Below are 72089 nucleotides of genomic sequence, written 5' to 3' on the forward strand. Positions count from 1 at the left end.
AGTTGTCAGACAGGCATGGCAGTTCAGGTGCTCAGAGTAGGCTCACCATATAAGTTCAAATATTTTGCTGACTGAGGACACTATCTCAAGACCTGAAGGGAAAGGGAGCCATCAAACAACCAATACACATTTGTATACACTCAGAGCTACCGTTTACAAGACAATAAATAGAAAGAAACACCCAGGGGAAAAAAATACAGTGATCATCTGTGAAATGTGAAAACTCATCCTACAGGAAATACTTAAAATTTAGTGACAACTAAATGATTTCCCCTTAGTGCCAGACATATCGCTTTACCTCTTGAAAGTAGTTAACTGACAAAAAGTTTTGTCTTTGTCAAAGTACACATGCACCAAGACATTAATTATTTACAGTTTTCTATTATTTACCTCATTTCCATGTAGTGTCTCATCTTTCAATGAGCCATATGTCTTGGAACAGCCTTTTTTTGAAAAGTTTTCTATTATTTTTCATTCTTTTCCTGTTCATGCTCTATCAAACATTAAATATTCATTTATTTCTATACTGTATAACAGGCTTTCCATCCTCCTTGTCTCCTGGTGACTTCTTTGACTTTATCAGTCCTAAAGGATTTTGGTAAAAAAAAATGACACCCCTAAAAAAAATGATATATTTTCCTGAACAACAGGGACAAAAACTAATTTCGATAGTTAAAACAGTTAAATATAACTCTGAACATGCATCCATGGAATGCATGTCATGGTTCAAATGATGGCACCACAATTTAACCTTTTTGAGCTATAATATTCTGTACAGTAGGCATAAGTGTCTACTTTTTAAGGCCTTTGTGAGAAATGAGCAAATAAATGCTAAAGTGTTTGGAAATTATAAAGCACTAATCAGACACATGGCATGTTGTTAAATTACCTACTGAATGAATGTAGGTTTTACAATTTTTCCTTTGAACACAGAAATTCTAATCATGACAACATTCTTAATTTGACTTTTTTTTTCTTTTTTTTTTTAAATTGGGCATTCTTTATTTGTCCACATTCATTAAAATCACAATAATTCCCTTCTCTTTGCTAGGGCACAGTTAATTGATTCTTGTTTAAACTAGCAAGACAAAAATTTCTGCACACAAGAAAACAGCATTTCATTCACAAAGGATTTTCCTCCATGTCCTTTTATTATTTTTTTTCTCCAAGATAATTATATAATAATCAGCTATCATTCATCCCTTTCCAGGCCACTCCTTTTTTTGTTTGTTTTTCCCCAGAAGTCCAAATCGTTTGAGACCCTGAAGACAGACAGCTCCTGTAGACCATGGTAAACCTTCATGGACAGGACTCAGTAACTGCAGCAAAAGGGCTAGGTGGCTTGATCCGTTTTAATAACATTTCTTGGACAGATATGATTGATAACACTAACATCTAATTACAAACTTCCTTTTCTTACTAGAGCAAGAAGAGGCCTTTTTTTTTTTTTTTGTCTTTGTCTAAGAGAAATATTAAAAAGTTGAATCCATGTATAATTTTGTGTGGTTTGTGTGGAGACAGACACACCATTAAAATTTGCAGAGTGTTACCTGCTTCTCTTTCCCTGTCTTGTTACAGAAGGTACATGTGATCTGTGGCCGGACAGAGTGCCACAGTACCAGTGTCCAGGAACAACACTGACAGCCTGCCCATCCCATTCCCCACGTGGAAAATGTCCAGAAAGCCTCTCAGTCTGCAAGTCAAATTAGCCAGGGTCTTCTGGAAGATTCACTATTAACCATTTCCCCCTGAAAAATACAGAATATTCTAGACCCCTTTTTGCTATAAAAATTCATCTTTCTAACACCCTCTAGACCCCTAAAGATTAGACTTTTAGGGGAAAAAGCAAACCAGCAGGTAATTTGAAGAACACAAAACCAGTCTGATATCGTTCCCTTCCACAGTTGGTCCGTGTTCTCTGGCAGTGTTTGGCTCGCTTGAAGGCAGCGACCAGCGTGGCCACAGCATCACAGTTAAGGAGGTGCAATGAAGCGGGTGGGTGGGGGCCATGATTTAATCAGTCTGAGTGTCTTCTCTGAACTAATTCTGCTCTGAGAATACTGGCTAGATAAATTCTTTATATAAATCTATGCTCTGGATCAAGGAATTGAACTATGGATATTGATCTTCCAGCAAGGACGGTTCAATTTAGGCCATTTCCTTACTTTAAAACCTTCAATAAATATTTGAGGAATAAATGAATGTTGAGTAGTCAGTAGTTACCCTGTCTATAAAACAAAGTTTAAAGAACGACCTTTAGAGGCTTTCCATAACCTGAATCCAAAGTACATCTCATTCATTAGTTCAATAAATACTTATTGGGTGCCTACTAAGGAAGGTACTATACTTGGTGCTGGAGGTTCAGATATGAACAGATATAGCAGATACTGGCCTTGACTTCTTGGGGCTACATCTGATCAACCGCTATTTCTCATCACTCTAGCTGCCCTCCAGCCCACATCTTCTCAGACACAGCCCAAGCTTTCCCATGTCCACTCCTTGGCCAAGGCTCTTCCCTCTCCCTTTCAGTGCTTTATGTGCAATTCTAACTTTCCCCTAAAAGTTAAGCTCCAGTGCACTTCCCCCTCAAGCTCACTTCTAATCAAACTTTCTCTCCTCTCCCACATGATGGAAGCTGTCTTCTGAACTTCCTGACAACTTCACCTGTAGCTTTGTTTTGGCATTCTCTCCTCTATTCCTGTTACTTGAATTATTTCCAGTACCTTTCAGGGAAGGATCTTATCTTTTACAGCAGCAGGCAAGTGCCTTGTAGATAGTTGGCATTTAGTAAATTCTGTACTTGTCAAGTAAATGAATGAAGTCCCCCTGACTTAAGTTGTAGACAGTCTGTTTACACCCTTGAGAATACATTTCTCAAACTCCCTTAAAGCTATGATTCCATAAACTCAAAAGCCATGTAGATCATTTGCTCATAATTACTCAGTGCAATGAAATTGTAAAAATGCCCATCAGAAAACTAAAATGTATTGGAGTACTTATGTCATTTGTTAGCATTTGGGGCAGAATCATGTCACAATCCCCAGAGAGATAAAATTTGAGAAGTGTGTTTCTCAGGTGCTTCTAACCACTTAGTGACAACATTTCCTTCTAAAATGACTTGAAGATTTGAACAGAAAAATCTATGCTTTCAAGTCTTCAACTATACTCACGCCAATCCCCCCCTTTTCCTTCTGCTGCACCTAGAGATCCATCCAAATACCTTCTCCAGCCACCTGGGCTGTTGAGAAATATTAGAGAATACCCTGCAATCCCTTGGAACTGCTGGGCAATCCTAAATGTCCCTGATAAGTTCCTTCTCGTATTTTCTCGAGTTGTTTCCGAAGTGTTCTCTCCTCAAGCCACCTACCAATCTCCATCCCCTCTGATGTCAGCAATGAGTTCTACTCCCTCATGATAATAAAAATAACAAAGTATATCAACACCAACAGTTGTTGCATTTATTAGGCACTATGCTTAGTTAGACATTTTGCCCTATATACATTATCTCAGCTAATCTTCACAAGGACCACCACTTCTTGAGGTAAGTACTATTATTATTCCCATTCTACAAATTAGGGAACTGAAGCATAGTGGTCAAATAACTCGCCCAAGGTTATACAACCAGTAAGCAGCACGTCCAGGTTATAAATCCAGGACTAACTCCAGAGCCAACTGTTAAGGCTATATACTATGTCGACTCCCTGTTCTCTTCCCTCAGGGCATGGTAAGTAAGAGAGAATTCCCAACAAGCTGTCTGGCTCCCCCAAGCCAGCTGATGTCAGGGGCAAGAGAGTGAGCGTCTATCTCTTGCAGTCCACTGTTCTCCAACGACCAATATTAACTAGTAAGCATTAGGAGAAGCAACATGGATATCTACCTACAAGGTTCATTAACTACTTTGAGCTGACCCCCTTTACTGGAAAAAGCAATTGATTTTATACAAAATGTCTCCTTTAATGGAACTGAGGACATCAGAGATGGGAAGGGGGGGGGACTAGGGAAAAAATGGTAAAGGGTCACAAAAAAATGTTTACATTGTGTAATGATTTTTAAAAAGTCTTCTTTTTTTCCCTCCCTTTTAACAGGTTTCAGCAAATCTTCCTGGAGGTGTTTTGACGACCTCTGGGCAGTCTGTGTATAGGCCCACTTACTTCCACACCCAAATACACTTCTTTTTTTTAAAAAAAAAAGATGACTGGTAAGGGGATCTTTTTGACTTGGTGTTGTCAGCACCATGCTCTCCCAAGTGCGCTAACCGACCATCCCTAAAAAGGTGACCGGTAAGGGGATCTGAACCCTTGACTTGGTATCATCAGCACCACGCTCTCCCAAGTGAGCCACGGGCCGGCCCTTCCGTCTCTTTTATTACCATATCATTACCACATTGGGAATGGTGTCCTGGACAAGTGTTTCTCAAAACTTTAATGTACATATTAATTGCCTGGGGATGTTATTAAAATGCAGCTTCTCATTTAGTAGATCTGGGGTGGAGCCCAAAAGCATGTGTTTCTAAAAAAAACTCCATGTGACATTGATGTTGATCCCCAGACCACACTTTGTGTAGCAATGACCTAGACATTTGGCACGTGATCATTTCCTCCTCAGTGATCATCTTGATGCTAAGTGCTTTTCTTCCCAAATGTATCATACTCTGCTTCTATGATCAAAACTGTGAAGAGCATACACTTACATATTACACATTGTAGGTCGCACATACCACAGGCACCAATGTTAAAACTCAACATTTCTTATTTGAATTTTTATTTTCCTCACATCTACTTGTTTATAAAGTACCAATAAAACTGTCTTTATATTTTGATACTCTGACATGCCATGGACTACCTTTTCATGCCTACATCCCACCATATCTTCTTTATGGATTCCATCTGTGCCTGACTTCCACCTCATCAAAAACTCATTCAAGCAGTCACTTGCTTTGTTTAGCTCATCAGCCTCCTTCTCTATTGTATCGTCTCAAATTTCTCTTCCATAATATTGACTGAAAATTGTTTCATGAAATCATACTATTTAAAAACAGGGTAAATGTAGCAAAATTTTAATTGTTGAATATAGGTGGAAGATATACAGGTGTTTATTGTACTATTTCAACTTTTCTCAATATTTGAAAAAAATTTTTAAAGTTGGGGGGAATTAGACACAAAACCAATTAACAATTTATCCTATTTGAAAGCTTTTTTTTCCAGCAAAGATATTCCAGGATAACACTTCAGATTAATCCTCACCCCCCCAACAGCCTCTCAACTAACTTGTTAAAAGTTTCCTTCCAAAAAAATTTAGTATTAATCATTCAGGCTATAAAAAACAAAGTATTTGTCCAACATGATGCCCAAGCATGTCCTTTTATAATCTCTTTAGACTCCACAAAATAAACTATTATGAATAAAATTTAAAACTCAGTTTTTCTGGCATATGAACACTACAAATGTCACTAACTACACTCTCGAGTTTAAACCTACTCCCTCCTGCCTACAGATCCTGACTGCCTTGCAAACCTCATCTACCAAGTCACCTTAAATTCTTTCTATAGCTTCCTATAAGAATTTCTTAAAAGAGGAGAAAAGGGTCTCCATTCTCAGCCTGGCCTCTTCCTCCAGTCAAACCATATAACCCACCTATTGTCAGCTCACAGGTAAAACTCTGGCCCTGAAGACGACCAGCACTCCAAGTGGACACCAGGCCACTTCCAGCACTCTTGCCCTTGAGCTGCACACTTGGCTCCAACTGTGTGATCAGAAGAGGGCTCAACATCTTACGCATTTTCACAGCTTGCTTTCCCCAGGTCTTATGTGGGGTTATACCCAAGGTAGTTGTTTTAAGTATTTGCTAAACAGTATTTCTAGTTACTTCCTAGGCAACTGCTACCTAAAAGTAAAAGCTTTATACGTCACTGTATATGCTGCATACATACTGTAAATGCTATTAGACAGACATGTGAGTACTACTTAAACAATAGTCTAAGGCTAGCTCAGTGGTTCTCAACCTAGGGAGATTTTGCCCTCCAAGGGACAGGGGACAATGTCTGGAGGCATTTTTGGTTGTCAAGCTGGTGCAGAGGGGTGCTACTGGAATCTAGTGGTAGAGGACAGGGGTGCTGCTCAACATCCTGCAACCCACGAGAGCCCCCCACAATGAAGACTTATATGGCCTGAAATGCCAATGTTGAGAAACCCTGGGATAGATGTAGTTTTTGCTTCCTTTAACCTTATGGGATTCAAGAGTCACTGGAAACCAAACAGCCAAACAACTAAATCTTTGCTGCAACGATCTTTTTCATTTTCTTATTTAACAAAGTTCTTTGGGTTTTCAACATTAAGTTCTCTTATCTGAAAAACAACCCAAAGAGCACATTATTATTAAAATGGCACAACCACAACACAGTGTAGTGTGTTAACAATTCAGAGTCAACTAAGATTAAAAATTGGTCTACTAAGACTTTAGATATAATAAGTTTTATTCATCTGGTGGTACTTGATGCTCACAGGGCACCGTACAACAAATTTTAAAAATACAATATGAAAAAAAATCAAACAGCCAAAGAGATCAATTCCATTAGAGGGCAATGGCCCACAGAAAAACCAACAAAAGCTCACAGAAAAACCCACCCTCTATCCCTTTAAGAACATTAATTTCTTCTTGCTTACGTTTGGCTTTAAGAAACACCAAAAGAAATTGCGAAAGAAAGTCTTTAATCTTAAGAAGATAGTTAAAACTTCACATAGCGTCTTTCACATAGTAATATCACAAAATGCTTTCCTTATTCAATAATAAGCACATATAATAATCCAAACATCTATGAGCCTCTATTTGGTCCCAATTTTTAAGTCCAGAGCCTTCAGTATTTCCCTTATCTTCAAATTGTTTGCATTAGTAAGAAGTCACTTAAGGTATAGTAGTTTCCTTTGTTCCATACTGCCACCACAAAACATATTTTCCATAAATAGCAAGAACCCAAGCAAAACAAAGCCATGTAAGTACTTGAGTTGACAATATAGTTAAATTTTCCCAAGACTGATTTACAGTCAAATTCTGGCTTTGAAATCTAATTGAACACAATTCTCATTAGTAATCACGGAAGGTCATTTGACATCAACTGTAAAGAACAACAAGATTTAAAGTTGCATGAGGGTTCCCGCTAGAAAACTTCTAAGAACAGAAATATGGTTTGGAATTTTTTGACTCTACTACACAGACACTATATGCTGTCAAAAAGTTGTGAACAATAAAGAGTTGCAGATTCTGCTAGGAAACTCATTTAATGCTCAATATCAATTTTGTAAATGTCAGCCAATTACAAGCTATTTCTCATCTAAGAGGAGGGAGACCTAAGTGCTAACAAAACCTCGTCCCCATATTATAACAGTTTTACTTACTATAACAAAGTCACCATATGCTAACACTGCTTGCAGAATTTCTTTTCCCTAACATTGGCAGAAAAAACAAAACAGCTGTGAGTAGTAAAAGGACTAAAACTAAGAAATTTGGGGATATAAAATAAAGCTGAAAATAAAATATTAGCCAAAAAATAAGTGCTGCCTTAATGCTTGATGGTTTTAGAATTAAACAGTATTTCAGTTTATGCTGGACACATCAACTTATTACCTAATTACTAAAAACAAAATGAAGCAAATTTAGACATTTTAGCTGCTGCCACTGCGTAGTATCACAGTACACAAGGAATATGTAATGAGATATGTCTCCCCCCTTTCTATTATACTGTAGTTCTTAGGGGTAAAGGCAGGTCATTGGCACCTTTGCATCCCCTTCATCTAAACACAGTGGCTGGCATACAACAGGTGTTTACTAAAGACACTGTTGAGTAGTGGCTTATGACACGGGAAAGAGCCCAAAGATTGTCTTACTTTGTTAAACATTACATAGGTAGCCTCACTCCCAATAGGCAGAAAGCAGTTCTGAAGTAAAGATACCTTCCCCACTTTCTAAACACAGACCTGTCAAGAGTTGGACATGATTTAAATCACCTCCTTTAAAAATGTTCGTAAAGCATTTTGAGAAATCAGGAGATGAAAGGCGCTATGTAAGTACAAAATTATTCAAGACAGTTCAGCAAAGGTGCTATTTTTCTATGGTGATGGAATTGTTGTGCTAGTTTGAGGGGAACACACCCCCAAAGCTGCTCTTCTCACTGTCATTATCAACAGAACAATGGAATTTTGACAAAGATGCCATCACTTTATATATAGTTTATATTCTGCTAACTACTCTCTATAAACCAGGTGACAGAAAAGGAAATTAAGCCATTTATTCTACACAAACCAATACTTTATCAAAGTTCCGCATTTTACAAGTCATGTTCAAAAAACACACACAAATTAGCATTTTGTACACAAATGTTTATTTCTCAATTAAACATTCCCTTTAAACACAAGGAATGAATTCTAAATCTTCATAAAGATGAATTAAAAATGAAATCCCTCCAGTATAGCGTGTATAATCACTGTGTTCTTGGTCACTACTGGCGTTTACTGTTTAACATCAAAAACAAAGACAGGTTATTTAAAAATCATGCTATTGGATTTCTAGCTCTTCCTCTATGACCAGTTCGATACTGATCTGCAATGTTTAAAAGTTTACATCACCAAATCGAAGCAAGTTTAAAGTGTGAAAACAGCTGTGCATTAAACACAAAATAAACAATAAAATTATAAGATATAGTCAAGTTCATAACGAATATAGGTGTTCTTATCATCATTGTAGATTCTTGGGTAATGTGCTATGAGAGCATCCTGTGAACCAATGTAAATGGAGTTGTAAATTTTCCAATACACATCTCTGACTTTCCGGGCTGGGTGAAACAGACCCTAGAAAATTGAAAGGTTACATTATTTCAGTTTTCAAGAACCATACATAACCTTAACACAATTAACAAGCAAATCATAAACATATGATTCAAAACGTTTCCCAGTAGAGATGTGAAAAACCTGGCAATGGGCAAATACAAAGTCTAATTCACCCCTTACCACACATCTATTCTACCATATGGCACAACATAACCTACTGATAATTAGGAACACTGACTTAATTCAACACCTTAAACTAAATTACTTTCCTCACTGAGCAATCTTTTAAAAATCTTTAACCTACCTGTAAACAATACTGCAACATTCTACATGGTCCAATAGCAACTCTCAGGCCTTCTAGAGCTCCCATAACTGCCTGAATTACATGGGGAGATGTCTCAAATACATTGGGCCATACATAGTTCAACAAGTGATTCAGCGAATCTTCACAACCAAATCCATAAACACCAAGTGACATGTGTTGTACCACCGCACTAGCTGTCTGTCTGTGTACAAGGTCCCTGTAAATGGGGAGAAAAATCCTCTTCGTTAAGATACAATCTTAGTTTTACAGGAAATACTCACCTGTACATTACAAAATAAATTACTAATTTAGTGCACTGCACAGATGCAAAGTCATCCTAAAATCTTATGTATCTGATATATCCCTGAGAATGATTAATGACTCCACTTCAGAACTTTTGCTTTTAATGACTCAAACACACTACAGCTCAAAAAACAGGCCATATTTTCTAATTCACCCTTAAATATGAGCAAAAGAGCCCTATGTAGTCTTAGTTTTACTATGCTGCTAAAGAGGAGACAGGTGACTCTTACATAAGAATGATTAACAGTAGTATTTAATTTTAACTTATATAAACTTAAAGTCTTTGATAGAAATTCAGATACTGGTATATAATAGATAACTAAATTACAATTAAACCCCTTCTTGTATAAATTTTAAGTTTCATTCAAGAACAACTCATTTTGGGGAGAGGAAGGGAAGACTGATAATTTTTTTCAAACCTACAGAAATAAAAACTCTATCCTATGTTACTGAATTTATGTTTATGACAAATTAATGAGTTATTCATTCCATAATTATTCAACTGAGTGTGAGCACCAGATATCACACTGGGATTTGTGCTGGGTATAAAAATCGAGTTGACACACTTTGCCCCAAAGATAGTAAGAGCATCTCAAAGGTATAAGAAAAAAAGACTTGTACTTACTAACATACTTATTTTTCTTATTTACTGTAATAATGGCTAATTTATTCAGCTTAATAGTGAAGCAGTATTCCTCATTAATAAATTTTTGCAACTAAAGTATAGTTTCTTTTCATTTAGCAATTTCTGATGAAGTTATTACCCTCAATTTATTAGTATACAGAGCATAATTTTTAACTGCAGGTCACATACATCAATGACTGCACTATGATCTCAGGCACCTCACAGTGAGGAATATGGAGCAAGGGTGACTTATCCCCACTCTGTTTGGCCCCAGGCAGCCAGTCTTTTACAGAGCACAATTCTTATGTTGTCTCCATACCTTGCATATACATACACCTTTGGGTAATTTGTTGAGTTCGTTAAGACTCCCTTTTAGAAGGTCATTAACGAGTAATTTTTAATCTGTATACAAAAGTAACTGAATGAGCTCTAACCTGAGTAACTTATCTCTCCTGAAAAATAAAGAGCCCTGACTACTTGGACCTTGTACTCCTTTACACTTACTTCTTCAGTTACTTTTGTGTCAGTCTAGATGGTAAAAGGTATCAGGAATCTCATGGTTAAATAACTCAAACAGTACTGTATTGGTGGTCACCATCTGAACCACTGGGGGCCTGCAATGGGAACAATGTGGCTCCAACAGTCTAGTTGGAGAAAAAAGTTTAAGAGAAACCTTTGCTTCACCTCCAATAAAAAGCTAAAAAGATCAGATCTCTTTGCCACACTGATTAGCTCATGCTTCTCATTCCCTCTAATTTTATTTGACTAATTTTAAAACAAAAGAGGATTGATTACTGAATTTCAAAATGCATTTAGTCTAATAGATACAAAAGGAGCTTTAAAAAAGGGGATGAGCACTTGAAAGAAAATTTGGGGATCCACTACAGCATACATATTGCTTTAAGACAACTCATATTTACAGTGTCACAATCCAGGTTAGTATTTCTTCTTTAACTGTATCACAACAAATAAATTATCTAATAACTATTTCAATAAGTTTTAAAGTGAAGAAAGAACTATATTTTCTTGCATTTAGTTCAAGTCACTTACCTATCCATTAAAGCATCTTCAAGTAATGGTGTTACAGCATAAATGTAGTCCTTTCCCATTTCACCAATATACTCAAACAAGAAGGAAAGTGATTTTAACACTCCATTTTGAACATTCAGTTCAGGAACTCTGTATTCATTCATTAAGGCAGGGAGTACCGTGAAGGGTGAACACGTTTCAGCAACAATAGCTATTGCTACAGTGGTACAAACTCTGTTCTGCCTTTCCTGAACTTTGAGGTTGTTTAAAAGTGTAGCCAATACATCATGAGGGCTGAAAAAAAACAAATGTGTCAGCAAACTGTTACAGGTCAAAAGCTTTTTGAAGGGAAAAGAAAAAATGCAAAGGAATAGCATTTTATAAGTGATTCCCAGGATTTCAGTAATTTTATGATAAAACTCAATACTTTCAAGTCACTAGCAGTGTTGTTTCTACTCAAGAACTTCATGTAAATTAAAAAGTCAGTTTTAAAGGAAACAGTTAATTCAAATTGATTCATTTTCAAACGTAATTTTCAGTCTTTAATTTTATGAAATTTAATCAAATATTTAAATTGAATAATTCTTTGAGGAGCCAAAATGGGCACAAGAATGGCTGGCTGGTTAGTTCGGTTGGTTAGAACACTGTTGATAACACCAAGGTCAAGGGTGCAGATCACTGTACTGGCCAGCAACCAAAAAAAAGGGGTGGGGGGGCTAGACAACCTTATTAGGGTGGTAGTATCCCAACTGTGGTCCCCATGATGAAACACACAGAACCTACTTTCCTTATCTTCCCTCCCACAGACTTTTGCTGCATGTATTCTACCTTTCTTTAAGCACTTATTTTTGTCACAAGTTTAGAGGGACACCAAGGCTAAAAACCAGGGCTAAAAAGTCTGCACAACAGCTATTTGCTATAAATTTCCTGACTGCATCACCTCTGGAATAAATATTACTTGCTACCAAAGAAAGAGAGGAATGAATTGTGTGTTGGGATGTGGGGGTAGGGAAGCTCTATCTAATTAATTGGACTTTTTATGCTTTATTTCTTGAAAATACATTTCTTACATACCAAGCCACATGTATATACAGTGTCTCATTTTCTACAATGACTGTTTTTCTAGTTTGGTTCTGACAGAGTGGAAGCAAATAACCATATATGATCTCATAAAGCACCTATAACTCAGTTAAGTCTGAGGATTAATATTGAAATAACATTTAAAAACACATAAAGCATTAGTGAGACTTGAATTAGGCTGATTATGATATTAAAAATTTGCCTTAATATTTTAAGCAATATCCTAAAATAGGCCAACGAAAATTTGAAATTATTTTGAAAATGGTACTTTCCCTCCCTGAAAATATCTAAAGTGTGATTAAAGGAAATCTGAAAAAACCCATCTGTTTTAATTCAATTAAAAATTTAAGAAACCATTTTGAAATCTGGAAGGTAAGTGGTTAAAGTGCTTTCTGAATTGCATTACTCATCCCACGCCTCAAGAAATTCCTAGACATAGAAGCATTTTTCAATGCCACGATTTTTTATAATTTTTAAAAATGAAAGCAAATAGTACTCACCCAATGGCCTTTGCAATATAACCAAATGTGTTGACTGTGGCTCTACGAATGGCTTTTTTGTGAGCTTTTAAGAGCTCTAAAAGTTCAAAGCAAATCCTCATCCATTCTCTTGCAGATACATATTCAGCTCCCCTAATTAAAATAAATTTTTTAATTTTTTTGTGACTGAGTTTTAAAAGGTAAATTTGCAAACTAAGTTTTAAAAACATGATCATTAACTAATTTTAAGCATTAAAAAAGTTACTACTTTCAGAAAGTCCAGCTTAGTCGTAAAACTATATTGCCACCCCATTACCATCCAAATTGAAATCTGACAGAAAATATAATGAATAGTCCAACCATATATACTTACCTTAGCAACATTAAACAAATTTTGCTAACTGAATACAAAGTAGCTAAATTTGAAAACCGATACTGCTTATAAAAATGTTTAGGTAATCTGCTTACCTGTCAGCAATACGTCCAACAAGATCAATACAATTCTCTTGTACCTTTTCATGCCTGTTCTTTAAGATGGGGGTAAGTCTAGGCAGCAGATCTTTAATTGGTGGGGTCATCTTATGCATACCTATTTAACAAAAGTCAACAAACTATCAACATATGAACTGGAATCTTTGCTCATTTTTCCTTTTACTTAGCAATGTAATACATATGACTAGGCATAAATATATTAACTTACAGCTGCCTATGGAAAGAGAAAGCCCCATATTCTCACCAGACTCAGAACTGTTTTTAACTTTTTATTAACAACTTCTGATTATGCACAGAAATGAAAGAAATCAGTGAAGTGATTTAAAGAATGATGGATGCTCAATAACAAAAAAAACTTTTATTTGGTTCTGAAATGTATTTGTGCACTGACATTTAAATATGGGGACAACTTATGTTCCGGCCATACAAAACAATATAAGCCAGAGGTAAACATGTAAATTAAAGCAAAATTTTCCAGAAAGGGCCCCCTTACCCTTTAACTGCAAAACAAACAGATCTCCAGTCTCCCTGCAATGCAGGGCATACTTGGATGGTATTTACACCTATGAAGAGAGAAAAAAGGAGGCAGCTGGCAGGGGCTCTTGCTCTAACTAGAATTGCTTGCTCTGATTCTCTCTCCATTGCTTTTCCCATATTTCCCTGACAAACAATATGGTTTATAACTTCCTGTATACTGATTTTTTGGCAAGTAGCTATCTTCAAGTAAAAGGATGGGCTGAATTTGGGATTATATGTAAAGACAATAGATCGAAGATCTATATGGCATAAATACCCCTTACCAAAATAAGAAAAACGATGGCTATCACAGCCAGCTATTTTGACCTCCTGCCAAGTTATTTTAGACTATTTAAACTCTGCTGGAGTATTTATGTGCAATTACAATGAAGGACCAAATATAAAAGACTATTTGTCTCCTTCATCATTCTGCCCTCAAAGAATAAAAACTTTGTTCTCCATACCCAAGATCATTTGTAATATAGCTGTATTTGTACCATGGGTTAAAAAACCGAATAGTTAGTTTTAAAGATTTGGGTATAAATAGAGACAAGATGGTAACCTGATTAATTCACTTTTCTCTCTGGTTATGTTCCTTGAACTTGATAGCAAACAAAAAACCTGTCAGAATCACTTATTAATTCAAGGATGAATAAATATATACCATTTTGTTCTAAAACTATATTAAAACTTCTAAAGTGCCTTTCTCTCCCCCTGCTGTTACAATATAACAGAATATATTTTATCTGACACCTACTTCTACTAGGGTCCTCTATTCCATGACTTCAAAGCTTTTTGAGTTGTGACTAGACTCACCTCTGAAGTAGGTCCTAAACTTGACCTTTTTTTCTTTTAAAGTAAAATGTAAATGGGTTTTGGGAGACAAGACTTTTGTGACATCCCCTGACTTAACTACAATCTTGAAGTGCTTAAAAAAAAAAAAAAAAAGTAAAAATCACCCAACTCCTAAATATGATTCTATGTTTTACTTTCAAAAATCCAAAGAAAGTTAAAAAAAACAAAATTCTTACGTGACCAGCAAATTCCATACCTATTACATTTACAATGGCCTTCAGTGCTCCAAGAATGCTGCCCAATACTTCAGGGTACTCTTCACCCAAATACTCATACAACACAACACCCAAATGCCCCATCAATTTTTCCTACAATTAAAAAAAAAAAAAAAAAAGTTAAAACATTACTATTTACATAACTATTTGGTGAAGAAATAAGAATCTGATACAAAAGCTTACCTCTTGACAAGTCTTCATGACAACAGCAGTTCGAGAAATCAAGTCAGCTGCCTGTTGCCTAACTTTTGCTGATTTGTTATTTAAACGCCACAAAACTGTACCACAGATCTGAGGCAAGTATGGTTTGACTCGTTTGCCAAGAGCATTAACCACCGTGCCAAAGCCATTCAACATTACTGAGTCCTAGAAAAAAAAAAAAAAGCTAAATTAAATAAAAAATTCACTGGGAACTAGAATTTAGTTTCTTGTGACTCAACAGCTGAAATATACTAATATTCAACATTTTCCAACCACCATTTTTTTCCAAATCAAATGTAAAAACTTAAGATAGAAGAATATTTCTTGGTAACCAACTAACCTGAGCATTTTAAAAGTTATTTCAAATTCAATTAATTTTTAGAGATATTTGCTTGAAAAATAATATGCTTTTCTACAGATATAAAAGTGACAACTCGCCATAATAATTAATTACCTCTGTAGTCTGTTCTTGGAAAGCATAGAGAATACCATCAATTAGTTGTTCTTCAAGTTTATGATCAATATCTGCTGCTCCCAAGTTGCCCATAATTTTCTCAATTGTCTCCATCACCATTTTTCTGTACTGTTCAGCTTCATCTTTCAGATCATCCACAATCCTAGATATGATTTCTGCTGCACCTACTTTGTTTGCCAACTCCACAGTAGTATCAACTAACTAAAAAGAGGAATAACCCTTTTAATCCTTCACTCTTCCAAGGAAATAAACCAATATCATAAAAACTAAACATTCTAAATACACTATTTAGCTAGTAAACATGCAAAGAATGGTTAATTCCTATTCATTAAACTTTAAGAGAAAGGTGACCAAAAAATGAAAATGTGAGTCTAAGTCAAGGTAAATTCAAGGTAACGTGGTATATATGTTTCAACTAGCCAAATAAAGAATTGAATTTACTAGACAAAAACATCAATTCATAGTTGAGTATTTACCTTAGAATGCAAAATCAAAACAGAAGTTAATTGGCTGACTAAAATTAGTTTCCTTTCATGATCAAATACATAGAAACTGTGAGATAATCAGGGCAAAAAAATATGTAACATGCACTGAAGTTTACTGAAGACTTAGTCAAAAGGATTTTTGAAAAAATTTTTTTTTACAACAGAAACTTACCTGTCGGTAATTTCTTCGATCCAAAGCCATTCTGTGCTGCCAGAAGTGTTTAAAAAAAGGAGGAAGAATCTCTGTTTTAATGTAGTTTGCTTCTACACCATCTGTTCCACAACATTGTTTCACCACCTAAAAGGTTAAAAAATAGTAATAATTAGTCAAATGCGGTAGTGGTGTAACATATTAGGTTTTTTAGAAAATGTTTTAAAATTCTCTTTGAACCACTGAAAAAAGCCAGTTGAGATTAACAAATCTGGAATAACAACAACAATCTGGAATAATTACCTTCAGCACAATTTTCTTCATCTCTTCATCAGGAGATTGGAATTCTCGAATAAGGATTAACATCACTTCTCTAGTATAGTAGTTGGCATACTCTGCATCCATGAGAGGAATAAGATACCCAATAGCCTTCAAGAAAGCAGCCAAACCCTATTTTAAAATAAAAAAAAATTATTTTATTAAATTAACGTCACTTGAACTTTAATGAATAAAAATAAAAATAAAATTTAATTGGTGGATTTACCTTTCCTCTGTGTTGGCGAATACCCTTCCACAGAGGCTTTAACACAGAATCAAAAGACTCGATACCATAAGGAGTTGCTGCTTCAGCCAAGGCAGCAATGGCCAAAGCACTGATGGTCCGAACTTTCTGCTGCTCATCCACGAGACCTATAAAACCAAACACAGGTTTTAACTATGCACCAACATTACCTAATTTCTACGAAATCATCCAGATTTTAGCAATATCTAACTAGCCAAACTGCAGAATCAGTTCACGTTAGACAAAATTAGGCAAAAGCCAATATGAACTACAGCTTGTCAGCAGATAATATTACAAACTCCATCATAAAGAATTTAGTGTTTATATAGTTAAGTCCTTCCATTTATCTCCCCAAATTTCGGGACAGTTGTCCCATAAAAGACAGAAAAAAGTTATATTACAACTTACCATGTTCAATGATTTCAACTAAGCTTCTGAGATGTGGCAGGATGGCACAGCCCATAAGAATAGCTATCTGCTGTACAATCTTGATACCAGTGTGTCTTGCTTGCCAGGACTTCTTGCTTTTGCACACAGCTTTTAAAAAGGGCAATAAAGAAGGAATGCCCAGGGCAGAGGCTACAACAGCAAAAGCTCTAGCTGTTGTGTTACGGACGTACTCATCCATGTTATCTATATCAGGTCTCATGGTAGAGATCATGGTAGCCAGACCAGCAGCCTAAAAGGAAAAGAAAAAGGACAATCATGAGTTGATAACCATCTTCTTCTATAATCAAAGAATCCCACCAACAGATATAAACTTTCTTCTCTAGAAATGTAACGTAGCTACCTTTGCCAAATTAGAAATAATCTCTCGGCCTTCCACTCTAGCATAGTAATCTTCATCAATCAATAGTGGTTCAATGACCACAAGGATCTGAAAAAGAGAAAAAAGAAAAAAAAAAAAAGAGGAGTTACACTTTCACATCAATTACTCATGACACACATGTAACAGAATTAAACACATACAGGAAATTTATAATTATAAAGACTTCACTAAAAAATTGTTTAGGAATTTTAATCACACAATTTCAAACCCCAGAGATAAATGAAAATTTGATAGAACTGTTAATGACACAGACTAAAAAACAGTATTTTTAAAAAAATAACCTACTGGGCTGGCCTGTTAGCTCACTTGGTTACAGCATGGTACTGATAAATAACTTACACATCTAAAAGCATTCTGTACCATAACTGCCATCAGTGAAAAGATGTTTCTTAACACTAAATGGAATGTTATAGAAACATATGTTTTCTCATCCTAATCTAATGTCAATAAAAGCAAATAAAAAAAGAATATGAATACATTATAGTAAATGTAGCAAAAAGTTACATTTATATCTAACTACATTTTTACATGTGTGATGTATACTTTTGCAAAGAAAAAAGTGTGGGAGCATATAAAAATTTATCTGAGTTTCTTACAAGGGGTGAACTTAATTTTCCTTTCCTACTGTGAATATATGCAGCAGCTTAACTTTTTTAGAATTTTTAAATTTACAAAAACACAGACATACACTGGTTAAAAAAAAAAAACCATTAGAAACACTACTTGAGAACAACAAACCTTGTGCACATATGGTCGAACCAAGTCATCAAGTTTGTATAATATTCTATCAATAACTTTCACAAGTAAATGACGTTCTTGATCCTCAAGTGTAGGAGACATCAGTAGAGGAAGAATCTGATTAAACAAAGGACCAGCTCCAAACTCACGAGCTTTATCAGTAATTTGACGCAATGCAGCCTAGGTAAAAAAAAAGCAGAGTAAAAGGTAAGTTGTCTTTATAATCAAGCCCTTTGAGCAAATTACTCCAAGAAGAGTTTCTATAACTTAATATTTTTGTGTACACTTTTACAGACATTTTACATGAATTAGCATGAGATCATTTTATATCAAAGTTACCCTAAAGTTTGAGCTCCTATGACAGAAATTCAATTTCAGTTAATTCAAAAAGGGAAATTTAGTACACGCACACGCACGCACGCACGCACACACACGCACACACACACACTGCCTTAATTTCTCCTAAAAGATCTTTCACTCTCAATTCCTCACCTAATTCCAGTGATTACCTTCAAGCCTTAAGCATATTTTAAAGGCTTTGAGCACAAAAAGGAGAATCTCATTTTTCAACATTCTTATAGTACAAAATTCTTTGATTAAAAAAACTAAATCTTCACAATACATTTTTCCCTCTTTATCCTTGATAAAGATGTAGAGGGTAATTATAAATGTCTAAACATCAAAATATAATGAACATGATTTAACAAACTGGTACTTGCCTTTCTCATTGGAGGTGTGCCATTCTTAATTTTTAAAAGCAACTTCATTATTTTTCTCTCTTTTTGCTCTTCTGGACTAAGTGTTGATTCATCAACATCAACCTATAGTAAAAATAAGATTAAAGGTAGGTTGAAATGTTATGATGTACAACTCCCAAACAAAAAATAATTTATTTCTATTTTCACTTACCAGTAGTTTATCAAAGTACTGAATATCATCTGGTTTTAAAAATGGAAGATTTCCAGATGGCTGGTCATTAACACTTTTCATAGTTCTGTCTTCAGTTTGCATGTGGAAACCAGTCATACCACCCAAAGGTGTTGGAGTTGCTGTCAGCTTTCTAGCTGGAGTTCGAATAGGAACATAACCAGCTGGAGGGGGAAGTACCTAATAGAGTTATAAGACAGTTTAGGACTTTCTTGACTTTATAAATTAAAGAACAACATAATGAAAAACAGTTTATTAGCTAGGAAGCTTTTTATTCACTTGGAGACAAGAATTAACTCCTATCCTGCTTTCTATCTTAACTAGAAATTTAAAATATATGACAAACATTCATATTTTTTATCTGCTAATTAAAATTTAAAGTAAGTATATCAGGAGTGTGGAAAAATGAAATACATGAGGCAGGCTTATAAAATTCTGATGACTTTCACACATTAATCTATATAAACATGTTGGTGAATCAACATGTCAAATTATTAAAAATTTAGAAATTATAAAACTTAAGTCAGGGATTCCAGAGAAAGCTCTATTAGGGTACATAACAATTCATGTAAGTATTCATATAAATGAAAATAAACTATCATGGTGCAATAAACAATGTATAAAAGGTTGTATTTTAGTAATAAAATGAAACATTCACGTAAACCCCCGCACCATAAAAACAAATCTTTAAGTCTAAAACTCTACAAAAATGAGTTAAATGCATAAAAACTAAAACCAAAATATATACCAAAGTCCTGTAAAATACAAACCACCTAATTAAACCTTTTGCAAAACCTAATCAAACCTTTTTGCAAAATTCTGAAAAATGCTGGCTGAAAAACAAATAGGATTTCTGTTATTTTAAAGCTGGTAGAAGACTTTTTTTTTTTTAAATACAATTTCTTGGGTAGGTCAAGAAGTCTATACAGGTTTTCTCCAATGAACCTAAACTGTGGTGTCTAAAAACATCTACTAAAGATTAAATTAGGTTAATTATACATTGATGTCATCTGCACTTTGTTATCCAATTATTTTTTGTTGCTAGTTAATGTATGCACTAGTATGGACTACTATTTTGAATAAAGAAGAGTTTATTCTACAGGTGAGAGGCCTATGAAATTAATGTCAAGTTCACTGACATCACTTTACATTAAGGACTTAAAGGTCTACTATTCTTTATATTCACTAATAAGGATTTTTCCTATTAATACTAAGTAAATCAATGACTACAACTGAGAAACACATTCCACAGCATTATGTGGAAGCTACAAGAAGTGTTAAAGTAGAAATTCACGCACACTTGAAAGAAATATTCTAATACAAACCTAATAGAGGGGGTTAAAAAAAAACCCCATACATACAAACTGTTAAAAAGCAATAGTCCTTAGCAGAAAAGGCTCTGTAAAGGCCATCAGAAGACTTAGGTTTCAGCCCTGATTATAACACTAGCTATATGACCAGAGACTGTCTTTAAACCAGCAAATATTCCCCAAGCGTCAGGTATCTAGAAAATTTTATAGTTTAAAATAAATGTCAAGTTGCTATGGTAAAGAACAACTTGTGTTCACTGGCAATCCATGAACTTAAATACACAAAACCTTATTGAAGGCACCAAGTAAAATAACCATGATAATGTGAGCTTAATCCTGGACTGCTGGTAAACTAAAGCAGCAGCAGTTCCCAAAGTATGGATGGCCCATAGACCCCTACAGTCCTTGAGACTGTTCACTTTCAGAAAGTAATAAAAGCTTGTCATTTTTTTTTCATGTCTGTTACTTTTTAGAACTGAAACATACTTGGAAATAGCTAAAAGAATGGAAAGGCAATAGTAAATTTGGGCAAGGTCAACGCAAACTTGAAACAAATATTTAAAATGAAATTCACGTCCTAAATACCACCTCATTCATATTCCCTGTTACTACCTTATATCCTTCTGGGAACATAGCATCCAATTCTTCATCAGAAAGTGGGCGATTTCTCTCATCAATTTCTCTTTCCCATCGCCAAGCCTGAAGCTGTTCAGGAGTCATACTCATTATGTGACCTACCAAGAAAAGCAATTTTTAAAAAATAATCCATAATGCAACACTGTATTATTACACAGGTCCTTGGGATATAAGACAGTTAAGATCAACCCCAATATTTAATTGCTTTTATATTATAAATATGTTATAAATGCAAACCAAGACTTATTTTTATATAACTTCACTGTTGCTAAAAGTTGGCATTAATGACACACAAAAAACCACAAAAGAGAAAAATTAAAATACTTCCAAGAGAAAAAACACTTATCTCCAATGAGAGAGTTTCTACCTGGAGTGGGGGTGGCCATGTTCATGGCTGGTGTGCCAATTGGTGTTTTTCCGGGGGTCAGAACAGGAGTGCTTCCACCCATCTGACTAGCTGGTGTTTCATCCCAACGTGATTTTCTTTTACTGGCTCCAGGAGTCGGTGTTTCACCAATTGAATCTCCACCTCTATCTGTTCTAGGAGTCTCAGCCCATCCACTTCCATGCCCAGGAGTATCTTTAAAGAGAAAGAGTGAGTTAAGACCACTGCTGAAACAATATTATTTATTTTCCAATAGCTAACATACCCAAAAGGATCAAGTTCAACAAGATATTCCTAAAAGGGAGACAAATTTAAAGTTTTAATGTTCCATTTCATGTTTATACTCCTTTCACTATTTTTTGTTTCTTTTATGCTGATTACAAAAACATACATAATAACTACTGAGGAAAAGGATAATAGAGCAAAGTAACTTTTTTTTAACCATCCATAACATTACTATACAAAGACACCCACAGTGTGTATCTTAACCCACTTCCTTCATTCCTTCATTCAACTGAGATACTCTGCATACACTTCTATACTGCTTCTTTCATCCATTACGTGTGAAGCACTCCCCCATATATCACTAAGAACTTTTTACAAGATTTTAATACAGTGGATGTACTATTAAATCTTAATTTGCCACAGCTAGTCTCACAAACAGTTAATAAAGCTTCAGAACATCTATACAAAAAACAGAGACTTAGGTAAATCCTGAGACGGAAAGCAGAGTAGAGGCTACTGGAGGAGAAAGGAATGGGGAGTTCCTGTCTAACGGATATAGAGTCTATATCTGGGATGATGAGGAAGTCCTAGAAATGAAGAGTGGTGAGGAATGCACAACACTGTAAATGTACTTAATGTCTCTAAACTAGACACTTTAAAATGGTTAAAATGGTAAATTTTAGGTTAAGCGTATTTTTATAATAAAAAAGGTTACGCCCCCAAAACTTTACTTTCTCCCGAGGTTCTTCTTAAAATCAATCTTAAACCTCTTCAAGAAAGAGGCATAATACCTGCTCAGTTCTTTATTTGTCCCCAAAGCAGCTGGTTATTCATACCTAACTACACAGGACTAGAGAAAATGTTTTCAGTCTGTAAACATACCACTCATCAAGTCAACATTTCACTCAAACACACACCCAGACTCCACCAGAAGTACCTCTCTCTGTTTTGGGTGTCTCATCCCATCTGTTTTTACGAGCACTGGAAGTTGCACCCCCATGGCCTGGTGTTGCATGGCCTGGTGTATCGCCGCGTCCAGGAGTAGCAGCTCCCGCTGGTGTGTGGCTAGGTGTAGGATCCCATATTTTGGAGCCTGGGGTTGCTCCAGGAGTCTCGCTTCCCTTTGCACGACCCGGTGTCTCATCCCATCTTAACGAAGGCGTATGCCCAGGGGTCTTAACAAAGCAAAAAAAAATTTATTTCAAACACCTACTCACCCACATAGAAATAACTAGAAAATTCCTATTAAACAAAAAACTTTTAAAAAGTGAATGTTTTAGTCCTATTTTTTATAGTTAATTAAAAATTAGAGCAGACTATCCTGCTGAAAAGACACCTACTTTCTAGCAAATGTGTTTATGACCAAAAACAATTTAAAGTTTTAAACCGGAGTGAAAAGTCCTAACTTAAAAAATAAGATATTCTGAGTAAGACCTTTGATATGCCACTAATAGCTCTGTGACCTTGGAAAAATCACTAAAGTTTCTCTGTCTAGATCTGCAATCAACGACTTCCAGCTCTAATTACATCAGTACTTCTCAAAGTGAGGCTTAAGACACATATGATTTGGGGAAGAAGGAATTCATGAGTTCTAAGAAATACTATTTTTTATGGTTTGTTCAATTTTATGTGCATGTGTTTAAGCATGTTTTAGATCACTTAGGAAATTATCTTATAACCAGATACTGCCACATGATTTCAATCCTTGAGATGAGTTGATATTTAAAAATCACATTTGTACCAAATACTACCCTAAGTGATGCTGGCAAGACTAAAAAAGATTAGAGGCAGATTTAACATCAAAGGTTCCATGGGTAGTTTGAATAGGGACAAGTAGTAGGTGTTGTAGGGCATAACATAGTGATATTGAAGCAGCAGGTGATTTAACGTAAGCAAAACAAAATTTGTACTTAAATAATGCCTCATAAGTATTCAATAGTATTTATAACATACTTCATATATCTGTCTTAAAGTTGAATGCCCTTGTAGATTATAGATGCAAGAGCTCTATCTAGCTTTATGTTTGCCAATTTTCATAATAACAGTAAAAACTTAAGACTCAATATTTTTTCCTTTAAAAGAGTCTATATATCACTCAGGGTGGAGAAATTCTGAATTAGTTCTAGTGAAGCACATAAATTATACAAAATCTCAGTTTTGGCATCTGCCATTTCTGCTGAATTAGAAGAAAAGGTGGGAAATAAATTCTTCCTATTTATTGTAGTTGTGTTAAATGAGCAGAATAAAAGAAAACATGATCTGAATCTCTGCAGCTTTTGTAAGATATCAACTCGTGTCTAGTTATCATGTGCATATAGTTAAACAGATAGCAACAGGACAAGTTTCTCTTTCTCAGTTTTTAAAATTTAGCACTGAATGTCAACCACAGAATTAAAGTAATTACTTACATACAGCAGAACCAAATTCTCTCATATATCAGCAAGTAAATGGAAAGTCCTCAGGATCTATCTTTAGCTAAGTTGTTTGGAAATTCCACTTTAGGTTTAATATATCCCAATTCTAGCTTTGGGAAAATACTGTCATAGACAGGCTTTTTCCTGATATGTAAACAAGTCTACATTAGTCTAGGATGGAGCTGATAGTGACTTAGACTAGGGTGGTAGAGACAGAGGTCATAAAAAGCGGCTGAATCTTGACTGTATTTAAAGAAGCCAACAAAATGTGTTATGGATAGGATATGGGTAAGAGATTAAGAAAGGAGTATAAGATGACTCCTAACTGTTTGGCTTGAGCCAAACAGACATGGGAAAGAATAAAGGAGCAGGCTGGAGGGGGAGAGTGAATGAAGAAAATCAGTAATTTTTTTTTTAGAAATATTGATATTGAAAAAAACGCTTATTAAACATCCAAGTACATGTGTCAGGTTGAACAAATATACAAGTCTGAGGAACTGAGAAGTAGGCGATAGACTTACAAATCTGAAAGTTATCTCAGACAGATGGTACGTGAAGACCAAAATGAGATTCTAAGGAATGTAAAGAGGAAAGAATTCAAAGGACTGAACACTAGAGCACCCCAAGAAGTAAGGAAGATGAGGATGATGCAGCAAACAAGACTGAGGAGTAGTAGCCAGTGAGGAGAACCAAAAGACTAAACCCAGAGGCTAAGAGAGAAAAGGGTATCAAGGAATATCAAATACTACTGATATACTAAGTAATATGAAGACTGAGAATAGACTTTTGGATTTAGCAACAAGGTGGTTGACCCCCCCCCCCTTTCCTTTTTAAGAGCTAGTAAAGTGAAGCAAGAGGAGTGGAGGAGAAACAAAGAAATATGTAACTGGTTGTGAACACAACCACATGGCCAAGTGACCTTGACAGGACTTTAGATAAAATGGTACAGGCAAAAGACTAGGACTTGATAAGCAGTGACAGCAAGTATAGACAATTCACTGAAAGCATTTCACGGCAAAAAGACAGAAATTAGATGGCAGCTGAAGAGGAAGTGAGGGTCAAGGAAAGGTTTTCTGCGGGTTTTTCTTTTTAAAAGACAATGAATTTTAGGGGCCGGCCCGTGGCTCACTTGGTAGAATGAGGTGCTGACAATACCAAGGCCGCAGGTTTAGATCCCTATATAGGAGTGGCTCGTTAGCTTTAGAAAAAGCTTACCGATCATCTTTTTAAAATAAATAAATAAATAAAGATAATGAATTTTAGGTAAAATATGTTTGCTACTCATGATAATCTAGTATGGAGAAAAAAAAAAAAAACGACGTTACATGAGAGTCCTTCAATAGCATGAGAGGACTGAAAATGGCAAATAAGGAGTAAGGTTAGCTTTAGATGGGGCCAACTTGTACGAACAGTTCACATCAATATGCTGGAAGGAAAGCAGAGTTGATGAGAACAGACACAGGCATACTGGTAGATTTTATGGTGGGAACATTTAGAACTTTGCTTGTCTCTAGGGAAAAATAGGAAGCAAAGTCATCAACTAAAAATGAAGCTAAGAAGATACTGAAGGTTTGACGTAGTATAAAGAAGTCTTCTGTGGAGGAGAACAGAGTTATTTCTCATAATAACAGAGTTTCTGCTTGTGATGATGAAAACATTTTGGAAATAAATAGTGGTGATGATTGATAACAATGAGAGTATAATTAATGCCACTGAAGTGTACACCTAAAAATGGTAAAAATGTCAAATTTTATGTTATATATATTTTTAAAAAGAAAAAGAAAGTCCTCTAGGAGAGTAAGCCAGAGGGAAAGTAGTAGCATTACTGTTTGCTGCCTGTGGTCAGAGGCTTAAATTATCCATCTAGAAAATCAGTCCACTATTTTACTCAGCCTCCACAATGTAACATGCATGTCTATATTCAATATTCCAAAAGGAACATTCCTTTACTCCATGATAAGGAATGAACTGTGTCCTCCTCAAATTCATATGTTGAAGTCCTAACCCCAATGTGACCATACTTAGAGACTTGGCCTTGAGGGAGGCAAATTAAGGTTAAATGAGGTTAATAAGGGTGGGGCTCTAAACTGATAGGACTGGTGTCTTTAGAGGAAGAGAAGAGACAATAGAGTTTATGTCACAGAAAAAAGGCTGTGAGGAAAAAGCAAGAAAGCAGTCATCTGCAACCCAAAAGAGCCCTCACTAGACACCAACCTGCTGGCACTCTGAGCTTGAATTTCGAGCCTCCAGAACTGTGAGAAAATAAATGTCTGTTGTTTAAGCCACCCAGTCTGGATATCTTGTTAAGGCAGCCCAAGCAGACTAATACACTACTTAACAGAGAAAAAAATTTAAATAGTAGTAACAAAAAATAAGGGGCTGGCCGGTTAGATCAGTTGGTTAGAGCATGGTGCTAACAGCACCAAGACCCAGGGCTTGATCCCTGTACCAGTCAGCTGCCAAGAAAAATAAAATTTAATTTTTAAAAATAAAAAATAAAAAGAAATTACCTCTGCCTGATCCCAACTTGATAACTTTTTAGGAGTGGCACCAGGAGTCTGATCAGCTGTTTGATCCCAACGCCGTTTTCGTTTTGACGGAGGCTGGGATGCTGCTGCTCCATTGACGACTTTTAGTTCTCCAGCTTTAGCTTTTTCTGCTAGTTGTTGCCTAATCTCTCGCTGAAAAAACATTTTAAAATGCAGTGAATATTTATATTTAAAAATACTTTCAATAGGGCTCACTCGGGAGAGTGTGGTGCTGATAACACCAAGGCCACGGGTTCGGATCCCAAATAGGGACGGCCGATCAGCTCACTGGGTGAGCATGGTGCTGACAACACCAAGTCAAGGGTTAGGACCCCCTAACCGGTCATCTTTAAAACAAACAAACAAACAAACTTTAAATATATTTTTATGTCATTAGTACACTCACTTCTATTTAACATCTTATTTTATACTTCACTCACTCTGCTTTCTATGCTATTGGTGGTCCTTATCCTCCCTCTTTTCTATATTTCCAGTTTTATAAAATGTCTTTCTTTCTAAACAAGACAAGTATATAATTTATAACACAGAACACTCTATATCGTTAATGAAGTAAAATCTTCATCAACAGTGGAAAACCAGAACACTTCCCCTGAAAAATAGGGATTTCTTTAAAACTCATAAATAGCATTTATCAAGATAGAAAAATGGTAGAAAGTGAAAATAAAATTGTTTATATTTACAACTATGTAAACATCGTGTAAAATTTATTCATAACAAATGCACATTTAATTCACCCTATGACTTTAAAGTGGAGTTCCAAGGCCGACCCATGGCTCACTTGGCAGAGTGTGGTGCTGATAACACCAAGGTTAAGATCCCCTTACTGGTCATCTTTTTTAAAACAAAAACATCTACTATTAACATTTGGGGGACTTTCCTTTGCATGTATACTTTGTACATGACTGGGATTACCTTGTATATAAGAATTTGTTTTTTTTAAAAAAAAACATGGGCCAAGAAATGTAAAGCCTTTGTGATTAAGATCCCGTTACCGTCATCTTTTTAAAAAATAAAAAAATAGGGCCGACCCCGTGGCGCACTCGGGAGAGTGCGGCGCTGGGAGCACGGCAGTGCTCCAGCCGCGGGTTCGGATCCTATATAGGGATGGCCGGTTCGCTCGCTGGCTGAGCGCGGTGCGGCCGGTCACAAAAAGACAAAAAAAAATAAAAGAATATACAAAATAAATAAATAAATAAATAAATAAAGTGGAATTCCATTACCCCACTTAACTCATACAATAAACAGATCTATTATATATTCATCATAAAGTTACGTAGGCTAATTATTAAAACAAAATGGAGTGATCTCTGTAGACCAAAAGAAATTATTCCTAATTTTCCATCCATATCCAAACTGAATCTTATGGAAGAATTAGGAATTCTTCAAGAAATAATGTAATTATCTGACTTTTCCCTAACACACTGGCTTCCAACATACACCATCAACCTTCTCTCCCCAGATACATCCACTGTAAGATACATTATGTACATATATGGCCAACGGGCCCAGGACTAGAAAAGGAAATAGAAATATGAAAAGTTTAATTTGGAAGGTGGTAGTATTCTAGAGTAAGGTTCTTTCTCAACTTAAGTTTTAAATTAAGTTTTATTAATACTACCAAAATATTAATTGTGCAGCAAATAGCCAAAAAGAAATATAAATCTCTCAATCTCAATTTTCTTTACATTCTTTCACAACCATTAAAATAAGAGGCAGATTCACATACTTCTTCTTTAGTCAAATGCTGTTCTCGCATTACATCCATGTAAGTCCTAGCATTCATTTTAGGATCAGGGGTCTTCCCTCCTGCAGAAAAGAACAGCAACAGGACAAGAGTACAATAAATAAAGGATAATTAAGTTCAACTGATTTATCTGCCCTGCTCTAATATTATCTTATTCCATAATCATTTAATTTACTTTTTGATAGAAAACTTTTAATAATTATACATCTTACTTTTTATTGAGTTTGCTGATCAATTTAACCTGTTTGAACACAAACATATCTACAGCAGTTTAAAACAAATATTTTAATGCATATAAAAACAAAATGACAGCACAGTTTAGAGTCTTCAGAAGTGATGGGTTCCTGGGTTGCTAATCCGGAATACGTACACTTTCGTGCCTTTGTCTCCATCAGCAGTTCTGACTTCAAGCAGCAGAATAGAAGCCTAGAAAATTATCTCTTTACCATTAGTAACACTTTGGAAAGATATTTATATTCAAAACATTACCTGTTGCAAGCTGTTAAAATCCTAACTACAAATAACTATGACTAGATAAGTTCTTCATACAGTGTTCTAAAACAGTTGTAGTTTAGAAAATCTGATTTTTAAAAAATATACCTATAATCTTATTCTGATGTCACATTACTAAAAAGGGCTTCATGCTTTTTTTAGAAAAAGTTTTGACCCAGAAAACATATTTTTATTTCTTCGAAAGTATAAATTACAACTGGAATATTACTTGAAATATATTACTTCTACCAGTTATTATGATGCACACAGAAGAAAAGTGGTATACAAAGAGATGTGTTAGTCTCTTGGTTCAAGTTCCAGTATTTGCTTTTCAAACGTCAAAATATCTTAAAGAAGCCCAAACAGTACATAATAAGATTCACAGAGGCACACTATACTTCCGACATGTGATAATTAGCTATACAAGTAGTATAGCATCACAATTTAGGAAAAAAATAATAAAATTCTAAGACATTTCCTAAGCTGAAGATCATGCCCAATTGGTAGTGTCATTCTTTCTGACACTAGCTCTGATAAGACTTCCTTTGGAATACTTTTTCACCATAATCTAGAGAGGATGTGTTGAACTGCACCCTTAAGAATGCAGACAGGACTGGCATATAGCAGTACTGCTGTAGGAAAGAAATTAAGGACAGTTAGTATGGGCCTGTGAATTCTGACATACATGTTTAAATCAATTACAATTATGCAAGTAAAAAAAGAATATCCCTACTAATTCATGCAGGCTGAAAGTCTAATTTGTAAACCTGCACCAGAATCTAATTTTAAGAAACAGGCACCTAAATTTGATTGTGAAACTCACTCACCTGAGGAAAGCTTCCATCAGGTTCACTATGCCCCCTGTGCTGACTTGCACACTAAAATTAGCAAAACAGACTCCAACTATTAAAAATACCAAAGTCTTTGTATACATACTTTTGTTTTAACTTTAAGTATGCTTAGAGCAAAGTAGGTGCATTTACTAAGCTATATTTAGAGCAATATTGGGGAGCTCTAGTGTGAGAAACAGTTACTCAAAGGTAACAATCCTAAAAATCTAGGATTTGGGATGAAAACTTTAAATAATTTGAAAGTATTTTGAGCAGAAAAACACATTTGTTCAAAGTATAGAAAGCGTACCCAAAACAAAAGTAAAAGAAAAACCTTTAACCCTTTGCGTTTCTATGGCATTGGCTCATTATTTTCTTGTCCTTCTACCTGGAAAGAAAACTTGCATTATAAAGATGAAGAATATGGCATCTGTGACTTCAACCAAATCTATACAAATCTATAATAAGGGGGATTTTTAAAAAGAAAAGCAAATTCATAAGCATGCCAAAAAAAACCAAAGGGCTAAAGACAACTTAATACAAATAAATTTCTGAATACTTATAGAAAAGTGACAAAGAATTACCATCTGCAAAAGGATCAAGACGCTCTGGAGAAATTATCATGGTCCGCCTGTGCTTTTTGTATTCATCTTCCCGGTCTGCAATCTTCGGAGGTCGGTGCTCAGCAAATGGATCATACTGTAAAGAGGTATGTTTCACTTAATACTTTATTAAATAAATAAGCAGAATATCATAAAAATCAGAGCATTATAAAACACAGAAATATTTCATACATACCCACTAATAAAAGAAATATTCTGTTTCACCTCACAAATGTTAATATGAAAAAATAAGGCATATACAAATAAGACATGTCCACATTTCCATAGTGCAATGCTTCATGAAATGATTACCTTCACAAAATAAATTATTTCTAATTCTCACAAATCAACTCTCCTCAAAACATTCTCAGAACCTATTCCTAAAATTTATGGGTTGCCATGGAAATAGAGACATTCATTTTTCTTTAGTTGAATAAACTATGATTTTTAAAAAAGTCACCTGTTCTGTTGACTGTGGTATATCATTAAGCAATGCCACAGGGGCATGATACCCTGGCTTCTTCTGACCAAGCAAACTTGTAGATGATGAGTAGTCATCGTCATCCTGAAATGAAACCCCCCCAAAAAGCCACAAACAAAATGTCAGAACTTAAAAATTAGAAGGAATATACAAAGATTACAACATGAATAAAATTTACTGATGGTGTGATGTCTAAACCCTCATTCATAAAATTCGTAAACCCTATTAGGCTTTCTTTTCATTCCAAAAAGCTATTTAAGAAATTAAATTTAGTTCTCTTTACTCTGTTAAAATTATTAAACAAGGAATGCTTTCTGCTGAAGTCAATTAAAATTAAGTAGGTATAGACTAGAAAAACCTGAACATTTCATTTTCTCACAGAAGGCACGATGAAATTTGTTTTTCCAATTTGGCAACTACAAACAGCTTATGTTATGTAGAAGTTTCTAGTTTCCTTGATTTTTCCACTCATTTTTTTTAGCATGATTTAACAACCACAGAAATAAGTAAAAAGTAATTAATTTTAAATGTATTTGTTTCCCTAGTTGTATGTTTAAACATAACAGTGTTAGTTACTTTTCTAGTATAAAAAGTGCAACACTGGGTAATTCTCAGGAAGATCTTAACACCATATTTTATTTTAAAATGAAATGTCAGCTGGCCCCATGGCTCACTCGGGAGAGTGCGGCACTGGCAGCACTGAGGCCGCGGGTTCAGATCCTATATAGGGGTGGCTGGTGCGCTCACTGGCTGAGGGTGGTGCAGTCAACACCATGCCAAGGGTTACGCTCCCCTTACTGGTCAGGGGGAAAAAAACATTAAATGACAATTTTCCCCTCAGCTTCTGGAACATATAGCCATCATGGTCTTTTACCATTAGAGTATGAGAATCCAAAATATTTGTCTGTGATTGGCTTCTAGAAATTTACCCTTGGGACTTTTAAATTTCTCTCCAGGGGAAAAAAAAATGTAGCAAAAAAAAAAGTAAAATGTGACTTGAACTTCATAAAAATAACCAGTTTGATAATCTAGATATATAAAATAAAGTCTGTCTGTGAATCTCACAAAAAAATGTACAGATATTTCATCAAACCTGGATGTTTGGAGTGGTCTAATAGAAGCTATGTGGAAAACACAGAAACACTTTGAGAGATACATTTCAAAATGAGAGGCAATTATCCTCCACAGTAACTGAAACAGTTTTGAAAAGCTCATGGATATTAAGTAAGAAAAATTCCACTTGTATTAAGAAACCAAGAGGAGAAAAACAAACAGCATGAAATACAAGTCAGAAATCAAGTCATAAAGACATAGCTATTTACAATCAAGTCACATCTCAAATGGGCTACTCTAAATAGAGCATAACAGTAGGGATCTGCTTTACAACTGTTGACTTTACAGTAGTCAATGATTTGTAGGATAAACAAACTAGTCTTTAAAGATTCAGAACTGAGCACTTCCAGTGAAGTTTTCTGTAGCTTAGAAAGAAAGGACACATTCAGTAGTTTTATCCTCTAAAAGATCTCCCAATCCCCAAAACTGTCCAGATTAAACTAGAAGACTCAAAACAGAAAATTCCTTTATATTTCTTACTCTTCCTCAAAAAAAATGCTTGCCTCTTGTACAATTTGTAACTTACGTCTTCAAGTTCAGTTGCAGCAATTGATGTCACATATCCAGCAAATCTGCTGTCACTTCCACCATAAATTTCCTGGTCATAATAACCTGTAGAATCAAGGCCCACTCCTTGAGCTTCATCTAGAGCTGCCTTCTTGCCTTGAATTTCTCGAATCTGTGCTTCAATATCTATAAGAAAAATGATACAGACTTACTTAATTTCATTTTCCAAGGAACTTTCAACACAATGCACTTCTCTGCTTGGTATTACCAAAATACTCTTTTAAATATATAAAATTTAAAATAATTGTACCACGAACAAGGTTAGTAGAACTATACCAAGTACATACATTTAATACATCTCTCCCTCCCCAACAGACAATAGTAATGGTACAGAAGAGTTGCTTCCTATCTTATCAACTATAAATTACTCTCACCTTAAGAATGAGTAATCAAAGTTTGTTTACAAATTACTATTGAATTCCAAACCTTTCCCCAACTGAAAAAATACTACTTTTGATGTTGAAAATGTCTGCCTTCAAATAATGGCTCTTTCTCTACTAATTAATAACTTACTTAACTTATGTATCTGTTTCCTAGAACATAAAGATTTTAAGGATTAAATAAAATGACAAACATAAAACACTTAAGCACTCAATGAATGAACTGCTGCCACATCTCCCCCCTAAGTATTATGTTCTACCCACAGGTCTGATGTTTAGAAGCTGCAGAGATCTGGTAATTGAAACCTAAACTCTTCTCAACTGCTTTCCAAACTTCCCCCAACTTTTAATTTTGAAATTTTTCAAAACTGAGAAAAGTTAAAATAGTACAATGAACACCCACATACCTCCCCTTCACCTATATTCATCAATTGTTGATGTATATGAGATAAAGCAAACATATGTGTGTAGTATACTTTTTCTAAACTGTTTAAAAATAAGTTATGGGGCTGACCAGTTAGCTCAGTTGGTTACAGTGCAACCTTGTAACACCAAGGTCACAGGTTCGATCCCCACACTGGCCAGTGCCAAAAAATTTAAAAAATTAAAACACAAAACTAAATTACAGACGCTTCACCCCTAAATATTTCAACATGTATTTCCATATCTAGAATATTCTCCTACATAACAAGAGCAACATAAGCATGCTAAAAAATTAAACCCTGTTAACAGTATCATCTAACAATATACAACAAACACAACTTCAAATCTCCCCAACTGTCCCAGTAACATCCTTTACACATGTTCTCCTTCTTGATCCAAGATTCAGTCAAGAACCAGCAACTACATTCAGTTCTCACTCTTTAGTCTTCTCCCCTGTGGGAATTGGGGGGGCCCCACAGGCTTTAATCCCGCCCCTCCTCTCTCCATCCCACTTCCTTCCCCTTCCCCCGCCCAACTGCTTCACAATATCATCATCCTAGAATGTAAAACAGTAATATTAGTAAAATTACATTTTTTTTGAAAAAAATAAAAATAGAAAAAATACAGACTAGCCTTACCATTTTTTTAGTCTTTCCTGACACCAGCAAACTTTAAATAACAACCTGTTTCATTTTACTAATTTGAATAATAAAGAAATATATAAAGAAATGAATAGTTTCTATTGCAAATTATTCCTGTGGCCTAACAAATAGAAGTTTCAATTTTTGCCAGCCATTACCTCTGTCCAACTGAATTAAGCCCTTTGACACAAGGCACTTTATTTCAAAAGCTCCCTTACACTAGGTTGCACGGATCAAAAGATAAGATTCAAACAGCATCATGCAATTGCTCAACCTTCCTATCCGCCCCCCACCCCCACTGCATCTCCCCCCAGCTAAGTGAGGAAATCCTCTGTAGTTCCTCAAGGTAAATGTGGTTTAAAGCAGAAAATCTAGTCCAAGGCAAAGCTGGGCCACATTTCTCCATATGAAAAGAAAGAAGCGGACTTAACGAATTCAAAATGATAGAATGGGTTTACTGCCAAACTTAGCAGCCTCCAGATTGTGACTAGATCTCAAACTTCTTACAGTGTGTCACAGAACCTCCATCTCCACAGATGTTACTTTTTCCTGCATCTCTTCCCTCAAAATATCTTCACTTGAGCAGGGTGGTTCTTTTTCCTACTACCTCTACTTTCATTTCTGTCTAAAGTTTCATATGTAAAAAAAAAAAGTTTTAAATCCACATTTGCTCCCTCCATCTCACCTCCCTTTCAGGCACTTTCTTATTCCCGGAGGTACCCAGAAGGAACCAACCTCTCTGTGTTTAGGAAAACTGGCGAAAGTGTGAGTGGAGATTTACTCTTCATTTTTTCCTTTCTGAAATGTTTGAGGCGTTTTTTTCCTAAACCACCAGGTGTATGTATCATGTTTAACTAAATAGGTTTTTCAAAAGAACCACAAATGCTACTTCCATCAGGAATCAGGCAAGAAACATAAATCAGGCCACCCAAACAGTAGTCTGCAATCTCTCCTCTAAGGCATCAGCGTAGTCTGATGACCACCTACATCGAAATCACATGATGCACCTGGTACAAAGGAGGAATCCTAGGCCTCCGACCCTCTACCTAAGACAACTTAAGAACCCAAGATTCTTCATAATTAACATACGCCCCAGGAAACTATTTTACCTGGCTCTTTACTCCTCCATTTCTAGACCCAGTCCACCCCTACCAAACTTTCCTATTTAGAACATCACTTTACACTTTTCTGTACCTCATATACAACAAAAAAATAGGAAAGAAGTATCGATTTACAAAAATTGCATCATACTATATGTATCACTGTGCAACTTGCTTTTTTCCCCTCACTTGAAACAGACAGCTTTCTTATTTCCCTTCTGAAGAACTTTTCCCATTCTAAGTTTTCAAGAACTGGTCCCTCATTTGGATAATATATTTATTCAAGAACTACTTTCATTTATTGAATCATACCTACTGATTTTATATACTTGCTGATTAGCAACAGAGTTTTCCACTTTTTTTTTTATTTTTACAGTTTTCTAGTTACAAAGGTTCATAAAATACTGAATTAGTGTTTTATAAAATCTATGAAAATCATGACTGGATTCCTATTAAAACAAAATGAAGTAATAAAATTACCTCGTCCAAAGTCTTCTGTGGCTAGGCAGCTGTTTGTAGTTAGTGAAATTTTTTTTTTTTTTTTTTGCAGCTGGCTGGTATCGGGATCTGAACCCTTGACCTTGGTGTTATCAGCACCTCACTCTAACCAACTGAACTAGCCAGCCAGCCCTGTAGTTAGTGGGTTTTTTTGTGTTTGGATTTTTTTTTTTTTTGTAGCTGGCCAGTAAGGGGATCCACACACCCCTGACCTTGGTGTTACAAGGCTGCACTTTAACAAACTGAGCTAACTGGCCAGCTAGTTAGTGAACTCTGAGGGGAGTTCATTACTAAATTTCTACAGGCAGTATAGTTGAATATTTTATGCAAACTAGGCATTTTCCTGCTCTGCTTGAAATTATGGATAAAAGTTCAAAAAGTAAATGGGTTTTGTTAATAAACTGTAAACTACATCATATTTATACAAACATCACATCATCTACAAAACTGAGACACCAGATTCCATAAAACTCAGCGGCTTGTTATATAATCACAGATTAAAAACTAGGTAATAAACTATATGCCAAAATACCAACATAATACACTCAAATATTTATTAGCAAACAAATTTATATCATTATGTTCATAAATAAGGTAACTTTGTGTCCGAAGTTTCATTTCCAAAACAGATAAATAAAATGGGTGCAACAAATACGGCAGAATATTAAGAACTGATAAAGCTGGGCAGTGGATTCTAGTGCTCATTAGATTTTGTCCTATACTTTTCGGTACGTTAAAATACTTCATAATAAAAAGGTAATTTTCAATCTGTAGAAGTCATTAAAAATAACTTTCCAAATTTTTCTCTCCCCTATGTATGCCAGCAAAGGTTTGTAAAATTTACAACTTCAAATTTTTGGGACAATGAACATCTCTGACAAAGACAAAAATTGTCTCTAACTCCATAATTTCCATGCTAACACTAAATTATAGCTACGGGCATGTGAGTATTCCCATAGTTTCTTAACTCTGAACTGATTAAAAATGTGTAACTAGATCATTTCTGACAATAAATGATCAATGTATAAAATTTGTTAACAAGTATGAAAAAGAAATGAGAGAGCACATATCAAAAAGAGTAACCAGAGATCCAAAATATTAAAGTTAAAAATGTTGATTGCACAGAAGTAAACAGGAGAATAATGGTTACTAAAGAATAGAAAGGAGAGTTGAGAGGGGGTTGAGGGGACGGGGAGAGTGTGGTCAGTGGATAGGAGTAACCAGAGATCCAAAATATTAAAGTTAAAAATGTTGATTGCACAGAAGTAAACAGGAGAATAATGGTTACTAAAGAATAGAAAGGAGAGTTGAGAGGGGGTTGAGGGGACGGGGAGAGTGTGGTCAGTGGATAGAAAATTGCAGAGACAGGAAGAATAAGGTCTAGTGTTCTGTAACAATGAGACTACAAGCCAACAATGAAGTACTGTGTATCTTTGAATAGCTAGTAGAGATGATGTTGATTGTTCCCAACACAAAGAGGTGACAAAAGTTTGTGGTGATGAATATACTAAGCACCCTGATATGATCATTGCACTCAGTATGAATGTACCCCAATATATTGTATTCCATAAATAAATACAACTATCATGGGTCAATTAAGAAAAATAAATTTTTTAAAAAAGAAGAGAGTAACAGTAAAATAGTGGTTACCAGAGGCAGAAAAAGGCATAGGCGTGGGGGTGGCGCTGAGGAGTTGGTTAATTGTTACCAAGTTACAACGTTACAGTTAGACAGAAAGAATAAGTTCTGGTGCTCTAGGGTTACAGTAGCTAATAATATGGTATATTTCAAGACAGCCAGAAAAGACCTTAAATGTTATAACCACAAAGAAATGATAAATGTTTAGGTGAGAGATATACTAACTATTCCGACTGGAACTTTATACAATGTATGCATGTACCAAATCAACACACTGTACCCCTTAAACATGTACAATGAAATGAACAAAATATTAAAAGACTTCAGGAGGGTAGCTGGTTAGCTCAGCTGGGGCAGCAAAAGAAGTCAGTGTTTATGCTAATCTCTCCCTACTTCTATTATGACCAACATGAACAAATCCTTTGCTCCAGTCTAATCTCTTTCCAATTTGGATTCCCTGTAGTTCAAGACATTCAGATGTGAAGACAGAAAAATGGAAACTATCTGCAAGTGACTAGGTAAGAAGAAAAAGACCTCTTAGTGGCCACACGTACATTTTCAAGAGCTGGTACTCTTTAACCCATCTGAACCCGTAAATATTCCAATCTCCATGGTGTTACGTGTATCAATAGTTTGTTCCTTTTTATACTGAGTAGTATTCTATTGTACTACAGTGTGTTTACCCATTACCTAGTTGAGGTGCATTCAAGTTGCTCGTAGTTTGTAGTAATTACAAATAAGACTAATGTAAACATGCCATGCAGAGATTTTTGTGTGAACATAGGTTTTAATATCAGTTGGGTAAATACCTAGGAATGGTATTGCTGGGTCTTATAGTAAGAAAATGTTTAACTTTATAAGAAACGTAGAAAGCCCTTTTGATGGAATTACTTATGCAAGTTTAAGAGCAGAGGACAGCTGAATTAGCTCTGCATAACAGAGGAAGAAGAATTTTAAGATATGGAATGGAGGAGATTAAGAGAAAATAAGATGAAGAGAAGCTGGGACAAGTGACATTAGTAAAAATCCAGAGTTACGTGGGGTTAGAAAAGGGAGTATCACCAGAGGGTAGAAATATCTCATGTGGATTTCTAAGCTACCACATTTTCTGAATGAAAGCCTGACTCTGTTCCCCGCCCCAACCCTCCTTCCCATCTTCAGTAAAATCTACTAATTGGGGGTTTGGCAGGGATACATGGTGGACTCTTTGCTACTGATTCTGAAATCTTCAAAAAGAAGCAGATATTCCCTATCTTGATAGTTGATTTAGAATTCTAAAATTGAAATTATGGGTAGTCCTTCAAATCCCAAATTGTCGTAATCTGGGTATGGTTTGAAAAAAAGGTCTTAGCCAAGAGATCAAAGTACTAGTTAAGTATATTAGACTTGTATTTACCAAAGAGCCTGCAAGAGCCATGCTAAAGGAGCCTTGAGAGTAAATTGTCACTAATGGGGTTTTGGGGGCTGGCCAGTTAGCTCAGTTGGTTAGACCATGGCGTTATAACACCAAGGTCAAGGGTTCGGATCCCCACACTGGCCAGCCGCCAAAAAAAAAAATTAATCATAAGGGTTTTATCAAGTTGGGATTCTCATTTTAAGGTATATGTATCACTGGGTGTCATACAAAATTATTTCAGGTAGCAGTTAAGCTTTTAAAAAAACTGTGAGAGAGGGGGCCGGCCTGTGGCTCACTCGGGAGAGTGCGGTGCTGATAACACCAAGGCCATGGGCTCGGATCCCATATAGGGATGGCAGGTTTGCTCACTGGGCGAGCATGGTGCTGACAACACCAAGTCAAGGGTTAAGATCCCCTTACCGGTCATCATTAAAAAAAAAGAAAAAGAAAAAGAAAAATTAAAAAAAATTTGAGAGCACACCTACTGCCATTAAAATTATGGTGGGAGGGGAACCAGAATGTGCAAGTCCTTTGTTAGATTTCCTTCCCATGGCTATTGCAACCTAAACAGAACTGTGCTCATTCCTAGAGCCAATCATTTCCTTGGTGCTTTCCTTGTTTGTGAAGCCTCTAAAATCTTGATTGCAACAGCAGTGGGGCGAGCCTGAGAGGGAATCCTGGGTGTTTTTATTGCCACCTTCCCCTTTCCCTCCAGACTATGCAAAAACTCTATAGGACAAAGGTTCTGCAACAAATGAACTGCAAAAAGAAAAAGAGATGGAGGAGGAATCTATGGATTAAAAAAGATTTAAGAGATATACAAACGTACTTCAAAAAGATAATATGAATTTTTCCATTAGCTTTTTGAAGTACCTTCATATCAATCAATCATAATATATGGGCTTTATTTGGAACTTTATTCAAACTGAACAAAAAAGTTCATAAGACAATGGCAAAACTGAACAATGACTGGATATTGTATTAATTTTAGGTGTAAGAATGGTGCAACTTTTTAAAAGTCCTCACATTTTAGAAATACACACTGCTTCGAAATAATGGGAAGTATCAAAGGGACTAGTTACATTTTTTTTTTTTTGGCAGCTGGCTGGTGCAGGAATCCAAACCCCTGACATTGGTGTTATCAGAACCTCAGCATCGTGTTCTAACAATGTGAGCTAAATGGCCAGCCCCTAGTGTACAAATCAAACAAAAATCTGGCCCTAGATTTATTAGGGAAGCTAGGTGATAAGTACATTGGAGTTCATTTCACTCTACTTTCTAAATGTTTGCAAATTTTCAATAATAAAAAGGTTGGGTTTGTTTGTTTTGCTTTTTAAAAAAAGGATTTTTTTTTTTTTTTTTAAGTTCAGCCCTTCTGTCTCACTCTTTGGTTTTCTCTCTTCTAGCCCCTTGAAGCCAAAGGCTCTGAACCCATGCAACAAAAAATGTTGTTTTCTCTGAAATGGAGTCATCCATTAAATACAAATAGATTTTTTTTTTTTTTTTTTTTTTGCTCTTTTACTTAATATCATGAACCTAAAATGATCCACCTCTTCTAAATGTCTTTTTTTTTCATTTCTGGCCTTGCTAATTAATGGTAATGTAAAAGTCTTCTAAATGTTAAGACACAAACAAACAATTTAAACACTAAATTTGCTCCAATGATCTACAGAAAAAGAAATGTCATCGTTCAACTGAAAAACCCACAAAATGATTTTTGTTTTTGGAAGGGGATTCTGATCCCTGGCATACTTTCAACTATCAGAGAACAAATCCTTCCCTAGAAGGTACAGAAGATAGGCATTAATTAACAGTTTTAATCAAGGAATCAATGAATAATTTGTGAGTTAGCCCATTTGGAATCTCAATTCATTCAAAAATAGATTTCCTGGGGCCAGCCTGTGGCTCACCTGGGAGAGTACAGTGCTGATGGCACCAGGGCCAGGGGTTCGGATCCCTGTATAGGGATGGCCAGTTGACTCGCTTGAGAGAGCATGGTGCTGACAACACCAAGTCAGGGGTTAAGATCCCCTTACCGGTCAGCTTTAAAAAAGAAAAAAAAAAAACAGATTTCCTTTTTTCATTTACTTAAAAATGTATTAATTTTATAATCAGAAAAAAGTGGTTAATGTTAAAATTACAAACATATTTTCTGTGCCTTTTTTTTCTCTACCGCAGACATTGCTAAGCCCAGCTTGTAGCATGTCTTCCTGCTTGATGCTTCTTTATTCACTTTTAATTTTAATTTGGATTTTCAATGTTCTAATCGCTGTTCATTACGTTACAGAGATGCAGCCCTAGGATGTTAATCCCTCACCGACACCTTTTAGTCTTGTCCATAAGTGACATTTATTCCAGCCAGAAGCAATCAGTAATCAAGCATTTCCCTAATATGAGACTTCTAAAACACATCCCAGAAAAATGGAAAGGATATTCTGCATCCCAATTCTCAACCTTTGCATTTAACAAAACCCAACAGGGCAACTGTAATGAACACTGCAGAGAACACTTATAAATCAACTCCTAAATCATTAATTCTGTAGAAAAACTCTTTCAAAATCGTAGAAAAACTCTTCCAAAATCCTTTTTTCCCCCCAAAAAGATGACCAGTAAGGGGATCTTAACCCTTGACCTGGTGTTGTCATGACCACACTCTCCCAAGTGAGCAAACCAGCCTTCCCTATATAGGGATCCGAACCCATGGCCTTGGTGTTATCAGCACCATACTCCCCCAGGTGAGCCACGGGCCAGCCACCTCTTTCAAAATCCTTAGGCAAGATTAACTTTTTCTTTCTTTGCTGGCCGGTGCAGAGATCAAACCCTGGATCTTGGTGTCATCAACACCACATGCAAGTTTAACTTTTTCCTTTTTATTTTTACTAGCAATTTTCATACCAGAAGCCTGTAACATCAAAACAATAATTATTCTTAACACAGGAAAACAAATATTTTGGCAAGATGCAGAATGATAAAACTATACCTATTGCAGCTATTCCTCAAGTACAGAATTAGGGAAAGTACTTTCTCAGCTTTGTCATGTCCCAAAAAATCCAATTCAAGTGGCAAAACAAGCCAACATATAAATTTTTTGGTTAATACGTTTTTTCCCTTTCCAAGACAGAAGAGTATGAGTTACCTCCTTGTTTGCCCAAGTCAGCAGTGTCTGAAGAACTGCTAGATGGCAAGATTATCCACATGATTATCCACATGCATAACTGTATACACTTGACACAATTTAACAGGCAAAAAAATCCAAAAGATTTTATTAGATTTGGTAAGTCCAGCTGTTTAGATATTTCAGTCCTAAAAAGCATAAGCCACATTGACCGGGGTTAAAAATACTCAGGTTGGTTAAAGAGAATGTGAGGGCTGATCCTAAAAAACATATGTGAAAGGAATATGACAGCAAGAAAAAAATAGTCATCAATCTGGCTCAGTGATGGGAAAAGACTGTGAACAGAAACATAGGAAGGTACAACAATAACCTAATTCAGCCTCAATACAATATTACTTACCTCTCAAGACTCAACTACAAACTACTTATGCAGACATTACTTTAAAAATAAATTACAAAGAAATGTCTTTACCCACAACATTATCTAGGATGTAGAAAAAATTCTTTCAAAAAAAGCAATACGATGATTAAGAACTTTGAAAAAAAATTAAACAATTATTACCCACTCTTAAAAGTTGCGCCAGTGAGGTTCAAATCCAAGTCCTCCTGTCACCTATGTCAACAGACTAAAAATGGTTGCTCCCTGACTCCATCTAACTCGTGCACTGTAACCAGTGACAGAGAAGTGGTTGGGAAGCCAAAGTCAAACCCTGCAGTGTTCAAAACCTTCCCTAATTGGATACTACCCTAACACTTCTTCCTCTCAGTTCATGAAGTTCCCGATATCTGAATAAGTCCTGTTTCCCACCTATCTCAGCCAAATAGATGTATCTGAGCCTATTCAATCCTTTAAATGTCACTTTAAGTGTCCTCTTTCTGTGAAGCTTTTTAATTCTTCCAATATACATACTTCCGGAATATATTAATCTCTCAATAAATGTTGACTAAATATTTGAGCACTCATTATGCACCAGGTGCTGGGGACACCAAGATATAATTCCTGTACTCAACAATCTCACAGTTAAGTAGAAGAGAAAACCTTAACATAGTAGACCATCCTAAATAATACAATAAAGATTTATACTGAGTGCTACAGTAGCAAACCCCCTCAAAAGGCAAGAAATTAATTCTGCTCCACGTTATCAGAAATGGCTTAACAAGTGAAAACAGAGATGGACCATGAAGAACTAGAGTTCTCCAGGAAAATGTCATAAAGGGAGTAGGAAGCTATGTAAATACTATGTGTATTTCTACTAAATATGTACCACCCTCTGACTTATACTCCACAGTGATGGACACAAACAGTACTCAGATGTTAAAACTGAATGTTCAAATATTTCCTTCATGGCATCACTTAATTCACACTGATAGAAGAAATAATCCCAAATAAAATAGCAATTTTGGTCAATGAACTGCAATCGACCAAGGCTTTTAGCTGCGCTTTTAAAAATGCAGCAGAAAAACTGCTCAAAACTTTGATTTTCCTATCCAGGGGTATCTTATATTGAAGAGCCCAATAAACAAGTAATGAAAGCTACAAAATGCCCCCAACTGAATAATCTATCCCTCAATGAACAAGAACAGCAACATCCTTATATTTTCTAATTATTTTGCAAAAGGTATGTTTAAGATAGTGAAATGAGACCAAAGAATAAGGTCTAAGAAGACTTCTGGGTTAAAGCAGCATTTAAATCCCAAATAACTCACAAGAATACTAATATTAAAGTCATTGCCAGGGCTAGCCTGTGGCTCACTTGGGAGAGTGTAGTGCTGATAACACCAAGGCCACAGGTTCGGATCCCTATATAGGGATGGCCGGTTAGCTTACTTGGGAGAGTGGTGCTGACAACACCAGGTCAAGGGTTAAGATCCCCTTACCGGTCATCTTTAAAAAATAAATAAAGTAATTGCCAATTCATTAGCATATTTTGTGAGTTGCAGAAGGATGGACTTCAGTTCCTCTGGGTGGACTAACTATTCAAAGCCATTCACATTCTAGTCCTAACCAACCTTTGCCGATTCATCTACTATCTCCCTCCTTGCACGGTCTTTTCCTTTCACAGCAGACTACTCAAACACACTGTCTTGTTACAAGACTCACTGCCTTGTTACAAGATGTTCTCCCAGGCTCAGATGTCCTCCCCTAATATAAAACTGATTGATCCTTTTAGCACGGGCACACGTCACCTCCTCTGTGAAACAACACTTAGCATAAGTTAATCACTCCGTTACCCAGGTTCTCAGAACATGTTGCTTATACCTCTATTTAAGCACTCAGTTGGCCTCCTGAGAGCATGAAGACACCTACTCGTCTGTTTCTCCCGTTGGACTGTAAAATCTGTGATGACCTTAGTCTGTTACCTCGCACAGACTAATACCGAGCCACACTCCTAGAAAGGACATGAGAAATAAAAGTGACCCTTTCTCCTGGAAACCTCGTGTTCAGTGAAAATCTCGGATTCCAAGTCAGAAATCAAACAATGCGGTTCCAAATTCCCATGCCTCATTTTTGAGAAGTGACCCCATTTTCCTGTCATATCTGGACACTCCACAATGGACTTCGGTCTATTCCCAACATTTCCCGAATTTTGTGTACTCTATCCCATAAAACAATCAACTAGTTTGAAAGCTTCGGCCACTAACGAATGTAATGTGCCTTTCCCTCTTCCTCCTGCTCCTCCAATAACCAGTCTCCAAAGAGAAAGACTAATGTTATACTAAAAGTGATTAAGGGAGGGAAAAAACTGCCAGACTTTATCACCAAATCATTTCGTGCAAGAAAAATAAGCAAGTAGCCTGAAGACACACTTACTACTCAGGTTTAGGAGTAACGGGCCTCGGTTTTACCAAACTCGACTTAGTACTGCCCGAAAAGCGGCTGCCGTATTTCAGTGCTTTTCTGATTCTCCTATACACAAACTATGCCGACAACAGCGCCGAAAGGCAATTGAGACTTTCTTCCCACACCCGTTTCCCTGATCCCTTGCCCCGGAATACTCCCTAGCAAGCCGCTTAAACAAGGCTCTCTGGTCAGAGAAGAGAAGCAACTCTAAAGCAGCAGCACCCTGACACGAACAAAGCCCCTGTCGCGGGTGTACGAATAGGACGCCATTACGCGGGGCAGTGGCCTGCGCCGCTGGCGCCGAGGCGTCGACCTAGGCCCAAAGCGCGGGCTCGGCCCTCTACAAAAGAAGCCACAGGAAGAGGGAGAAACCGAGAAAAATGTGTTTTAGCAGGCTGGCGGCACAAGAAGGCACGAAATAGAGAAAAACCACTTACCTTCGTGAGTCTTGGCGATCTTCGCCATTTTGTCCACTCGAACACACAGACGGAACTGGTGTTCCCAAGAGCTTCCGCTCGTCGCCGCTGCCACGGAGAAAAATAGCTCGGTCTGCTCTCTGCGCGTGCGCCACGCGGGAGCGCGCTCTGTCGGCTGACACGTGACTGTGCCGCCACCTAGATGGAACCGCCAGGTGCATTGTGGGTGTGGGAGGAGCCAGAGGCTGCTTTAACGGTTACTGAGGAAAGCACAGAGTGAGCCGTAATGCCCTTAAGAGAGTCGCTGCTCTGGAGCACAGTGCATTCCACGAGGGCGGTTTAGAATAGGCACTGTACGGAACACTGCGGTTTCAGGGCTGGAAGAGACAGACGTGCCATCGCCTTTCTCCAAATCTACGGGAAGGCATCTTGGGGCTCGAGAAAAGCTTTGCTTAGCATGTCTCAGCTGTTGCAGTGCTTAGTTACGGAGACAGTTACTACAGTCTCCTCCTTCGCGCTGTAGTTCAAGGTCATTTTCCTTTTTTTTTTTTAAATAATTGCCTATCATTTGGGTAGGAGCCCAAACACTGTTGAACTTCACAAATAGTCACGTAAGGTAGGCAAGTTGTTGCTAATCCCATTTAAGAAATAAGAGAAAAGCTAGGGCGGAGGGATATATAAACTGTGCAAGGTTACCCAGTTACTAAGTTGCACAGCAAGAATCTTGCCACCTTTTAAAAACCTTTTAATTTTATGGGTTCCTAGAAAACCATGGTTAGCATTAACACTGATGAAATGCCTCTCTTAAATCCTAAACGTTATTCCTAAATCAGGAATTTTAATAGACCGGAATACAGCAGTCTTTTCTTCCTCGACATCAATTATACTTATCACCTCGTACTGCCATGCTGTCTTAGACTTTGGGGTTGAACAAAACAGAACTCAGAAGGGAAGTTGGGTCCGGGAAGCAACCTAGGAAAAAAGGTAGGGATCAAGGTTAGAGCCATCGCAAAGAAATCAGTTTACCTCGCTGCGTGATAGACTTACAACTCAAATATTCAGCATAAAGTTTAGTAACAAAAGGTGGGATTTCTATTAGCATCAGTAAAAGAATTTCGTAGGTTAAAAATTTCAATTGTCGGGCCAGCCCCGTGGCTCACTCGGGAGAGTGCGGCGCTTGGAGCGCCGAGGCCGCGAGTTCGGATCCTGTTTAGGGATGGCTGGTGTGCTCACTGGCTGAGCGTGGTGCAGACCATACTGTGCCGAAGGTTGCGATCCCCTTACGATTAAAATTAAAAAATAATAATAAATAAATAAATTGTTTAATTTGCATTTCCTTGATAATTGGGTTAAGCAATAGTTGGGGAGGAGGAGGAGGAGATAAGAGAAAAACACGAGATTCTTATACAAATTACTGATAAATTCTAGTTATTAGGCTGGCAGAAGGGTCCATGGACATCCATTATATGATTTATAACCTACACATAGGTTACATACATTCTTTTATGTATACAAAATAGCATATTTTAAAATAATAAAAGAAACAGAATGGGTGAAAAATAGAAATTAGAGGCGTGTCATAATTATCTATCGATAATGAGCAAATTAAAAGAATTCATCCAGTTGACAAAACAAATCACAAAGGCTTTACATTTCTTGGCTCATGTTTTTTTTAAAAAAACAAATTCTTAAGTACAAGGTAATCCCAGTCATGTACAAAGTATACATGCAAAGGAAAGTCCCCCAAATGTTAACAGTAGATGTTTTTGTTTTAAAAAAGATGATCGGTAAGGGGATCTTAACCCTTGAATTGGTGTTGTCAGCACCACGCTCTCCCAAGCGAGCTAACACTAGCCATGCCCTATATAGGGATCCGAACCCGTGGCCTTGGTGTTATCAGTGCCACTCTCTCCCAAGTGAGCCACAGGGCTGGCCCCAACAGTAGATGTTTTTGAATGGTGGGATTATGGGTGCTTTTTTAAAATAATTTTTAGTATTTTCCAGATGCTCTGCTACAAGCATGTATTAATTTTATAACTAGAGGAGTAAAAAGAAATGTATTAAAGTTCAGAAAGTCTAGGAACAGTGTAAGAAAAAGAAAAGAAAAAAAGAAATGTATTAAATAAAAGGCAGCTGTCAACTCGGTATTACATGCCCTTTCTTGTCTTTCCAAGACAGAGAGAAGTTGAGCCTGCTGTCTACTGTGTATTATGTGAGTATTTCTCTAGGTTTCTTGATATTAGGTTACTTTCGTAGGGCAAAGGCATACATATATATAGGATAGTGAGATATGGGAGACTTTGCTAACGATCAAAAGAGACTCCCTTCTCTTTTCTAATTTGTCCTTCATAAAACAATGAATTGGACAGACAGTAAGAAACAAGGGTTTTTTCAACGAATCCTTTCCACTTTTCATTTTCAATAATATCAGTAAGCAATAATCAGACATTACTCACGTTACTCTTTTCTGGTGAGGTTTTGTGTTTCAAAAATTAGGGTGATCTGTGCCCCCACCCCCCCGTTTGTAACTTAGACAATTGACAGCAATGGCATTCAATTAAAACTCCTTTTCTAATCAGGGGCACTTGGAGGCTGCCTGTTCCTAGTCTCAAAAAAATACTGCAAAGAAGCAAGCATACATAATTTCTCTAGAGGAAAAGCAAGAAATAGTACTTTTGCCAAATGTTAAATGCTAGCTGTAAGTTATGCAAATTACCTTTGAGGATAAAACTGTAAATGCCTTGAAGTTCCATGCTATAGGAAAACCAGTGATAGTTTAACAAGCCTGTCTTCTTCCAGGTGAAAGAAGAATTGTCACAGGATAAATGGCCCACAGTCTTGCTCTGCAGTGTTGAGTTTTCCAAAGGTTTCCTATATTAAAGGCATATCAGACTCTGTTCTATGCCAGGCCAAAAACATATTTTCTTCTACCTTTGAGTTATGCCTAAAATTCCAAAACTAGAGTTTTATTTCTGAAAATTTAATGCATTACCCAGTTAAATAAAAGATATCCTTGAGATGATGTTCTGAATATGTCAGTTAATGCACCTGTCTACCCTTACTTTCCCTTCTAGTTTCAACTAACCTAACCAAACTTTATGCTCAGGGAAACAGCACTGGGTTGTTCTCCTGGAACAGAGATGGACCTACTCAGCTACTGAAACCTGGAATACAGAACATTCTACCCACCACGACAGAAGTTATTTGCTAAGCCAAGATTTCTTGTTTTAGAAATTTAAACCAGAAGTATGAAAGGAACTTAGCCACTTGCTATTGAAGCAAAGAATCAAAGGAGAATATTGCTTTAATAACATAAGACAGGGTAAAGAATCACAAACTCCTGCTGCTCGAGGCCCCACAGCTACCCTGTCTCCAGCTCTAAACTTCTACAGGCCCATCCTTCAAATGATACTGCTTTTCTTGAACTAACTTGGGTGGGTTTCTGTTCCTTTCATCTATACCAGGCCTATCAAGAACAGAAGAACAATATATTAACATCTTAGCGCAAATGCATTTACTAGCTCCTTTTTCTAGTTATCAGCTAAAAGATGTCTTTGATTCATATTGGTGAAATATCTAAATTTAGAGTACATATAAATCAAGTCTGAGAAGCTGTCACAGCAAAAGGGATTGTGGTGCAGAAACATTAGATGGCTGGATTGCTCTGATGGTCTTCTGATGTATCAACTTGGCTAGGCTACTGTTCCCAGCTATTCAAATAAATGCTAATCAAAGTGTTGCTATGCAGGCTTTTGTAGATGTGATTAAAGTCCATAATAATTGACTTTAAGTAAAGGAGATTGTCCGAGATAATCTGGGTAGGTCTGATTCGATCAGTGGCAAGGCCTCAAGAGCAGAACTGAGGCTTCCCTGATGAAGAAGAAATTCCACCTATAGACAGCAACTTTGGCTTGTCCCAAAGAGTTCCAGCCTGCTCTATGAATGGCCTGGCCCTATGGATTTTGGCAATAGCCAGTGTCCACAATTGCATAAACCAATCCTTTGCAATAAATCTCTTCATATATATTTCCTACTGGTTCTCTTTCTCTGGTTGAACCCTTACTGATACAAATGTCAAAGGTAAATTTCACCATTCATTCTAAAAATATTTATTGAAGACCTGTCAGATACCAGATGTTATTTTACGTTCTGGAAATACAATGTTGAATGAGAAACTGTTCTCATGGAGTTTGCATTCTTTGAGGGAGAGACATTAAAAGTATATGTATATGTGTGTTTGTATAATTTCAGGTACTGTCAAGTGCTACAAAGAAAAATAGAGCAAAAAAAAAATAGAGCAGAATAAGGGGAAAGAGGACAGGATGGCAGGACAGGATGGCCTCGGAAAATGTGAGATCTCTCAGGAGATGACATTTGAGCAGATACATGAATGAAGTTAAGGAATAAGGATTTAGGGAAGAGTGTTCCAGACATAGCAAGGGCAAATTCATCAAGGTGGGAATGACCTTGGAGTGTTCTAAGAACAGGAAGAAAGTTGGTGTATCTAGAGTGGTGTAATGGGGTAAGAGTAGCATGAGATGAGGCCAGAGAGGTAAGCACAGGCCAAATCATCCAGGTCTTAGAAGGGCTTTTGATGTTATTCTAGGGTGAGAGAAAGTCACTAGAAGGTTTTAAGCAGAAAAGAAATGTGATCTAATTTATGTTTTTAAAAGTTTATTCTGGCTGCTATATGGAGAACATATTTTAGGATTATCCTGTATGTCTCCAGCAGGCACACAGAGTAGGAAATTTGAATTAGGCCTACGTAAGAAGACAAAAGCAGATGGCACTAGAAAAATGAAAATTGCCTCAGGTATGACTTTTACTTTTATTTCTAGCCCTGGCCCTCTATTGAACTATCCAGACTTGTATTTCCTACTGCCTACTCCCTTCTCCTTAGATATTTGATAGGTATCTCAAACTCAAAATGCTCAAATCTAAGCTTAGTATCTTTAACCCGAGAACCACTTCTCCTCCTCATGGGGATCTCAGTGAAGGACGCCATCATTCATTGAGCCACTGGGATGTAATTGTCTAATCCCTCTTTTAACTCACTGCCCTTACCTCCAAATCCAAAAGTCTCCAATATCTCTTCTTAGTATCTCCGAAATCTATGTCCACCCTTTCACTTCTCCTAAATTGCCTTACTTCAAGCTGTCATTATTTCTTAGTTTATGACAATACCATTCTTTGTGTTCTATTCCTAACTACCACTACTACCTACCCTCCTTTCAATCATCTCTGCTGCTTTGACGTGATCTTTGTGTGTGTGTGTGTGTGTGTGTGTGTGTGTGTGTGTGTGTGTGTGTGTGTGGCTGGCAGGTACAGGGATCTGAATCCTTGACCTTGGTGTTATTAAGACCATGCTCTAACCAGTCAAGTGATCTTGATAAAAGCAAAATCTGTTCGTGTCATGACTCAGCTTAAAATCCTTCAATAGCCTTCCTTGATGCCATTGAACACCCTGATATTTGCTGTTCCCTGTAAGTGGAACACTCTTTTCTTCTTCAACTGGTTAATAAAGTCTTCTTGAACTACAAAGTGAACTCTAAGTGCCAATTCCTTTAGAAAGTCTCAGATGCCTTTCCTCTGTACTACATAATATAAGTATACACAATCTTCATAGCCATTATCACATTGTACTAAAACCTTTGATTTACCTGTCCATCTTCTTAGTTATACTTTAAACTGATTAAGGACAGGGACCTATTCAACTGTGTAGCCACAGTGCTAAGCTACCTAGCCCAGAACCTGCCAGCACCACACTGTTGAATCAAAGTATGAATGAATGAATGTTGAATGAAGCTATCTTTCAAACTTTCCTGCTCTGTACTTCCTCTACTAGCTAATCCAGAGACCTGCCACATGTATTTTTGCTACTGGATTCTTAATGATAGGTGGACAACACAAGAGCAGGAAACATTGTCATTAATGATCAGCTTAGGCTGGCTGTGGTCATTAGCTGAACTAAGAAATTGATTGGAGGTTGGGGAAGGTCGGATGTCAGAAGTAGAGAAATAGTGGGATTTACAAAAGAGGGTACGGGATGTTGGGCAAAGTAGAGTCCTTGAGTTAATGACAGGATCTCTGTTATACACAAATATCACAGCCGACCTACATAAATTGGAAACAATAACTATAACTATAGCAACAGTATACAAATCCAGTAGTTTTTGATGCCACCCAGAACCCAAAGAAACCTATTAGACATAGTGCTTCCTTCTTAGTGGTGGGAAGTATGAGATGCAGTAGTTCGTTCTGTACTTTGGAAGTGTTGTCCAGGCATACCTCAGGCCACTGTACCCCTAAAACAGTGGTTCTCAGCTTGGGGGTAATTTTATCTCTCAGGGATACTTGGCCACATCTAGAGACGTTTTTGATGGTCACAACTCTGTTCTTTCTTCCTAGAGGACCCTTGTCCCTATTCCTAACCCCATCTCTACTCCATTTCACCTGGTTAACTCCTTCTCATCCTATAGGAATAACCTGCTGTCACCCACCCAGGAAATCTCACCCTAGGAATGAGATACAGATAGATAGCATGCTATTATGTTTTTGTGCTGTGCTCCTAAAATACCACAAACATATCTCTCTAACCACATTGTATTATAACCGTTTCTATGTGTCTTTCTCCCTGCACTGCACTGTTATACCTAAAGCAGCTGAAAGGGAAAGCACTACTGGCATCTAGAGGCCAGGAATACTGCTCAATATCGGATGATGTACAGGAATGCTCCTTGCAACAAAGAATTAACTGGCCCAGAATGTCAATAGTGCTACTGTTATGAAACCCTGCTCTAAAAATATCACTAATGCAAGGCTGGCTGGTTAGCTCAGTTGGTTAGAGCAAGGTGTTGTAACACCAAAGTCAAGAGTTCAGATCCCCATACGCGCCAGTACCCCAAAACATAAAAATATAAACATAAAAATATTAACGGAAAAGCCACTTAATTTTCACTGGGTTTTTCTCCCACCCTCTGGAGCTCATGTGTTTTTCCAAGGTCTCTGATGTACTTACCATTTCCTGGTCATCTGGTCTAGTTAATGTGATTAACACAATGCCATCAATATAGTAGACTAGGGCCGGCCCCGTGGCGCACTCGGGAGAGTGCAGCGCTTGGGAGCGCAGCGGCGCTCCCACCGCGGGTTTGGATCCTATATAGGAATGGCCGGTGCCCTCACTGGCTGAGCGCGGTGCAGGCGACACCACGCCAAGGGTTGCGATCATAAAAAAAAAAAAAAAAAAAAAAAAAAAATAGTAGACTAATATGATTTGTTATATGTCCAGATGTCCAGGTCTCTTAAGACTAAATTATGATAGAGTTATTATGATAGGCTGTAGTATGAAAGAGTAATATACCTTAAACTGTGTGCTGTTGTCCGGCTCAAGAGAATGCACACTATTTTTAATCCTCCTTGATGTTAATCTTTCATCAGATCCATACCTGCTTACCATACACTCGAGGTCATGTTAATCTGCTGTAGATATCACATCTGGCACAGCAACTGTGATTGGGGATACTACTTGGTTGAATTTGTCTTTTTTTTTTTTAGAGATGACCGGTAAGGGGATCTCAACCCTTGGCTTGGTGTTGTCAACACCACGCTCAGCCAGTGAGCTAACCGGCCATCCCTATATAGGATCCGAACCCGTGGCCTTGGTGTTATCAGCACTGCACTCTCCCGAGTGAGCCACAGGCAGGCCCTTACTTGGTTGAATTTGTGATAGTTCACTCTTACCTTCCAGGATCTATGTAGCCAGACTGGTGAATTTAGTGTGTATATATAATGGGTACCATCACCCTTGCATTCTTTAGGTCTTTAAGGCACTAATCTCTGCTATATTTCCTAGGATATGATAATGTTTCTTATTTATTATCTTGTTATGGTGGGTGTTGGTGGAGTACTTTAGAAACCTTCCCCCTATGAGTTCTTATTCCACAGGCCAAGGAACCAATATGGGAGTTTGGCCAACTTCTAAAGTGTTCATTCCAATTATACATTTGGGAACTTGGGAAATAATACTTGGTGGGTTTTGGCACTATGAGCCAGACCTGGGCCAGGACTCCATTTATGACCTGGCTGCTGTACACCCCCATTCTATCAGGGGTAGTATGACACTTTGGTCATCAATGTCAGCTTGGACCATGTCCAGGAGCCCTCAAAATATTTTTTTATTCCACTTTTCCAAGTGTATAGTTACCAGAGCAAATGATAGATCCCTTTGGAGAAGTACTAAGGGAATCATTAACACATACTTACTGTCCTTCTTCCTGGGGACCTACCTTCTCTTTCAATCAGATGGCGTGAATTCAAATGGTTCTAGGCCTGAAAACTAGCTCAGGTCTGGAAACTAATTAAAGGATCATTATGATTATTATTATTGTTTTTGAGCTAGGTACCTTCAGCCTCCTGATCATATATCCTTGATTTGTCTTAGTAGTATAGATTGAGGAATATCCTTGCAGGCTGCTCATCAATACTGTTGCATTAATCATCTCCATGTATTTCTGCACATCAGGACTTGGCAGCCACTCTGACCTTGTGCAGCCATTCTAACCTTGTACTAAATATGATAACCATGCCCACCTTGCTTCTGATGGTTAAGCAATACTAATTGGCCTCTATTATTTTTGGATCCCATCATGTCCACTGCTATCATGGAGCTCAACTCTATAACGCCATCTGCTGCTTTCACCTGTGGCCTGTAAAGGACACCCACCATCAGTAACAATGTAATGCTCAGCCTTATCAGAGGAGTCTGAGGCAAAAGGAAGAATCAGTAATATTGATTCTGTCTTTATTTAAAATTTGTTCTGTCACCCACAGAACTCCCAACAGCTCTGTTTGTCAGCGGGGAGGGAAAGGAGTCTGGGCAGCCCACCATAGCATTAACTACAGGTATCCAAAAGTGTTTTCCATGAGATTACAATAACACAGCCACATGGAGTAGAGGGTGATACTATACCTTAAGGATATGAACCTCAAAGAAGTTTGAGTTTTCACAAACAAGGTGGGTAAATGATGGTCTGAAAGCAGTAGTGAGGACAAAGGGAGACATCAGTCCCACTCTTTTGGACTTGAAGTACTTGTGTAAGCAAGGGTTGGCAAACATTCCTTTCCCAAATTCTTTTTTTTAAATTTATTTATTAATATTATTATTTTTTTACATTCTATGATGTTGTGAAGCAGTTGGGAGGGAGGGGGAGAGGGGAAAGGGACAGAAAATAGGATGGAAGGAGGAAGAAGGAGGGGTGGGGTTGAGGTCTGTGGCACTCCCCTCATTCCAACAAGGGAGACCAGGGGGCTTCCAGCAGTGTCTCAGTCATTGCTGGGCTGGATGCAGATGTCAGGAGAATGTGGCTAAAGCCTTAGCCCCCCACCATCCCAGCTAAGGAGCCTGGGGCACTTCCTGCTGCGGCTCAGTGGTCATCACTGGGCTGGTTGTATGTGTTGGATGGAGTTGTGTGGCCAAAACCCTTGGCCCCCCACCACCCCAGCTCAGGAGAGCCCTGGGCGCTTTCTGCAGTGGCTCAGTGGTTGTCACTGGGCTGGTTGTGCATATTGGGGAGCAGGGGGACAAGGCTGAGGCCCGAGGCTCCCCACCCTCAAATTCTTAAGAAACATTTTCTTTTTCTTTCATGGAATAGTGATTAATTGAAAATATTTTTAAAGGCTTTTTTTTTAATGGCAATTTATCAATGGTCATGCCTCTTCAGGAGCATGTATGGAAATGGGGCTGTGGGGAGAGAGCAGCATGCATGCCCATGTACACTCGTATGTTTGTTTCTGAAACCTTCTCTCTTCTCCACTAATGCAGTGATTCTCAAATTCTAAAGACATCCCCTGAGGAGCTTCTTGAAATTTTAAGTTGTGGGCCCAAACTCCAGAGATTGATTCAGTAGGTTTGAAATGAAACCAAGAGCAGATAATTCATTACAAGTGGCCTACCACCATGCTTTGAAAAACATTGCATACCAAAGCCTCTTTCCTCATCTATGTCTGAATTCTGGGAGAATCCAGACAGGTCTCCAGTTTTACATAGTCAGAAGAAGAAATGAATAGAAATAAATACCTGAGTGAGCAATAGTGTACGTGGTCCATCACCCCCCACCACTCACCCTCATTGTTAGTTAAAATGTGCCTGTGGTTGAGAAAGAATGAGCATCCTCCATATGAGAGAGGAAGCATGGGGAGCTTCACAGGGTGCCACGATTTAGCCAAGGCAATTATTTAACCCTGTAAGATACAATACCCCCTTTACTCTCCTGAAATAAAATTCATAGAATATATAACCTGATCACACACATAATTTTGAAAAATATCAATATAATGCCCCACTGAAATATAAAAAGAGAAATCAGAGGAAAAAAATGCTTTATAATAAAAGATGCATTGAGGATTAAAGTTTATGAATTATGGATTAGAGTTTCCAGAAGGCACAAAGGAACAGTTTGACAGAGAAAATCAGGGAAGAGGAACCTCTGAGCTGTACAGTAATGAAGATACTAGAGAGAATGATTATTGGAGGGGCTTTTAATTTAGACAGTGAGCAAGAATAACAAGTAGGCATATCTGGCTATTAGATTGTCAACATGCCTCAGGAACCCTCAGATGAGTGGATAAAGCAGGCTAAGTGAGCAATCAGGCCATAACCTCCTATACAGGGGACAGCACTCTCCAGCCCATGGGCTGTATCTGGCTACCAACTCTCCTGTTCTTGTGTGGTAAAATATATGTAACATATGCCACTTTTACACTCATTAAGTGCATAAAATTTGATGGCATTTATTACATTCAAACTGTTGTGCAGCTATCACCACTATCTGTAACAAACTTTATCACTGCAAACAGAAACTCTGTGACCATTAACCAATTAACTTCCCTTTCCCCTCAACCCCTGGTAACCTCTATTCCTCGAGTGAGATTTCCTGGGTGGAATAATAGTGAATCAGTCTTACAGGATGAGAAGGAGTTAGTTGGATAAAAGGTGAGAAGGAAAAACAATTTAAGGAATGGGAGGTCTGCTAATGTAACAGGCCCAGTGATATATGAGCATAGGGTTTCAGTTATGTCTCCCTTGCTCATATCCAAGATAACTGCTAAAAGACACGTGTTTAGTATACAGGCTGCCTCCACCATTGGGTATAGATTACCCAAATGTTATCACTAATTGTACAATGTAACCCTCATTCTTTCTTTTTTGCAAAGTCCCTGGAATTTATGAATCAAAGAGCAATGTAAAGACAATTAGTAGTTTATGTTATTTCAGTGAACTAATGTAAATTCTTGGAAAACGACTTTGGAACTGCCCCCTTAAGATTCTCCTTTTTTTCCTTTAAATATTACTGACTTCTCTTTTGTCCTCCAGAGCAATTTTTTTTTTTAAATTTTATTATGTCGATATACATTGTGGCTGATTATTGTTGCCCATCACCAAAACCCAGAGCAAATTTTCAAGACAACTTGAACTTATGTTTCCCAGGTTGCAATCCAAAAATTTGGCCCAAGTAAACTCATTGTTTTATATATTTTTGCCTCGGTTTCTTCCTTAGGTCCACAAAGGAATAGAGGAGATGAGGATGGGAATGGGAAACAGGACCCTCTAGGAAAAGAGGACAATGTAGACATCAAATACCATGGGATTTGAAAGGGATCTAGAAGTAGTTCTGTGTCACTAGATAACATAGTGTGTGGCAAAAGGGCAATTCTAGGATTGGATGGGAGGCTGGTTATAGAATCAAGAAGAATCCATTTTCCTGATCTACTCTGAGTGCCCTGATATAAGAATTTCTGGATCTGGAAAGCTAAGAACAACCCTTAAACTATGTTGTTATCCTTTATGGCCCTGTCTGGGTAGTTAATCATTCTCTTTTCTGTCACTCAGATTTCCAGTTTTGACTCACTCAATTTGAATTGTTTTAAAAAGGGCCTGCCTGTGGCTCACTTGGAAGAGTGTGGTGCTGATAACACCAAGGCCACGGGTTCGGATCCCTATATAGGGATGGCCAGTTAGCTCACTTGGGAGAGCGTGGTGCTGACAACACCAAGTCAAGGGTTAAGATCCCCTTACTGGTCATCTTTAAAAAAAAAAAAAATAGTTCTAGGGGCTGGCTGGTTAGCCCAGTTGGTTAAACTGCAGCCTTATAACACCAAGGTTACTGGTTTAGCTACCAGTACCAGCCAGCCACCAAAAAAAAAAAAAAAAAAAAGAAGTATATCTAATAGTATTACAAGGTTGCTGCTACATTTTTCAAGAAGTCATATAAATTGTAAAAGAGCATTGGGACTCAGTGAGAAGACATGGATTTGCTTGCTGTCTCCGCTACTTTCTAGTTTGTGTTATTTAACATCCCTAAACCTCAGTTGCCTAAGGTCATGGTAAATGTGTACTGAAGGATTGAATCAAAAAGGCCTCATCAAAATGAGAAAGGTGGTGAAAAAAACAGGAAAAAAAAGCTTCATTGCACCTCCTCAGATGCACCAAAAACAGCCAGTGCTTCCTCCTCAGAACTCTGAGGCACAGCTCCGTGGTGTTTGAAGATGGGGGACGGGGGGGGGGCCTCTCCTCGACGCTTCCTAGGCACTAGCGTCAGCCAAGCAGTGCCCTCCCCTCAGAGATCTGGGTTCCAGCACTGTGAGATTCCTCCACTAAGTGTCTAATAATAACCCCAACTTCTTCCTTTTGTTCCCCCAGCCCTAGAGATGTGTGCAGAAAAGAATAAGGCCTGAATGCTATCCTTTGAAAGACCTGCTCACAAAGTCTTCCCTTGGCTGGCATCTGATAACTTGGTTTTCAGGTCGATTCCTATCATTGCCAGAACTCATGAGAGTATCTCCTGTGCCTAAACTGTTTGTGCAAACAATATGGTGTATGCTGAACATCAGATTCCCTTGTGGAATCTGGAATTTGGATATGTGCCAGGCAGAGGGTGCCTATGCAATCAGCTCCCCCACAACAAAAATCTTGAGAACTGAGTGTTGAACTGCTGTGGGTGGCAACATTTCATGTGTGTTGTTACAACTTGTTGCTGGAAGAATTAAGAATTTCTTTTGTGACTCCATGAGTTCTCTGGGAAAGGACCTTAAAAGTTGGCACCTGACTTCTTCCAGACTTCCCTCAATGGGCCTTTTCCCTTTGCTAATTTTGCTTTGTATACTTTTCCTGTGGTAAATCATAGATGTGAGTACAACTATATGCTGAAACCTGTTAGTTCTCTTAGCAATCATCATACTGGGAGTGGTCTTGGGGACACAGCGTGGTACCTGCTTCTTGCAGCTATTTTCTTATCTCAGTACCTTCTTTTTTTGTCATCTTAGTTCCAGAAATCCTTTTAAATAACATTCTTGTTTTAAATTTTTTGTTTAAAATAACTGTTGTAATTTTTTTTTTTTTTTTTTGGATTGGTCCATAATTGACATATCCAGTGAATAAGAGTGAACTGTCTGGTTAATCTCCTTTGCTATTCTGCTTTTTATCAGAAACTAACATTTGTAATAGCATTACTCTTTTGTAACTCAGTTCAAGAAAAGCTGTTCAAGGAAGTTGTTCAGTAACAAGGAAGGTGGTCTTTAAACCAAACATTTCCCAAAGCTAATCCCTGTATAAAATTATTGAGCATGCTGGGAAGGTTTTCTATAGATCAAAACAGTGCCAGTAATTAGATTACGTGAACTTTTTGAAAACTTGCTTTATTTCGGAAAAAAAAAAAATGTGATCTTTATGTAAAGGTCTTTTTTATTTTTGGTGGCTGGTGGGTATTGAGATCGGAATCCTTGACCTTGGTGATACAACACCGTGCTCTAACCAACTGAGCTAACCACTCATCCAAGGTCTTGTTCTGTGGTTAGAATTCATTCTGTATTTGTTTTGACTGCAGGATTGATTAAAAAACAGTATTACCAACAAAAGTCATAGCCATCTCTATCTATCTTAAGCCTTTCCAGTTCTGTTCAGTCTATATTTAGGGTTCTGAAGAGAGAGAAAAAGGCAAAATAAAGTGTGATTTTCAGTGTAAGTCAATCAGGAGGATTTCATGTGGAAAGATCACACGAAGGCAGAAAAAAAAGATACATAAAATGTTTTATTATGGGAGATTTCAAACATCCACAAAAAGTTGATCTAATACAATTATGAAAAACTCCTCATGTACCCATCATCCAGTTCAATAATTATCAACATATGATCAATTTTGTTTCATCCACTCTATTCCCCAACCCGCACTGAATTATTTTAAAGCAAATCACAGACATCACGTTCCATCTTCTGTATGAATCTTTAACATATACTCTTTTTTTTTTTTTTTTTTTTGGCAGATGGCCAGTACAGGGATCCTTGACCTTGGTGTTATAACACCACACTCTCACCAACTGAGCTAACTGGCCAGCCCAAGACAGAGATTAATTTACGTAAGTACTCCTACAAATTTTAACAATATCTTAAAATCATCTAATATCCAGTCATTTTTCAAATTTCCCAGTCTCATATACACTATATCTTTTTATATTGTTTGTGCAAAACAAAACCAAATAATGCCTTTTAAATCTACAATAGTCTCCCCCCCACCCCCATCTTTTTTACTTTATATTTACCTCTTGAAGAAACTGGGTCATTTGTCCTGTAGCATCTCCTATGTCCTGGTTTTGGCAGACAGTATCTTCTTGGTGTCATTTAACATGTTTGTCTATCCCTTGTGTAAACTGGCATATCTAGAGGCTTAACCATATTCAGATTCAATTATTTTGGGGAGAGGATTTCATATGTGCTATCACATCAAATATTTTTGCAACAGTGTAACTGGTTTGGAAATTATGACACTGCTTCCCACAAGTCTCTGCTAAGTTTTAATTTATAACCAATATTTTAATATTAAGGAGACAGCCCTTATAATCTCTAATTTATGGAAGCACTGTTATTTACTGAAACTGAAAAGAGTTTATCATCACCTTTATGTTGCCGCATGTTATTTCCTTTGCTGAGAAGTCAGATGAGTGTCATACATTGTCATCTATTACAAATATTATTGTATTTGCCTTTTTAAATAAACGAATTCTTTTATTTGCCTTTTTAAATAAAAAATGTTGGGAAACTGTTCAATTGGGCAACCCAATTTAGTAGATATTTTCACGTGTCTGGGAGGGGTTGTATAAGAAAATGTTTGGTGAATTTAATAAATGAAGCCTTTTATTAAGTATATAAGTACTTTTTTTGTGTGGCTGACTGGTACAAGTATCAAACCCTGGACCTTGGCGTTACCGGTACAGTGCTCTAACCAACTGAGCTAACTGGCCAGCCCTATGTAGGTGTTTAATATAAGTATTGTGCAGCATGTTGAGCACTATGTTTGACAGACCTTCTGGTTAAGGACACCAATAGTATGAAATAGAACTTAGTAGGGGGTGGCAGTATACTGCCTATATTCTACAGGAAACGGTAGTGTACTGCCTATATTCTAAGAAAAACCACTGTTTTTCTTTTTTTTTCTTTTTTCTTTTGGCAGCTGGTCAGTACAGGAAACTGAACCCTTGATCTTGGTGTTATAAGGCCACACTCTAACCAACTGAGCTAACCAGCCAGCCAACGACTGGTTTTTGAGCAGGGGAGAAATATGATGGAAATGCGCTTTAAAGTAAGACATTGGGAATACATAAGATTTAAAGAAAAGCAGCAATTATATATTTGAAGGTAATCTGGTATTGAATTGTCTATGCAGCTACTGAACTACCTCAATCAACAATCGACAGTGTATCATGTGTTCTACAGAAAAATGTTTTGACAAGCGTTGACGTTGGTGATTTCAGTGTACTCCACAAAGCATCTAGTAAGAGATGACTGCAATAAACCAAGCAATAGTGGAAAAAGAATAATCATACATACATACAGTAGCTGGAATGTTTCTTTAAATGTAGATCAGATCAAGTCACTGTTCTGCTCTCAACCTCCAATAGCTTCTCTTCCTACTTAGAATAAAATCCAAAATTGGTACCATGGCTGCCCAGGCACTATCATAAAGCCCTCCCAACCTCTCTGACCTCATTTCCTACCACTTTCCTCCTCTCACTGTGCTCCGAACCCCTTACTCTTCCTAAAGCACGGCAAGATGGTTCCTGTCTGGGGCCTTTGTGCTTGCTGGTCACTACACCTGAAGGTAATTTCCCCCAACTAGTCATAGTTTAATCATTTTTAGGCCTTTGTTCAGTATCACCTCCTCAGAGGCCCACCTGACGACCCTATATAAAATAGCACCCCACCTTACCCTTCCCTCTCCATCTCCTTACCCTACTTTATTTTTTATTCTACAGGACATATAATTATCTGATACTGTATTATATACTAATTGGTTTCTTTCCCCCATTAGAATATAAGCTCTAAGAAGGTAAAGACTTTTGCTCACTTCTCCAGCAGCTGGGAGGTACTCCCAAAATGTTGACTACATTTAATCAATAATCTCATCTACTCCTCAAAGCTGTAGAAAATTGTAGTATTGCTATCTTCACTTCACAGTTTACGGGAAACTGTGGCGTACAAAAGTTAAATAAGAACTTGCGAACAAACGGAGAGAAAATGAAGATGTCTGACTTCTGAAAAGAATCAAAGCAAAGTTGTCTGGTGTGTATGGAATAAGGGAAACTCAAACCATACACGAACACCAATTAAAATGTTGACCACAGGGCCGGCCCGTGGCTCACTCGGATGAGTGTGGTTCTGATAACGCCAAGGCCATGGGTTCGGATCCCACACAGGGATGGCCGGTTCGCTCACTGGGTGAGCGTGGTGCTGACAACACCAAGTCAAGGGTTAAGATCCCCTTACCGGTCATCTTTAAAAAAAAAAAAAAAAAAACGTTGACCACACAGGAAGGCAGACAGAACCAGTATTAGGTAGGTAACTGAGTCTCTTCCTTAACAACATGTCTTTAAATTGCCCTCACAACAACCCCATGGGGTAGGTACCGCAGGTATGGTTACAGGACAATCACTAACGAGCAGGACGGTGATGGCCAGGCTTCTCAGCCAGGGGTGCGGGCGTGCCCGGCTCAGCACTCATGGGTTTGGACAGTTACATAATTAACACCCAAACCTTGTGCTTCCTCCGGCCACTAGGGGGGAGAGGGGAGCGCTTATTTGCCTGGCGTGGCGACCGGAAGCAGCCTCCCAAGAGAACCAGGGTAGTTCGCGAATCCGGGGAACAGTTCTATCGCGGGAGGTGCGGTAAGGGGTCACCGTGAGTATTACGCAAGGTGCGCATGCGCACGGCGAGAGCGAGAGGCCGGTCAGGGGAGACGGGTGTGTCCCGGCGGCCCTGCGCTCCTTCTGATTGGCCGGCAGGATGACGAAAACGACTAGTTAGCCCTAAGCAGTGGAAGTGAACGACAGCTTTGCACAGTCGGAGAGGGAAGAAGAGGTGTGTCTGGCTGCTCAAGTAGCCAGCCGATTGGCTGGAAGACACCGGAGTCCGGCGGCCCAGCCTCCTTGAAGAGGGCGGTACCGGGGCTGTGGTGATGGCGACCGGCTTCAGTGGGACGATCATGGCCGCCCGGACCGGTCAGGAAGCCTTGAGAAGGGTGGTCTCGGGATGCCGTCCAAAGTCGGTGACAATGGCCGGAGCCCAGGCTCCGGCGCAAGGGCCTGCGCGGAACGTCAGGTAACGAACAACGGGGACGCCGGGACGGGAGTAGTTTTTCGCCCGGGCCTGCTGAGTGGGGGGACGGACGGGAGGATTTGGGGTGAGGCGGGGCCACAGTCTGTGTTTCAGCGTTTCTGGAGGAGAAGGGTCTCCTGCGTTCGGTATTTGAGCGACTCGGGAGCCATGCGCATCACCCCGGGCCCGAGGCTCTCCGGCCTGTCCGGGCCGTCCAGTCTGTGTTCGTGGCTCGCAGTCCTCGCGAGATGCGGTGAATCATCGGCGAAGCGACTTCGGAAGCAGCTGATGATCTAGGGGTGTCTTCGGGCACTTCCGCTCTATTCCCTCCAGCCTGTTGCTGCTGCTGTTGGGAAGTTTTAACTACGCGGAAGGGTTACCGGCTGCTGGGTACGAGGAGGGAAGTTGTGGCCTGGCGATGAGCACCCTTCTCATATTCCTCCCGCGTGTCAGACGGTCAAACACGCTTTGCCAATTTCTGGTAGAGTTCTTTGCCCCCGTTATCTGGTGCTTGCACAATTAAACGTAGCTAATGTAGAAGACCTGGATTTTTTTCGCTCCACTGTAACTTAGGGGTCTTGTAACCTTGAACTAGAGTCTCTTTCGATTTCCCTAGTTCCTTTTTGGTGGGTGGGGTGGAGATGAATGTGAAGACAGGATACCATACTTTTACTATTTAGTTTACTTTTATTAATAAAATTTAATAAGTTATCGAAAATTAAAGTTAATGTGCTTAAAATGGATTCAGGTGTATAGAGTACGGGGTTGAGGGAGAAAGCACAAATCTGGTTGAGCCACAGGACATTTAGATTCAATGAAGAGTATTAAAAAGTACTAACAACTCTGCCAACTCCAAATCCTTTTAGACAAATATTGGATGAAGCCGAAATAAAATCGTATATATAGCTTTAGGAAATAACCTCAAAAAGTAGTTCCAAACAGAACATACTTGATATCTGCTTGCATTACTCTTATAAAAAGTGTTGGCTTGCAAATAAAACAACACTGCTATTTTTGAGGAAAAAATAGTTTTTTAGTGATAAAGTTAAGGCTCAAATTCCATGATAAATATCTATTTATGATAATGAGAGAGTTTATGAGTTCATTCCAAGTCTGAAGCATTAACATAGATTCTGGCCTTTATTATGATAGAGTATTTGAGAGAACAGTGTTGGAAGGTCGGTGACAAAAAAAGCCCACCTCCATGTGTTCTAGTATTTGTTGCATGGTTTCACTGTATGTATGACTATATGGCTCCTTATATTTCAGTTAAAGACATATTCTCGGTAGTGTGTGGAAATAGATGTGCTGTCCATAGCATTGTAACCATAGCGTGCAAACTGATGAGGAAACCTCCTATTAGTTTCCTTTAAACACAGATATTTCCCTTAGGATTGTAATCAGACTCTATGAGGATATCTTTTGAGGCGGTTGGAGGGTGATACATGAACCTGATACAAAACCATATACAATGAAAAGTAAGCTTCCTAGTTAACCTGACACCTAGTTCACCTCTTCAGACGCAAGGGTTTTACCTTTTTTAAAAAAAAAGTTAGGGTAGGGGCTGGCCCGGGGCTCACTGGGGAGAGTGCGGTGCTGATAACACCAAGGCCACGGGGTTCGGATCCTATGTAGGGATGGCTGGATTGCTCACTGGCTGAGGGTGGTGCTAACACCAGGTCAAGGGTTAAGATCCCCTTACTGGTCATCTTTAAAAAAATAAAATAAAAATAAAAGTTAATGTTAGAGAAGCTGCTTTTTCTGATACTGATTTATCAGAAAATTAACCACAGTATGTTCCACATAATTAGCTTCCAATAATAGATAATAAGGTATCTATGGAGTACAAAAAGTGGGGGAAAAGGAGATAAAACTGTTATAACAAGTATATCTAAAAAATCTCTTAGAAGGAAAATGGCATTTTGTACACCAGATTTGGTTTTTGTAGTCAATCTAGCTAACAAATCCTAAATTTTTTTTTGAGTGTGGCTTTTTTAAGGGTGGAGCTTACTTAATCAACTGCCTAATTATTTTATTTTCATTGACATCACTTAGCAGAGTAATTGTCATTCACTTTTATTGGTATAATCCCACTTTTAAAAGCAAACTCTATAGGTACACTCTAAAAAAAAATCACAATAGGCTTCTTTCACGTAACAAATCATATTTTTAAAGGTTTTTGGGAACACATAACACCCATCTCTCTAGGAAATGAATCAACCTAAAATCTCTTTTGACTAAAAAGAATATTGTAGCTATCTTTAAAATATGCTCTTAGCATCACAACAAAATCAACTACTATTTGTGGTGTCCTAGAAAATTTAGAATTTATTTTTGAATTTATTATTTATAGCTGGATACATAAGAATCCTAGAATCTTAAAAGGGCCAGTAAGTTCATCTATACTAAACGTATATTTCTTTCCTATTACTTTTTTTTTTTTTGGCAGCTGATAGGTTTGGGGATCTGAATTCTTGACCTTGGTGTTATCCACACCACATTCTAACCAACTGAGCTAACCGGCTAGCCCCATCTTTTCTATTACATTTTAACAAATAGTCATGCAGTATGTAGCTTAACCATTTTCATTGACCTCTATTTCATTGCCTCCCTCTAGTTGGGCTTTTGTTTTACATTTTAGAGCCATATTCTCAGGTATTATCCTTTATATTCTGGCCGAGTATTCCTAGTTTCTTCAACCATTCTTTGTTTAACTGGAATTTCTCTTCCACCCAGCCAAACTGCAGGGTGTTGATGTCTTTCAAGAAATTTTTATTTATATATAAATTATATTTTATATAAATCAAATTAAAGAAAATTTTTATTAAAAAATGTACATATTTATTGTGTACAGAGTTATATTTCAGTACATGAATACAATGTGTAATGATCTAATCAGGGTAATTAGCATATATTCATCATTGCAAAACTTAATCATTTCTTTGCAATGTGAATATTTGGTTTCCTTTCTCTTCTAGTTGTTTGATAACATGCAGTAAATCATTGTTAATTATAGATTCTTGGGTTGACTGTATACCAATTATATTAGTCCTTTTCTGTTGCTTAAAAAAAAATACACAGAACTGGGTATTTTGTAAAGAAAAAGAAACTTATTTCTTACAGTTTCTGAGGCTGGGAAGTCCAAAGTCCAGGGAACACATCTGGTGAAAGTCTTGGTCATGGCAACAGTGATGGCAGGGTATCACATTGTGAAAATGGTGGGACAGAATGAGCAGAGACACTAACCTCCTCATTCACTCTCTTTTTAAAGCCCTCCAAATCACGCCCATGATCACTATTTTTAATCCATTCACTAGGCATGGTCCTGCAATCTAATCACCATTGCATTTCTCTTCTGAAAATGCTCTCTGCTTCTCTATCATATTTCCAGGCTGCACATTTTCCAAATCTTTACACTCTGCTTCTCTTTTAAATTCTGGCTTTACATCATGTCTTTGCCGCCATAACTCAGTGTAGGCTGTTACAAGTAGCCATGCAGCTTCCTGAATTCTTTGCTGCTTAGAAATTTATTCCACCAAATACTCCAGGTCAGCACCTTGAAGTTTCACGTTCCAGAAAACTTCTGGGCATGAACAGAATGCAGCCAAGTTCCTTACCAGTTCATAGCAAGTGTGATCTTTGCTCCCATTTCCAATAACTCCCTTCTTATTTACATCTGAGACCTCCTTAGAATGGTCTTTTTTTTTTTTTTTTTTTTTTTTAAAGATGACCAGTAAGGGGATCTTAACCCTTGGCTTGGTCTTGTCAGCACCACGCTCTCCCAAGTGAGCGAACCGGCCATCCCTATATAGGGGTCCGAACCTGTGGCCTTGGTGTTATCAGCACCACACTCTCCCAAGTGAACCGCGGGCAGGCCCTCTTAGAATGATCTTTACAGTCCACATTTCTATCAGCATTCTGGTCACCACCATTTAACCATTCTCTAAAACATTCCAAACTGCCTGGTTTTCTTAACTTCCACCAGCAGCTAGGCTTTTTCTAGTCTGTTCCTCCAGATTGCAGCAGCCTCTCCTCTATGCCCAGTTCCAAAGCTGCTTCTACATTTTCAAGTATTTGTTATAAGGAACACCTCACTTCTCTGGTACCAGTTTTTTGTATTAGTCCTTTTCTGTTGCTTATAACAAAATACACAGAACTGGGTATTTTGTAAAGAAAATGAAATTTATTGCTTACAGTTTCTGAGGCTGGAAAGTCCAAAGTCCAGGGAACACAACTGGTGAAGGTCTTGGTGGTAGTGACAGTGATGGCAGGGTATCACATTGTGAAAATTGTGGAGCAGAGAGACTAACCTCCTCATTCACTATACCAGTAGAACTCGTTTTTTTCTAGCTAGCCATAATTTTGTGTTCATTAACCATCCTCTCACTATCCCCTCTTCCTCCTCCCCTTTTCCACCTTTAGTGACCACAGTTCTCTTATATGATACCATGAGGAGATTTCACAAGGCCATATCACCCCCCAACCCCCTTTTAAAAAATGATTTGAAGGGCCGGCTCATGGCTCACTTGGGAGAGTGTGGTGCTGATAACACCAAGTCCATGGGTTCTGATCCCTATATAGGGATGGCCTGTTTGCTCACTTGGTAGAACGTGGTGCTGACAACACCAAGTCAAGGGTTAAGATCCCCTTGCCAGTTATCTTTAAAAAAAAAAAAAAGATTTGAAGACTTGATTTAATAAAATATCACTCTCTTACTTGGAACTCTTCAAGTTTCTCATTGAGAATAAATTTTAAATTGCTTTATGTTGGCCAACAATATCCAACATGATCTAGCTCCTACCTGTCTCTCCATCATTTTTTCTTGGTACTTTCTCCTGGCTCCCTAAACTGTTGCTACACTGTTAGTCTTTTTTAGTCTTGGGATACTGTCAACCTCTTTTCCTGCTGCTAGGAATGCCCACTATCAACCCCTCCCCCCATTTATATTTATGAATAAATATATCTACATATCTTTATATATACACACATTTATTATGTACATACATATCTGTTTTCTCTCTGCATGGCTAACTCCTTATCCATTATGTCTCAGCTGAAATATAACCTCAGAGGGCTTCCTAGTACACCCTATCTAAAAAAGGTCCTAATTACATGTCCCCACCCCCGTTTCTTTTCTAGCATTTTTTTTGAACCCTCAACTAGATTATAATCTTCATAAGGCTCGTATTCTGTTCACCATTATATCCTTAGTGCCTAGCACAGTCTAACACAGAATAGGAGCTCTCTATGTATATGGACTAATGAATGAATACAGGTTAAGCATCCCTAATCCTAAAATTCAAAATGCTCCAAAATGTGAAACTTTTTTGAGCAATGACATGACACTCAAAGGAAATGCTCATTGGAACATTTTGAATTTCTGATTTTCAGATGAGGGAAGCTCAACCGGTATGTATTCTGCAAAGATTCTAAAATCTGAAAAAATCCCAAATCTGAAACCCTTCTGGTCCCAAGCATTTTTGGATAAGGGATACTCAGCCTGTAGTAGTATAAGATAGTTATGCAATAATTTATTAGGGAAAGGTTAAAAATATTTAGGTGAACAAGAGTATATCAGGCATCTGTACATAGAAATACGTTGAACAGTTAACATTCTAGATAACTAGACATATTTTTACATGTATGCGTTGAAATGGAGATTGAATGGTAAAGGAGAACAGCAACAATTCTGACAGGGACACCAGATTTCCAATCTGAAAGTGAGATCTAATTTCAAGTCTCATTGGAGTGGATCAAGAATTAAGGACCCCTGCAAATCCAGCTGGGAAAACAATTTGGGTAGATCAGGTGGATTGAAAAACAGATAATGAATTATTCAAGCAAGCTTATGGCAAGAGTATGTTGTAACACATGACTATGGACTGAAAGCCAACTTTCTGGGAAAGACATCCTTTGTGCCAGAAGCTTCTAACCTAACTGTAAGCTGTTATTTTTAGTTTTCTTTGAGGTGTTTAAGAAACTTTACTTTTTTCTGTATCTGTGCCTCTCTTTCTCTCTCTCTCTCTCTCTCTGTGTGTGTGTGTGTGTGTTTGTGTTTTCAGGAATATTCTGAATTTGCAAAAAAAGCCTTCTAAAAATGTGGTAGTTATTTTATAATCTCTATCATTTGTGCTTCTTTATTTTCAACATCACTCTAAAACAGGTAATTTTTGTCTTTTTAGATATTTAGCTTCCTGTGGTATACTGATGAGCAGAACTCTTCCACTACATACCTCAGTTTTGCCTAAGGAGATATATGCAAGAACTTTCTTCAGAATTGCTGCACCATTAATAAACAAAAGAAAAGAATATTCAGAGAGAAGAATTATAGGGTTTGTATATAATAAGAATTCTACTAAAAGAACACATTCATAATTTTCTATGGAGTATCATGCCTTTTTCTCTCTGGGTTATCTTCTTACATACTAAGCTCTAGCTTTTCTAGGTTGGACTTTTCATAGCCTTTTCTGTTTTATAAATATTTGTTGAATTCATGTGATTATATGGTAACTTTATAGTATAGATTTAAATCTTGACATGTAAAGGAATTAATTTGTTTATGACCTGCATTTTGTACACTGGTCTTTTCCGTAGTGGCAACATATTGGGCCATATGTTTACATAGCTCCCTCATACACATATATACATACATAGTTAGGTACGTACAGACATACTAAGAGGCTCCAAATCTAAAGCCTGCATTGGTAAACTTTTTCTGTAAAGGGCCACATAGTAAATATGTTCAACTTTGTGGGCCAAGGACTACTCAATTTATCATTATAGCCCAAAGGCAGACATAGATAAATAAATAAGTGGACATGGCTGTGTTCCAATAAAACTTTACTTACAAAAACAGGAGATAGACCAGGTTTGGCCCCTGATCTGGGGGGTTTTACAGCAGAGGATAAAGACACTGCAGTTCTGCTAAACTAGAAATACATCCCTCTATTTGGGAATTTCTATAAGGGGGTCATAATTCCCAACGGGCCATTAGGTATTACAAGAAGCTTTGTAAAAGCATATTTCATTAATTTTATTCATTTGCTTTTTATCCTTTTGATTTTTCTTTAGTAAAGGACATTGTGTAGTAAAAGACTCATAGCTTTGGTCACCAAATTTACCTTTATTACTGACTAGTCACTGTATTAGTTACAGCAGTGCAAGCTAGCATTTATAACAGATAAAACCCAAAAGTTTGTTTCTTGTAAAGTTTAAATGGGTGTTCCCTGTCAGTGGGCAGTTTTCTCTTCCAAGTAGTGATTCAGGAACCCAGTGATTCAGTTACCCAACTTGTAACTTCTGTGATACCTTAATCTTCAGATTGTTAAAAAGGTACACCTTCTTAATCACATTGATCTGGAATTAACACACATTGCTTCCTCCCAGATATTGGCAAGAACTAGTCATGTGACCCCATCTAAATGCAAGGGGGATAGGGACTAGGAATTATAACCCCTTAAGGTACTTCCTAGCAACAGCACTGTGTAAAAGGAGTGCAAATCTTTGGATTGGTAGACATCTTTGCCACAGCTGGTATCTGTTAAAAAGAGAAATGTTAACCAAACAGATAAATAGTGCATTAGTCTGTTTTACTTGTTTGTTTGTTTTGTTTTGTTTTTGGCTACTGGTTGGTAAGGGGATCTGAACCCTTGACCTTTGTGCCTTGATGTTATCAGCACCATACTCTAAAGAAGTGAGCTAACTGGCCAGCCCAGTCTGCTTTACTTTTCAATCATTAATATCTGTCTTTTACTGTGTACCTGCCATTTGACGAGTGATGTATATTTATTATTTCATTTAATCCTCCCAATAGTAATGTGAAGGTAGGTATTATTATTCTCATTTTAGAAATAAGGAAACTGAAGCTCGCAGAGATAACATACATTAAGTATTGTGACTCCAAAACTTGTTTCTTTCCTCACCATATTTATTTTGCTTCTTTATTCTTTCTCGTGCCCAAATTCTTTTTATTACAGATTGTCTTGATCCTCTCTCTTTTCCTCCCATATTTGGCATAAACACAAAATAGTAGGTAGCATTAATTAAGTGCTTATTAAGCATTGTGCACTATGCTGAAACTATTTCATTTAACCTTGAAAAGAACCAGTAGAGGTATTTTTCAATTATGGATAAAGAAAATGAAGTTGAGAGGTTAAGCATCCTACTCAAGGTCACAGGGCTTACTGTGGTTAGAGTTTACTATATTTGAACACCGAACTTTCTGACTACAAAGACCTTCCCCTTGACCACTATGCTATACTACTTTCTTAGGCTCTGTAGATTACTTTTCTAGCTACAAGGTTTAGTACTTCTTCAGGGATTTATTTTGACATTTATTTCAAAGTGTCTGAAAACCTGAGGAGGGTAGGTTTCTCCCTTCCCCTGCTATGGGCCTCATTTCATGATTATAACGATTAATTTAAACATACATAAAGACCCAAACTCTGTCATATTCCAAAAATACCCTTTTGTAATTTAGGTTGTGATTGTTTAAATTACTATATCATTTTGGGGCAAATCATATTTTAAGTGTTAAGTCTTTATAAACATGAATAATATATGTCTGTCTCTCATTATTTGGGTTGTCTTTTACTTATGTCCATAGAGTTTTGTTACTGTTTATTTTTTCATTTAAGCCCTGGAGTTTTCTTGTTGAATCTGTTGCTAGATATTTTGCAATTCTATGCTATTGTTTTCTGGTTCTGTTAATATGGGAAAGGTATTGATTTTTATATATTTCATAATGGGCTACCTTGCTGAAATCTGAATTGATAGTCATATCACCTGCCAATTGATAATTTTTCCTAATTCTTTTTAGCACATATACCTCATGTTTTATACTCCAATTTAATTACGTTGATTAGTACTTTCAGAACAGTGCTACATGACTCTGTGTGTGTGTGTATGTGTGTGTGTGTGCAAAAAACATAGCAGCATTTTTGTGTTATTCCTTACTCTAATGGGAATGCTTCTGGTATTTTACTATCTATTGATGGAATCATATAGGTTTTCCTTTTTTGGCCAATTAATATGGTTATAATAACGAAATTCTTAGTATTAAACCATCTGTATATCCCTAAATGAGTTGCATTTGATTCTTGTGGGTTGTTTTTTTAAAAAAGTATTGCTGAATTCTATTTGCTGATATTTTACTTAGAATTTTTGCCTCAGTACTTATAGGTGATGTTGGTATATAGCATTTTTTTTTTATATTCATTATCAGGTTTTGGTTGTCACAATCTTATAATGGCTCATAAAAAGAATGGGAGGTTTCCTTTGAGTTTTAGATTAGTCATTTTTCTTTTTTTAAATTATGACAGTATTACATGATTGTATAAAAATCTGACAATATGGAAGCATATAGAGGATAGTCAATCTTTACCCCTACTTCTTTTCCCTGAGTTAACAACTCTTAATTGTTTAATCTGTATCCTTCCAGATTTTTTAAATGTATTTTCACTATAGACATTCTATTGACATAATTATTTTCAGGAGAGAACAAATATTAAATAAGTTTAAAATTGAAGAAATATGGTATATACTTACACTTTTTCTTAAGTAGAATC

General features: G+C 37.3%; 2 protein-coding genes across 3 annotated transcripts in view; one reads left to right on the forward strand and one right to left on the reverse strand.

Annotated features, from left to right (window-relative positions):
• Nucleotides 1–6454: 6454 nt before the first annotated feature.
• On the reverse strand, nucleotides 6455–44982 carry SF3B1 (splicing factor 3b subunit 1). Of its 2 annotated transcripts, XM_063095015.1 has the most exons (25): nucleotides 44904–44982; nucleotides 32393–32559; nucleotides 30733–30837; nucleotides 30255–30369; nucleotides 28331–28410; nucleotides 26566–26736; nucleotides 22579–22816; nucleotides 21399–21611; nucleotides 21008–21129; nucleotides 19068–19265; nucleotides 18878–18979; nucleotides 18159–18338; nucleotides 17382–17468; nucleotides 17000–17270; nucleotides 16574–16719; nucleotides 16333–16479; nucleotides 16051–16176; nucleotides 15373–15594; nucleotides 14901–15083; nucleotides 14699–14810; nucleotides 13108–13228; nucleotides 12661–12792; nucleotides 11102–11374; nucleotides 9124–9340; nucleotides 6455–8840 (listed from the first exon to the last, which is right to left on the reverse strand). In XM_063095015.1, exons 1-25 carry the CDS (start codon nucleotides 44929–44931, stop codon nucleotides 8682–8684), a joined length of 3915 nt encoding a protein of 1304 aa, XP_062951085.1. In that variant the 5' UTR covers nucleotides 44932–44982; the 3' UTR covers nucleotides 6455–8681. The 2 variants fall into 2 exon arrangements, with proteins under 2 accessions (XP_062951085.1, XP_062951088.1); XM_063095018.1 differs by lacking the exons at nucleotides 6455–8840; nucleotides 9124–9340; nucleotides 11102–11374; ... (15 more) ...; nucleotides 22579–22816; nucleotides 26566–26736 and adding an exon at nucleotides 28719–28774.
• A 17273-nt stretch (nucleotides 44983–62255) lies between these two features.
• Nucleotides 62256–72089, forward strand: part of COQ10B (coenzyme Q10B) — a 19134-nt gene continuing 9300 nt past the window's right edge. The window contains exons 1-2 of the mRNA XM_063105178.1: nucleotides 62256–62526; nucleotides 68706–68855. Coding sequence (XP_062961248.1) covers nucleotides 62384–62526; nucleotides 68706–68855 — 293 coding nt within the window. The 5' untranslated portion in view covers nucleotides 62256–62383. The remainder of the gene's footprint in view (nucleotides 62527–68705; nucleotides 68856–72089) is intronic.

The sequence above is a fragment of the Cynocephalus volans genome, chromosome 1, assembly GCF_027409185.1.
Source record: "Cynocephalus volans isolate mCynVol1 chromosome 1, mCynVol1.pri, whole genome shotgun sequence".
Taxonomy (NCBI): domain Eukaryota; kingdom Metazoa; phylum Chordata; class Mammalia; order Dermoptera; family Cynocephalidae; genus Cynocephalus; species Cynocephalus volans.

Excerpts from the sequence above, each read along its gene's own strand:
- SF3B1 (XM_063095015.1), bottom strand. The coding sequence starts at position 44,931 with ATGGCGAAGATCGCCAAGACTCACGAAG. Across the intron at positions 32,560-44,903 it reads GATCGCCAAGACTCACGAAG|ATATTGAAGCACAGATTCGA; the intron begins GTAAGTGGTTTT and ends TTTTTCTTATAG. Across the intron at positions 19,266-21,007 it reads TGTTCCCAGAAGGATATAAG|GTACTTCCCCCTCCAGCTGG; the intron begins GTAGTAACAGGG and ends TAACTCTATTAG.